This window comes from Moschus berezovskii, chromosome 6 (genome assembly GCF_049115385.1).
Source record: "Moschus berezovskii isolate FMDL1 chromosome 6, NW_MosBer_1.0, whole genome shotgun sequence".
Lineage (NCBI taxonomy): Eukaryota > Metazoa > Chordata > Mammalia > Artiodactyla > Moschidae > Moschus > Moschus berezovskii.
This window is the reverse complement of record NC_142465.1, coordinates 79,937,866-80,008,316: the sequence shown is the minus strand read 5'-3', so window position 1 is coordinate 80,008,316 and position 70,451 is coordinate 79,937,866. Positions and strand designations below refer to the sequence as shown.

General features: G+C 50.4%; 2 protein-coding genes across 2 annotated transcripts; both read left to right on the top strand.

Annotated features, from left to right (window-relative positions):
* Positions 1–10,835: 10,835 nt before the first annotated feature.
* Positions 10,836–30,229, top strand: PVALB (parvalbumin). The gene is made up of 5 exons (XM_055395406.2): positions 10,836–10,960; positions 13,259–13,326; positions 14,973–15,105; positions 16,364–16,473; positions 30,013–30,229. Exons 2-5 carry the CDS (start codon positions 13,266–13,268, stop codon positions 30,039–30,041), a joined length of 333 nt encoding a protein of 110 aa, XP_055251381.1. The 5' UTR covers positions 10,836–10,960; positions 13,259–13,265; the 3' UTR covers positions 30,042–30,229.
* Positions 30,230–46,415: 16,186 nt separating this feature from the next.
* Positions 46,416–69,181, top strand: IFT27 (intraflagellar transport 27). Its single transcript, XM_055396122.2, has 7 exons — positions 46,416–46,839; positions 53,985–54,064; positions 54,425–54,484; positions 57,700–57,759; positions 61,491–61,608; positions 62,519–62,628; positions 68,950–69,181. The coding sequence occupies exons 1-7, from the start codon at positions 46,806–46,808 to the stop codon at positions 69,046–69,048; spliced, it is 561 nt and encodes a 186-aa protein (XP_055252097.1). The 5' UTR covers positions 46,416–46,805; the 3' UTR covers positions 69,049–69,181.
* The last annotated feature ends 1,270 nt before the right edge of the window (positions 69,182–70,451 follow it).

The following is a 70,451-nucleotide window of genomic DNA, read 5'->3' as shown; positions in this document are numbered from 1 at the left end:
ATGCCCATTAAGTCGGTGATGCCATCCAAGTATCTCATCCCCTGTCGTCCCCTTCTCCTGCCTTCAATCTTTGCCAGCATCAGGGTCTTTTCCAATGAGTCAGCTGTTCACATCAGGTGCCAAAGTATTGGAGCTTCAGTTTCAGCATCAGTCCTTCCAATGAATAGTCAGGACTGATTTCCTTTAGGATGGACTGATTTGATCTCCTTGCTGCCTAAGGGACTCTCAACAGTCTTCTCCAGCACCACAGTTAGAAAGCATCAATTCTTCGGTGCTCAGCCTTCTTTATGGTCCAACTCTCACATCTGAAAATGACGACTGGAAGGATCATAGCTTTGACTATATGGACCTTTCCATGGGTATGTATTTCACCCTTACCACACTCCAGGGAAGTCCTCACATGAACCCCCACTTACCCAACCAGAAGTGGAGGCTCAGAGCGGGTGACTCTCTGGCTGCATCACACAGGATGAGCTAGCAGTCCAAGCTAATACTGTCCTTTCCTGTCCCTAGACGATGGCAGCAGACTTCATTGTTCCCAGATACTTACCCCTCTCACTGCCCCACCTCACTCAGCTCGCCCCACTTGCGCCACTGCAGCCCTCCCCCATGGACACAAGCTTACCCATTCTGCTGTCCCCTGCTCAGAGAGACAGCTTGAAAATATTCAGAAAGAGCTGAAACTAAGCGAAAATCAACAGTAAATAATCATAATGGAAAAGAAAGAGGACCTGGAGAAGAAGAAAAAGATAAAAATCTCTCAGAGAATAAGATTATATAATCAAGGTGCCTTGACACAGCCCTATAATGGAAATCTCATCTTCATTCTCCAGATGTGAAACTGATGGTCCTAAAGGCTAAGCAATTTGCCCCAAGGTCACCCAGCTAATAAGTCAGCCAAGCCAGGCTTTGAACCCAGGTCGATGTGGCATCAAGGTCTACATGGTTTTCTTTCCACTGTGCCTCTGAAAGGTCCCTGATCTCAGTAGGCTCATAGACAGAGTGGGAGCAGACAAGTCAGTTGATAATCGCTACACAGCAACTGTCCTGGTTAAGGCAGGGAACATGAGCATGGCGTTCAGTTGGGGGTGGGGAGCATTTAAAGAGGGCTTCAGGAAAGAGCTGACACCTGAATTAAGTCATGAGGGATGAGCGACTGTTGCCCTGGGCCTGCAGGAGGGAGAGGGTGAAAAAATATCCAGAAAGGGAGCACACTGTCACTTCTGGTCACTCCTACAAGCTACTGTCAAGGTGGACGAGGAAATCCTTTAAGGCAAAAGGAAGGCAGTGTCTCCCATCTGTCTCCTGTCTGGTGAGTGTCATCCACCACAACTATGCCCATGAAAACATCTATTATGTGATATTTTGTCATCTGCAAGATTCACTAACAATCTTGGGGAAAAAAATGTTTTTAACTGAGGTGACATTCACAGAACAGAAAGCTACCCATTTTAAAGTAAAGCATTCAGTGGCATTTTTTTTTCATTAGGAGGAAAACAAAGTTCAATATTCATAAGAAGCAATTAACATCTCTTTAAATAAGTGAAAGCAAATTCAGTAGATAATAATAAATACAAAATATGATGTAGTTTTCAGTTGCATTATTGTTATACACATATTATTATACATTATTATGTTCCTCTTTAAATATTTAACCTGTAATAAAAGACAGTGTTCTTTGGATGAATAATACTATGTTTCAGTGGCATTTAATGTCTTCACAGTATTGTGGGATCGTCATCTCTGTCTAGTTCTGAAAACTCTTCATCACCCATAATAATAATAATACCCTTTACTCATTAAGTAGTCACTCTCTAGTCTCTCCCAGCCCCTGACCACCACCAACCCACTTTCTGCACCTATGAATTTACGTATTCTGGATACTTCCTATAAATGGAATCATAAACTATGTGGATGATTTTTGTGCCTGACTTCTTTCACTGAGTATGTTCTCAAAGTTTCATTTGATAGTTCATGCCTTTTCCAGCTAAGGAGGAGAGAACACGTTGTCTCAATGTGACCCAGCATCTCCCGCCCATGCCTCACACCTCCCCCTCTACCCCGTTCTTCCTCTTCCCTTTGGCATATCCTACCCTCTTTCAGGACCCGGAAGGCGATCCAGAGTCTGAGTGTGAGTCCTCTCTCTGCCATGTCCCGCGGCGTGTTCCATTCCCTCTGAGCCTCAGGCTTCCCATCTGTAAAATGAAATGGTTGACACAACGTTTTAGTACAACTGAACTGTATACTTGGTTCAACTGAACTGCATACTTCGAAGTGGTTAAGATGATAGATTTTGTTGTGCATTTTTATCACAATTTTTCAAAAAGCAATACAAGGAAAAACCTTTAAAATGAGATGGATAAATTCATCTCTAAAGATCTATCAATCCAATAGAACTATAAGGCCAAGGAGTCATGATTGAGAGTTGTGGAAAAGAAAGGCTGGCCAAGGAGACAAAGGAAAGGAATGGCCCAGTCAAGAAAGAGAGACAGAAGGAGGGAAAGAGGAGGGGAGAAGGGGATGGTGAGCCAGTGAGAAGAGAGATGGAGGGAGATAGTGAGGAGGAGAGACAGTGGGGAGGAGGGAGGGAGGGAGGGGGAGAGACAGTGGGGAGGAGGGAGGGAGGGGGAGAGACAGTGGGGAGGAGGGAGGGAGGGAGGGAGGGGGAGAGACAGTGGGGAGGAGGGAGGGAGGGAGGGAGGGGGAGAGACAGTGGGGAGGAGGGAGGAAGGGAGGGAGGGGGAGAGACAGTGGGGAGGAGGGAGGGAGGGAGGGAGGGGGAGAGACAGTGGGGAGGAGGGAGGGAGGGAGGGGGAGAGACAGTGGGGAGGAGGGAGGGAGGGAGGGGGAGAGACAGTGGGGAGGAGGGAGGAGGAGAGACAGTGGGGAGGAGGGAGGAGGAGAGATAGTGGGGAGGAGGGAGGGAGCGGGAGGAGGGAGGAGGAGAGACAGTGGGGAGGAGGGAGGAGGAGAGATAGTGGGGAGGAGGGAGGGAGCGGGAGGAGGGAGGAGGAGAGACAGTGGGGAGGAGGGAGGAGGAGAGATAGTGGGGAGGAGGGAGGGAGCGGGAGGAGGGAGGAGGAGAGACAGTGGGGAGGAGGGAGGGAGGGGGAGGAGGGAGGAGGAGAGACAGTGGGGAGGAGGGAGGGAGGGAGGTAGGAGGATGTACAGGGAGAGTGGGGGAGGGCAGAGGGAGGCATGGCCTGTAGTCTCAGCCAGTCCTTCTCCGCCTTGCTTTGCCAATATGTTTATTTCCCAATTCTCAGTCACTGTCTGTCTCCAAACCTTGGTCCTGTTGCCCAATACCATCTGTGGATTAGTCTAGGGTCATGAGCATGATAGGAAGCACTGGGTTTTCAAACAGATTCAGCTTTTGTGATTTATGATATTTTTTCAATAGAATTCCACCCAGAATCAGAATGAAAGCAATACAGAGGTGATAAGAAAAAGTGATGACTCAACCATGAGCTTAAAGCAGATTGGTTGTATCACCGAGGGCTTTCCCACAAGGGGCCAACATCAGGCCTCCCTCCATTGGCTGAAAAGACACCAAGACATATAGGTATCAAACGTTCCAGATTTGCTCAGTCTGATTTCCAGTATCCAGTTTCCAGTCCCCCAAAGCATCCTCTCCTATCAGAATATGAGCTGCAATTTTCGGTCTAAGTGAGAACTCCATGAATATGAAGCTTAAACCTCAAGGATAGCCTGCAGTTCCTTTTTTTTTTAATCTGGACCATTTTTTAAGTATTTATTGAATTTATTACTACATTGCTTCTTAGCCTGCAGTTTCTGAAACATTAATTATATACCGGTAGGTGCCTCTGAAGTACAGGTAGATAAAAGGTTTTAGATGGCATTTTAAGTAGCAATCCAAGCGTGTTTTAGAGAACAACCACTGTCCACACACAGCCAAAAATAAAAACATCAGTTTGATTTATTCTCCTTGGAGGCCCTCCTGGAGAAGCTGGACACCAGGTGTTTGTGCCTCAAACTCCCAGCTGAAAAGGCAGCTGGGAACAAGAACAGAGGGAATAATGGGTCCATTACTGAGGTGGTGATGAAGGTAAATGCAGGGGCTAGGAGGGGCCTTTGGTCAGAGGTGGGGGAGAAACCAAAGAGGGCTTCCAGTAAGTAGTGGCATCCAAGCTGATTCACCAAGGGTGATTGGCCTGGCAGAAGTGGGAATGCAAAAATGTTTCCAGAAATAATAACAGTGGTTGTACTGGGGGAATTCCTTGGTGGTCCAGTGGTTAGTACTTGCCGTGAGCACAGTTTGATCCCTAGTCGAGAAACTAAGATCCCATAAGCCATGCGACATGGTCAAAAAAAAAAAAAAAATGCTGATTGTACTCACGTAGCAATGAATCTCTGGAGACTCCTTGACCCCAACCCCATTATTTTCCATTGTTTCTTTAAAGAGTATATGTCACTTTTATAATAAAAAATTTCTTTAAGAAAGGAAAGATAACCATTTCAAAAGACTTGGAGAGTTTTCATGAGACCGTGGTCCATGTGTTAAGACCCCTTCCCTCTTACACCCCTGTCAGCTGTCTCTGTGTCATTCATGTAATAGTTTGCTAGGGCTGCAACAATAAAGGACCCCAGGCTGGGGGGCTTAAACAACAGGCATTTATGTCTTCACTGTCCTGGAGGCTAGAAGTCCGAGGTCTAGGTGTCGGCAGGGTTGTTCCTCCTGAGGCCTCTCTCTGCTTGCAGACACTCATCTTTCCCCTGTATCTTCATGGTCTTCCCTCTGTGCATGTCTGTGTCCCAAACTCCTCTTTTCACAAGGAAACCAGTCACGGTGGATTAGGGTCCACCCCAGTGATCTCAGGTGAATTACCTCTGCAAACGCCAATCCAGCAAATATAGTCACAGCCTGAGGTCCTGGAGGTGAGGACTTCAACAGATGAATTTGGGGGGATACAACTCAGTCCATAACACTAGGGTACAGATAAATATTTGGAGATGAGTTTTCCCTCATTACTGTAGCAGAGTTCAGAATATTAGTATTTACTTGATTTTGAGGCAAAGATGTTAGATGATGGAGAAGACACCTGCTGATTGTTAGAGCTCCCGGGTCCATCTTGGGAGAGTGCCAGTTACTGTCTATCCCAAGAGTCAGTTAAGAGCGCATAGGATGGGAGTCCCAGAAAAATACATGGAAATTTATCGTCCATCCCCTGTGGGCATGAGCATGGGTGCATGGGCCCACACACGCACACCACATACACACAGAAATATACAACCTCTTTCAATGATCATTCTTTTTTTAATTAATTTTATTTTTGGTTGCACTAGATCTTCCTTGCTGTGCATAGGCTTTCTCTAATTTCCGTGAGCAGGGGCTACATTTCTTGTGGTGCACGGACTTCTCCTTGTGATGGCTCCTCTTGTTGTGGAGCATGGGCTCTAGGCATGTGGGCTCAGCAGTTATGGCACACAGGCTTAGTTGCTCCACGGCATGTGGGATCTTCTGGATCAGGGATCCAACCTGTGTCCCGTGCACTGGTAGGCAGATTCTTATCCACTGCATCACTAGGAAAGTCCTCGATGACCATTCTAACTCTTGTTATGGGGTGTGGGTTGTCATGGGGATGGGAGCCAGGATGGACAGAGGTAGATGTGCATTGAGGAAGAGACGATAACGAGAGAAAGGCTCCTGCCTTTAGAATCTAGGCTGGCTCTATCCATTGAGCTGCACTCAGGGTAAGATGGTGTCTGCTCCCCTGATGTCAGCAGGCATCTGGGAGCCGAGAGAGTTCTTAAACACTCTGCAGACCAACACCTCTCCGCCTCTCCGCACACATCACCCAGTACAGTCCAAGAAGGGACAGTCCTGGGTGCTTACCAGTTTCTACTAGGTCTTCCAACTTCCACAGCCGTGACCTTGGGATGCCCTGCTCCCCTTTGTAACTCCAGCCTCACAGACTGAACTCTTCCCTGGTTTTCTCTGAGCATCACTGAGATAGGTGAGCTTTTCAAGGAAGGGATTCAAACTCAGGTGGCCAAGAGCTGTAATCACCTCAGCCTACACAGCACCAACCTCGGCTCATTTGCCAGAGTCCCAGCCCCAGCTAGGACCACTTTGGGTCTGAGCCCCATTCTCAGCCCCTGTACCTTTTCACATCCTCCAGTTCTTCCTTCCCCCTTATCAGAAAATCCTGACTCCCCCAGCAAGGACACTGGGTCCAAGAGCCAGTGGTTGTCAGGGGCTGGCACTCCTTGATTCTCCACATTTCCATCCACAAAGCAGCTCGGTGTGTTTCTCTCCACAAAGGCAGACCTCAGTGGCAGGACTGGGTTGAGGGTAAATTCCTCACAATGATAACCACCCTGCTTGTCATTTGTGTAGGATTTTGTATCCTCCAAATCCCTTAGGCAGGGTCTCATTCAATTCATCACAGCTTCCTCTTCAGCTCCATTTTACAGATGAGGAAACTGAGGCCCAGAGAGGCAGAGCTACCAGCTCAAGGTCACACAGCAAGTAAGTGGCAGAGCCAGGGTAGGGACCCAGGGCTGTCTACCTGCATGCTCTTAGCACTCTTAGGAATTTCTACCCCTTGGTCTCTCTCTCAGGGGTGAAATTGCACTTAAATACAAGTGGGGGACCGGAGGGGAAACAAGGCCACAGGCTCAAGATGAAATGAGGCCGACATTCCTTTGAGTTAATACACATCACTTCAGAGGGCTGACCTCATAAATATCATTAGATCCCGCAGCCTCCACCCAGTCCGCCAGGGCCCTGGATGTGAGGACCTCTGTATCCTGTTCCCCACTACAGCAGGTGGACATAGTGTGAACTAATGAAATATCACCAGCGAAGCTGACAGCTGAATGCTTGTCTCCTGGCAGACGGCAGCTAGCAGACTGCTGACCCACACACACTGGCCTCCTTCTCTTCACCGGCTGGGAGGCCAGAGCGGGCTTTGGGGAGAGCACAGGACAGGAGTGGAAGCAGACAGACCAGACTCTGGTCCCTGCCTGCTGAGTGACCTTGGGCAAGGGACTTGACCTCTCTGAACTTAAGCTTTTTCATCTGTAAAAGGAGGTTGTATGAGTGTGTGCTGAAACACTTCAGTCATGTCTGACTCTTTGCAACTCTATGGATTGTAACCCACCAGGCTCCTCTGTCCATGGGATTCTCCGGGCAAGAATACCAGAGTGGGTTGCCATGTCCTCCTCCAGGGGATCTTCTCAACCCAGGGATCAAACCCAAATCTCTTATATCTCCTGCACTGGCAGGCAGGTTCTTTAGCCTGGGAAGCCCAAAAGGAGGGTAAGGGGATCTATTTCAGGAATGTGTAAGTGGAAGTGTTTGGCTGAAGGTCAGGCACAGTTTCAGGGCTGAAGGGAAGGAAGAGGTGAGGTCAGTGTGGGAATGTGACATCCATATGTCCTACCCATCTGCCTCACTACTGTTGAAAGAAACCCTAAAGCTCGGAGAAAATGCCACTGGGCTCTGCTGCTACCTTTAAGTAGAGGCCCAAGGGGGTGGGAGTAGCTGCTTGTTAGGCTTCACAAGGGTTAAGAAGGAGATGGAGATCTCAAGTTCAGAAAGGCCGTTCTAGGCTCCAGAGTGAATCATTCTGGAGAAGTTCAAAAGTAGACGGTCATCAAACTCACCAAGGACTTGAGGCATAAACCTCCCGAGTGCCTGGCACACTTGGGCACCCCCTCACCCCGAGACTCATGCAGTGAATGGTTCATGGCTTTGACCACCCAGAAGCCCCACCTCCTCCACATGCAGTTCCCTTGGTGTAGACTTGAAGGTGCCTTGCAGTCCAGGCCTATGCAACCTTTGCCACTGATAGTGACCAGTTTAAGGGTGGTGTGTGACCAAGCTAATCACAGTCAATGAAACTCAGTCCTGGGAATAGTGATTAAGATTTTAGGGCAGTAGACTCCCTTTTCTCCATAGGGCTTGATCCTGAAGGTTTACAGGGCTGCAGGGAAGGGCCATCTTGTAACCTTCAAGGAACAGTCAGTCTGAGCAGGTAGCCAATGCAGTACAAGGCATTTCTGAGAGATAGAAACAGCATTCTCATGGCAGTTGTTGAGTTCTGGATCAAGATATACGTGAACCTTCCTGGATTTACCAGTCACATGAGTCAGTGTTCCCCCTTTGGCCATTTTTGGGCATAGAATGTTTCTTTCTTTTTTTTTTTTTAATTGAGATAAAATTAACATACATTATGTTAGTTTCTGGAAAGGGGCGTGGCAACGCACTCCAGTATTTTTCCTGGAGAATTTCATGGACAGAGGAGCCTGGTGGGCTACAGCCCACGGGGTCGCAAAAAGTTGAACACAACTGAGCCACTCACACACACATGTTACTTTCAGATGTACAACACAGTGATTCAATATTTTACATATTGCAAAATGATCACCACAATAAGACTATTTAACATCCATCACCATATACAATTACAGAATAAATCCAGCCTGAGTCAGGTTTTCTATAACTTAAGAGTCCAAAAGCCCTGCCTGATACACCCATTCTCCAGCATCACGGCTTTTGTAAAATCAAAGTAACAAAGTGATGGTTGCTTGAGTTAGCACAGATTCAGGGCAAAAAAAGAAAAACTGGATGTTTCAAGATATTCTATTCAGGTTTTAGGACATCCCTACCCTACTTCAAGTCTTGGGGGGAAAAATGCTTCAGAAATGGAAAGACTTGAGTTTAAATCTTAGCTGTCTCACTAGCTATGGACCTTGAACAAGTCATAAACCTCTGTGAGATTCTTATTCTTCAAATCTTTGAAGGCTATAATGAGGGTAAAATGAAAGAATATTCATAAAGCACAAAGTATACAATAGGTCCACAATAAATGCTTTCCCACAATAAGGTTCAACTCATCTAGATCTGTTTAATTACACGGACATGGCAAGACATACAGCGACAGACAAAAGGCCATCCTGGTTCCCAAGGATTCACCCACTGGGGGACACTAGTGCCAACATGTACCTTCTGTGCATCTTATCAAGAAGCAAGATAGTAGAATAGAAAAGAGCAAAGCTTTTGGGGTCAGAGAGTTGGGTTTAGGTCCTACCTCTGCTCTGTAACCTCAGGCAAGTCACCTAACCTCACTGAGCCTTGTTCCCTCATTAGCAAAATCCTGAAGGCAATACCTACCTTATAGGGAGTGTTATGAGGATGAAAGCATGATGCAGTGTACACTATACCTGGCATAATACTCAGCAAATGAGTATGATTACTTTCCCAGACTCCAGCCGGGGATTTTTCTCCATGGATCCATCTCATGGTCCTCAAGATGTTGCATCCCCCCACTCACTGCCCCAGAGCTCAGCCATGCCTGTGACTTCAACTCCTTGACCTCCCCAATGACCACAGCTCTATGTCCAGCCGGCCCTCTCCAGAGTTCAGAGCTCCTGGGCACATTCCACCAGAATGTGGTGATCCAAGCATCCCAAACCCAGCACAAAGTCCTGGTTCGTTCACTACTCTCTATATGATTTGGGTCTGTCATCTTGGCCTTGGTTTCTTCACCTATAATGTGAGCAGGTTGTAGGAGGTCAATATGGAGGATCTCTGAGCTCACCTCAAGCATATCATCTCCCCAGCTTGGCACCACTTCCTCCCCAGCCTTACCGCCTTCAAAAGCAGCACTGCCAATCTCTAGTGATCCCCAGCTTGAAAACTGAGTCAGCTTGGACTTGTCCAACTTGTTCATCATAGCCCTCAAGTCTGCAAGAGTCTCCTCAGAGATGCTACCCTATGTCTACACCCCTCCTTGATGCCATTACCATCACCCTAGTCCAGACCCCTAGCACGACACATTCGGGCTCCAGAACAAGCCTCCCCATCCAGTTCACCCTCTGCTCCTTCCATCCATGGAGTCAACTGATGGCCAACGAAGGACCAGTGCAGCTTCCCTCCAATCTACCTCTGCATGGAGGCTGGCCCTCCTAACACCACCATCAGGAACTGCAATGCCCTGTTGACAATGTCAGCATTCTGGAAATTCTTTTTAAGCCTGGGGATGAGAAGAGGAAGCTTTCATGGTGTTCATACTAGACACTCAGTAAATGTGTTTTACATTCACTCATGCTTTTCAAAGAACACCCTTTGGATGGTCATCTCCAAGCCAAGACAGACCACCCCAGAGATGTCTTTGTGAATCTCCTGAAAGCTGTGGGCCCTTGCTTCACAAAACAGCACTTGCACGTGACTTTGGGAATACAATTTCAGAGGGTTCTGCATCCCCTGGCCCATCTCTGGAGCCAAATTTGCCCCTGATTGAACTCATTTTATAGACAGAGACTGAGATTCAAAGAGAGGAAGGAATTTGTCAGAGAACATGAAGAGCATGTGTTTCTAGGAGGCACTAGGTCATCTTATGAAAATGCTGGGTCCACTCCCTGCTCCGGTCCACAGCTTTGAGTAGTCAATCGCAGCACCCCTAGCCTGTCTGTTTGCCTCACTCATGCAAGAGCAAGAGGGAGACAGGCCTGCACTGCAAGGCCGGAGGGAGAAGACTGGGTCGAAACAGGAACCTAACCAGCCCCATGCATGGAAGAGAGTTCCTATTCCATCCCTCTGCTCAGGTGCTCTCTTCCTTTCCTTGTGGGATTTTGGAGCCTGGAGATGTTACTGGCATCTAGAGTGTTCATGGAAGACTTCGTGGACGAGGAGAGCCCTGCTTGAGCCTCAGCTTTGGGTGCTGGAGGGAGGCAGGGACTAGGGGTTATTAATAGGCCTGGCTCGAGGGGCCCAGGGAGGGTGAATGTGATATAGACACCCAGCACCATGGTTGGGAAGTACCTGACACCGGAAGGGGAGGGGGCTGGGAACAGAGGGGAGAGCCACCTCCCAAAATAGCCAGAGCAGAAGCCTATATAGGTGGCCATCCTCCCACCAGGCTCAGTTCCTGACAGGACCTCCCACCGGCCCAACCTTTTGGTCCAGGGTCCAGCCCTCCACCCCCCACCTGAGGTGAGTGGCAGCCACAGGGGCTGGCAAGGATGGAGGGGAGGAGGCGAGGGACGGCCAAACGTCCCCTTCCCCCCAGAGACACAGGCTGGGCTGGTGACACAGGCTGAGAGGTGGGCAGCCATGGAGTTCAGGGCTGAGAGTACAATTCCTGGGGTCTCCATCCTAACTCGTGGTGTGACCTGAGGCAAATCCCTCCCGCTGGCTAAGCCCACCTACAGAACAAGAAGGGTGGAGTAAGACATCTGTGGACTCAGGTGAGGCGGCCCCTGCCTGGGCAGAGGACACAGGAGGAAGGGATATGGAGGGCCAACGGGCTGACCTAATGGCATCATCTGATGCTCTGACTGGGTGGTCTATGGCATCGAGTTAATGGGAAGCTTCTGCAGCAGCGAGAGATGGAAGAAGCAGGGGGGAAGGATGGGGCTGTTGAAGTCCAGCCTCTGCCACAGGGGTCAGTGTTCGGGGACTTCGTGGAAGCCAATCTGAGGCTGAGACACATGGGACCTGATTGGTACGGTCCTGGGCACTGGTGGAGCCCCATGCTGTGGATCACTGGACTTGATGTTAGTAGAGCCGGGGGTGGATCCCTCTGAGCCACTGCCTTGCTGTGTGTTTTTATGCCACTCGCTGACTCTCTCTGGCCTCAGTTTCCCCACTAGTATAGCATAAGGATCCCTCAGCTGGGGAAGCAGATTTGCCAACAAGGTCCCTGAAATGAGCTGAGCCTGGGGCTTGAGAAGCCCAGCATCTCCAAGTTAAAAGGCCAGTCAGGGCAGAAGCAACAGGGGCAGCTGAGGGGTCCAGGGATGACCTCACACGGTGAGAGATTAGGACAGGAGCTGAAGCCTCCGTGCCTTGGAGACCAACTGGCGGGCTGTCCCCTGAAGGAGCTGACTCACAGAGAAGGGGGCCCACTGGAGCCAGCAGCATCCTAAGTTTCCCAGGAAGGGCAGCCGTCCAACACCAAGCTGAGGGAGACAGTGTTGACAGTGAGTGCCAGGGAACCTGAGCTACAGGGTAGCAGGGCAGCTCTCCCTAGCTCCTCCAAGGAACACTATCTCAGCCCCGCCCACCGCCCATACCTGAAGTCAGAGTGTTGAGAATCCACCACGAAGGACCACCCACATACCATCAACAAAGTGGAGGGAGACTGAGGCCCAGGGACGGGGAAGGTCACAACCCAAGGTGACACAGGGACTTACTGCAGCCCCAGATCTTGAACCCAGGGCTCCTGACTCCTTGTCCAGTGCTCTGCACACTTTAGAGACAGCTGGTTGCAGCCTGAACCCTCGGGGAACCGTGGGAAAGACAGCAACCGGTCTCTGGCTGCATAAAGATCAGGTATTGTCATCCCAGAGATGAAGTTGGGGCCATAAAACCTGCTTTGGTTGCCTCGGAAGTGTGGTCTGAGGGTGGCACCAGCTCCCCAAGCGTGGGCCTTGAAAGTGCACAGAGGGCAAGTACCTTCTGCCACCCTCCCCTCCCCCATACGGTTTATAGGGGCAGGAGGAGTCCAGACCCACATGATACTTTGGTTCAGGAGACCAGGAAAGCAAGTAGTTAGTGGGGATCCAAGAAGGGTTCTTTGAAAAGTCAGATTATGGAAAAAAAAAAAAATCGGTTTCTGTATTCCGAGTTCCTGACCAGATGTGGGATGGGGCACCCGCGGAGGGCCCTAGCAGCACCAGCCTATCCCTGCCACCACCTCCCGGTGGGTCAGGTTTCCAGACCTCAGCGCTCAGATTTTGCAGCATAAATTTGCATCCAGGACAGACAGCGGAGGCAGAGGTAGGAGTGGAGAGAGAATGGGAGTAGGGCCAAGGGGCCCACGAGGGTGTAGACCTGGCCCCTGTCGGTCCAGTATACTCCCCGAAGAGGCCGGACATCCTCTGAGGTGCGCGGATCCCAGACCCTGCGTCGCACCAGGCCTGCGCTTCCTGCTTGCCCTTGACGGCAGGAAAACCCTTCAACTGGGGACGCGGGCGCCCTTTAAATTCCAGAGGTTGCCCCTTCCCCTGGAGTCCTGGCTGCAGCCGCTGGGGTCCCAAGGACCCCCAGCAGGGCGGGGCGGGGGCGGGGGCCGGACCGTGCGCCCGCCCGCTCGCCCGGCCCTAACAGCTCGGCGGCGCGGCTGGACTGAGCCGCCGTGGCCGCGCGCCGAGCCCCGCGCCCCCTGGCTCTGCGCCAGGCCGGCGGGCGTGCGCCCGGCGCGCGGCACTGCAGCGCAGGTCATATGAGCAGAAATGATGAGAAAAGCACTTTTTAATCTTTTCGCACTTGCTCTGCCCGCTCAAACAGTTGCAGGATGTCGATGACAGACTTGCTCCACGCTGAGGACATCAAGAAGGCAGTGGGGGCCTTTACCGGTGAGCAGCGCGCTCCCCTCCGCATCCCTCTCCCCTCATCCATCTCCCTGGTCCCTGCACCCCCGTGGGTCCCGCGGCTGGCCAGTCTTCCCCGGCGCTCCTATGCTCACGCCTTCCGCCGGGCGCTAGCGGAGCGTGGAGGAGGGTCCACGGCACTACCCGAACTTGGCCCCGGCGGGACCTGGCTCAGGCAGCGGGCTAGGAGGCCGGGCGCCCTGCCGGACAACCGAAACTCTTGGGCGCCAAAGGCTGGGTAACCGCGCTGCGAGGTTGGTCCCGAACCAAGGGCGAAGACCCGGGTGGAAAGCGGGACCTCTGGGTCCTCGTGAGCGCTCGGGTCTTATCAAGGCACTTGGAGGGGCCATAGGTGCGCAAGCTTCTCTCCCCTTTCCGGAGAGGGCTCTTTTCGCCCAGCTACTCCTTGCTGGTTTCCTGAATGTCCAAGCCCCTTCTCTGGGGCTCACGGCCCACCCCGCTCAACGGATCTGCGAGGGAGCGAGATGACCTTCCCCAAGCTGGCGCTCTGCTTTGCTCAGCGCTGCGCGCAGAGCATCCTCCGCACTTGCAACTTCCAGCCTCCTCAGGCACGGAGAGAGGGGAACGGGCAGACTCATGTCTCTGAGCTGCCCTGGACTTGAATGCTTAGCTACTTAAGTTCCTCCTCCCTCCTGTCCCCCAGATGGGGAAACTGAGGGAGGCAGAGGGTTAGAAACTTGCCCAAGGTCACTTCGCAGGGCAGAAGGGGGATGAGCACGGGGGGTCACCTCCAGGTGGTGTCCCCATCCCCCTCCATCTAGTGTCTGAGGTGGACAGAGCAACTTTCCCCCCCTCCAGCCCAGGGAGGATACCTTGACTCTCCATAGGATTGCCCCTACACCACCCCACCACCCCCGACACACATGTTACTTGGTCTAAGGTCGTTTACTTTCCCAGGTTGTCCTTAAAAAGGAGCTCAGGGTACAGAATATTGAAGGGGGGCTCCCTTCCTTTCTACTTGGCACTCCATCCCCTGGGCATGAAGCCTCCCTCCCAGAGCCCACCCACTTCTCCTTGACCCATCCTGTCCCTCTGAGAGGAAACCTAACTGGGAATTCTTGGGGAGACTTCCAGCACCCGCCCCCACTCCCACCGGAATGGATTTCTGCAGCAAAGCCAGGACTCCTGTGTCCTCCCCCTCCTCCTCCTACTATGTGACCTTGAGAGAAACTTGTCCTCTCCGTGTTGATTTTCTGGCCACACAGTCCATGGCCAAGAAAAAGGTCGACCCTCCTCCCCAACAACAGACACACATCATATTCACTCTTCCTCCAATTCCCATGCCCACCCCCACTCAGCCACCACCCAAAAGTCTTCATGGAAACCTCTCAGCCTTCAAATGCTACCCCTACCATTAGCAAAGGGTACAGTGGAAGGTAGAGGGAGTTGGGGAGCCAGGGAGATCCGGGTGCAAGCTCCCCTCTGCTGCCCCTGGCTGTGTGACCTTGGTCCAAGCCCCCTCGCCTGGCCTGGACTCCCTCAGCCCTGCCACGGAGGTGTATCTCCTCCATCCCCCAGGACTGGCCTAGCTGTGACACCCCCATTCTCCCACCTTTTCCCAGGACCTTCTCTGTCCTCATTTTAACACCCTCCTCTCCATCTCCCAACAGCTGTCGACTCCTTCGACCACAAAATGTTCTTCCAGATGGTTGGCCTGAAGAAAAAGAGCCCGGAAGACGTGAAGAAGGTATTCCATATCCTGGATAAAGACAAGAGCGGCTTCATTGAGGAGGAGGAGCTGGGGTAAACTGAGGCCTGCAGGGACCGACCGGCTGCGGTTCGGGGGGGAGGGAGCAGGGTGGGGGTTGGGATGCTTGCTTCCAAGCTCCTGTCTGTCTGCCCTGCTCTCTGCACCCTTCACAGAAAAGAACCATCCGCTGTTGCTTCTGGAAGAATAAAATCCTCTGCAGAAAGTGCAACTAACTAGGTTAAATTATAGCCACTTAATATTGCTAATGGAATGATGCTACTTAATAATTTAATACAAACTGAGAGGCACTTTTTCTCATTGCCTAACACCATAGCCAAGACAGAGAGTGCTCCCTGGAGTATTTCATTGATTTTCATTCCTCTAAAAGCCACTTTCTGCCATCCCACAGACCCCTGTCCTTCTGTACTAGAATGGTTAGAACAGTTTCTGGGCATGTCATGGGGTGCAGAACCAGCTTTGAGGGGTCAAGAGTCCTGGGAGCAAGGCAGAGAAGGTTATGACTAGGAAAAGGCAAAATGACATCAGCAAAAATCCTCCCACCATAACCCTCTTGGCCACCTGGCCCACGTCTGCCAATCCAGCTGTGCTTTATGTAACTCTCTGGCCAAGACTGCCACAAATCTTTTCAGGAAGAGTAGGGGGAGGGTGTGGAGAGCGGACTTTCAAGTAGAGACTTCCCCATCCCTCCTGTCTTTCCCCTAAACCATCTCACAAGGGCACCCTTTGTCCACATCCTGCACCTCTACCTTCCCATGCACGCGCACGCACATGCAGAGGCTGACTTCTATTTATCCTCCAGGCATCACTTTCTCCAGGAAGCCTCCCCTGACTCTTCCCTCCCCCTCAGTGGGATGGATGCACCATTCAAGCACCACTTTCCACTTCCCACCATTGCATCCATCACACTGTGTGGCCCCTCTTGGAATACTTGACTTCCTCCCTGTTTTTTAACTTGGCTTCCAAAGACCAACTTTATGCCCCCATTTCTAGCACAGCCCTGGCACAGAGAAGATACCATGGTATTTGTTTTGTTGACTGAATAAATAAACAAATGCAGGTGCCCTAGCGGAAGTGAGGGCAACCCCTTGCTGAGGACAGCCTGTCCTTCTCTGCACACCCATCTGTGAAGCACAGCCATGGTGGGGCTGCCTGGCCCAGCACAATGGCACGCATGTTCCCTGCTCATCCGCCTCTTCGAGCCACCTGCTTCCCCTGTGCGGACACCAGCCCACCATCCACAAGGTGACCCTCACCTGATTCCCTCCCCTTTTTCTCCCTTTCCTTCTCCAGATTCATTCTGAAAGGCTTCTCCCCAGATGCCAGAGACCTGTCTGTTAAAGAAACCAAGATACTGCTGGCTGCTGGAGACAAAGATGGAGATGGCAAGATTGGGGCTGATGGTGAGTACCCGTGACCTGGGCACATCGTGGATCTTGAAATGTTTGGATGCCAAAAACTCAGAGCTATGTCCCTCCGTCACAAGAAGGGGAGCAGGGGAGTCCTGCAGTCCCCAAGATTAGAAGAAAAATGGCAATCCATTAGGTCTAAGAGCTCTGTCGTGTAAGCCAGGCAAAGAAAAAATTGCTATTTTTTCTAGATTTGAACAACCCCCAAGGAATAGATCCTTTTTTTCTTTCTCTCTCTCTCTCTCTGCTGTGTAAAGAATCCAGGAGAATTGGGGATATTTTCTGAACTTTGTCTGCACTTCTGCTTGGGTTCTGGTTGCAGCTCTGCCCAAATGGGCTCTGTGACCTTGGGCAGTCTCTCTCCTACTCTCGGCCTCAGTCTCCCATCTGTAACCCAAGGAGATGAGGCCAACTGATCCCCCAAGGACCCTACTGGCTCTCACATTCTCAGATTCCAGGGATGGAAATTCTTTATCTCCTCTCCTTCTCATCATCTTGTATTGGGTGTCCTGTAACTTCAAGTTTCAAAACCTGTTTTGGCTTCACCCAACTATACCATTCCAGCACTGTAGGAGAGCCAGAGGGGGAAAAAAAAACAACCAGCCAGGGATCAGCTGGGAATTAGGAAAAGAAATATCCAGTGTGACCTTGCTTTTCGAGCTTTGTTTTCAGGACAGGCAAGGGGTTGGTTGTCCACCATCCCATGCCCTTCTCCTTTCCGATGTATCCAGCATTCACATCCCAGCATCTTTATCTTTTGTAGCATCACAACATCCTTAAGAATCATCTCCCATTTGCAAATGGGCAAACTGAGGTTGAAGGTGCTTGACTTGTTTGGTGAGGTAGGACATAAGTGGGGAGTGAGGATTTAGAACCAGGTAGCGGAAATGGCAACCCACTCTAGTGTTCTTGCCTGGAGAATCCCAGGGACGGCGGAGCCTGGTCGGCTGCCGTCTATGGGGTCGCACAGAGTCGGACACGACTGAAGCGACTTAGCAGCAGCAGCAGCAGCAGCTCTTTCCAACATGCTCCACCACATCTGTGCCAATCCTAATGATGGTCCCTTCTGCCAGCTTAAAAGAAAACTGTATTAAATGCTTAGGCTCTGGGCCCATGCTGCCTGGGTTCAAATCCCAGCCCCGCCACTTTCTCGTTGTGTGATTTGGGGCAATTCAAGTAACTTCTTGGGGCTCAGTTTTCTCATCTCTGAACTAAGGATAATGACGCTTCCTATCTCATTGGATTGTCAGAGGATTACCTGTGTTAATGAGTGATGTGTATAGAACAGTGGCACAGAGAAGTGCTGTATACATGCCTGGTCAATTTTTTTTAATAGCAGCTAGGTTGTATTCATCCTTTTATACTCAGTATCTAGCCCACACCCAGCCCACACTTAATACACATTTGTTGCTTGAATACAAAATCTAGCCCCCTATGCTCTGCTTGCTCTCTGCTCTTCACCAGCTGTGACCTTGACCATCTCCTCTCCACACCTAGGTTCCTGCATCTGACAAATGGAGTTCACAGTTTTATCCTAAGACCTACCTGGGCTCATTGTAAAAATTAAGTGGCTAGAGACACAAAATTGCCTTGGGAAAGGTACAAGGACTCTGAACATGGACATAGTTTATTAAAGTTTTATGCCAGAAATGAGAATGGAGCAAGTCTAACAAGGTCAGAAGCAATGAGTCGCCTGGCCTCCCGTTGACAGCTGCCCTTCCTGGGGATGTGAAGGAGGGAGGTGGTTTTAAAGGAACCGGAGCAGAGGGTGCTGGAGGGAAATGGGTGGCTGGTTCAGGTGATTGCAGTGAATGGCACATCTCTCCACACCCCCATCCTCACCGGCTCACTTATCAGACAGTTCCACCCAGAACCTGGTTCCTGCCATGACCCCAAGCCAGGTCTTTGGACCTCCTTCCCATTTTTATTTGCAGCCAATACGCTATAGCTCAGAAGCCCTAGGCAGGGTCTTCATGGCTGGCTGCCCACAAACAACCTACACAATGAAAAAAGACCAGGCCAGATCCTGACCTCTCCCTCCTTCTCTCCCTCCCTTTCTCCCTCCCTCCTCCCCTGCCCAACTCAGATCTTAAAGCCTTAATTCAACTCTTCCATCAGACCAAACAGATATTTACTGAGTAGCAAATATCTACAGTGCCAGGCAGTGGGGGAGACAAAGAGGAATTAGACCCACGACTTCCTGGCTGGGCAGCTCTGAGCCCCGATTTCCTCATCTACAGACTGGGCATGACAACACGTAACTCACTGGGATTTTGTGAGGATTCTATGGCAGTGTGGAAGGCAGAGCACAGTAGGTGCTCAGGAAACAGCGGCTGTAATGCTACTGCTATTCTATCTGCCCAATGCTTGGCGCTCCATGATACAGACACAAACACAGGGCAAATACCAGGCGGAGGCCGGGAGGTGCAGACGAGCTCTGCAAGAGAGAGACAGCGGGCACTGGTGCAGACTAGAGACCAGGGCAGGTCTGCCACAGGTCGAGGAGCAAGTGGAGGGAGGTCCAGGAGAGGCCTGGGTATCAGTCAGCAAAGGCACTAAGGTTGGGAGGTTTAGGGCATGTTTAGAAAGGGACTAGAAGTTGATTTGCTGAGGGTGGGAGGCAAGAGAGAATGATTACCAGGGTGAGCGATGTGTGTCCGGTCCGAAGCTGGACTCTGCTCACACAGTCACCTCATGTGACCTCGGGATGACAGAGGACACAGATGCAGATGCAGGAAGAGCGGCTCCAGGGCCCAAGGTGACATTGGGGCCAAACCCGGGTCTGTCTGCCTGCACAGTCCAGGCTCAGGCCAACCTGGTGAAAGTATGGGAGTCAGGGCAGAACAGAAGGGAGGGGCGGGAGATGAAATGGGCAACAGGAACAGGTCACCCTGAGGTGGGGGGCCACACCTGGCGCTCTGGAGATGAGAGGATGAAGACACGCATCCCCGCTTCTGCCCCGTGCACCACACCGTTTCTGGAGGGCAACAGGAAGGATGGGTGTGGTGGAGCCCAGTAAGCAGCGGGATGGGAGAAAGAAATTTTCTATTTTAGGCCCTTTGCTTTGCTGCCTACTCCCTCTCAAGGCCAAAGAATCTAAGCCCTGTCCACCAGCTGGAGGACGCCTTCAGCTCCCGGTGGGACTTGGGACAATTCATGGAACTTGTCCCTGTCCCTCAGGTGCCTGCTCTTAACATCAGCAGTCAGATGACTGGCCAATCCTGGGGTCTCTTCAACCCCTGGGACTCCCCAGGTGCCCCAGTGCATACACCCCTACACAGAGGGCCAGGTTGGCAGCTAGCTCAGCTGTGTGACTTTGAGTAAGGACAGCAGTGACATCTAACTCCAGGAGCCCCCTGTGTGCCACACACTGTGCTTAGCATTTCACTCATTTCATCTCCCCAGCTTCTTTGAGGATACTACTCCTATCTCCATTTTACAGATGAGGACACTGAGTCTCAGAGAGGCTAAGGGTTTGCCTAGGAAGAGACAAGGTCAAGATCTGAGTTCAGCTCTGTCTGAATCCAAAGCAAGTGCTCTGTGCTGCCTGCTTGGTTCATTCATTCATTCCAAGTCAAAAGCCATCTACCAAAGATGACTTTATTTATTGACTTATTGCTTCTCTCTTCCTCTGGGATGGATGTCAGCTCCACAAAAGCAGGAACTATGTTTGGTTCAACTCTGACGCCAACACCTAGAACAGAGCACATAGTAGGGGCAAAAGAAAAGTTCAATGAACGAATGAAATGAATGAATATGTGTCCAGCCGGGGGATACAATGATGAGGAAGTATGGAGCGGTCCTCAGGCCAAGGGTGGACAAGTTCCCATTTTGGCTGCAGGCTTGCATGTAGCAGGTGCTTGGGGCTTCCAGAACCAGGGGTACTGCCTCCATCTCTAGCTGCTTGCCCTTCTGAAGGTGAGTGATATTTCAGTTCAGTTCAGTTCAGTTCAGTCGCTCAGTCGTGTCCGACTCTCCGCGACCCCATGAATCACAGCACGCCAGGCCTCCCTGTCCATCACCAACTCCCGGAGTACACTCAAACTCATGTCCACAGAGTCGATGATGCCATCCAGCCATCTCATTCTCTGTCATCCCCTTCTCCTCCCGCCCCCAACCTTTCCCAGCATCAGAGTCTTTTCCAGTGAGTCAACTCGTCGCATGAGGTGGCCGAAGTATTGCAGCTTCAGCTTTAGCATCAGTCCCTCCAATGAACATCCAGGATTGATCTCCTCTAGAATGGACTGGTTGGATCTCCTTACCAGGTCCTTAAGGATCCCAGACTGATGAGAGGGGGTAGAAAGACAAAGTTCTCATTATAACCCTTTGCTTTCCTGTCTCTCAGGGAAAGAGATGGGAAAGTAAAGTCAAGGAAGCTTCCTTACTTCCTGGAAGCTCAAAGACTTTTATAGATGTGGTCAATTGATTCTCAACAGCCACCTTTGAAAGCCTGGTGCAGAGCTGGTAAAGGGGAGAGTTAAAGTAGAAAAGGAAGGAGAAGCTGAGCAGAAGGTGGAAGGTGACCCCAAACCCAAGCATCAGTAACAGGAAAGACCAGGAAGTGTCAGTTCCTTCTCAAGTACTTGTCTTCCCCACCGTGGGTCTCCAGCAGCATCCAGCCCACAACACAGATGGCTGGGCCCCAGCCTCAGGGTTTCTGCTTCCTTAGGTCAAGGGTAGAGCCCAAGTGTTTGCATTTCTACTGAGTTCCCATGGGGTGTTCATGGTCCGGGCACCACACTTTGAGTACCACTGCCTTATGATCATCCTAGAAAGTAGATGCCATCACTCTTCCAGTTTACGGATGAGGAAACTGAGGCACTCAGCGGTTAAGGAGCATGCCCAGGCTCACTCAAGAGCAGAGTCAAAACTGAGACTCAGAAATCCCAGCAGGACCCTCTGCCACCCTGCATATGTCCACAGTTTAGGTTCTCTGTACCCAATCCCTGCCCTCATGGACGGGCAGGCTGATGAGAAGAGTCGGCACCATTCATGGGCACTTCCTTCAGGCTTCACAACAGCATCCCAAGATGTGCCCTCACTGTACAGACAGGGAAGGGAAGGCAGTACAAAAAAAAAAAAAGGCCCAGGGAAGTGGGTGGCTTACCCAGGATCACACAGCTATTCAGGACTGGGGACCTGCTGCAAGCCTCCACACTCTCTAACCAGCACTCCTCCGCCCCACACTGTAAACAGGAACTGCATACCCCATGTGCATACACCCACACACAGCAACCCTAGTTAGTTTCCTGAAACCTGATCCCAGTGGCAGTTTCAGGCATGGTCCAACTCAAGAGCCCATGGTTTGTTTTTTGCTTCCATGGCTGAAAAATTTAGTCACAATTGCCTGACCCTTGCAGTTGGTTCCATGTGCCTGAAGGCATTTGCCTTTTCTGCTTCCTCCTGGCAAAAGTTATTCTCTTTTATCCTTAAGTAGCCTATTTAATGTGGGAGGCAAGAGGGAAGGAGGAAGCCCTCAAGCTGAAACCCCTGAGTTCAGTTCAGTCGCTCAGTCGTGTCTGACTCTTTGCGACCCCATGAATCACAGCATGCCAGGCCTCCCTGTCCATCACCAGCTCCCGGAGTTCACTCAGACTCATGTCCATCGAGTCGGTGATGCCATCCAGCCATCTCATTCTCTGTCGTCCCTGTCTCTTCCCGCCCCAAGGCAGAAAACACAACTTTAGAGTGTGAGTTACCAGCAGTGTGAAGAGTCGAACCTTCTCCCCTCTCTGGGCATCCATGTCTTCATCCTAAAGTGGGGATAAAAATAACCACTTTCAAAAATGTTGCGAGAGTTAAGTGAGTACTCTGGAAATGATTCTTTTCCTCTTGTTTCATGGGCTTTTTCTTGTGAGTGCTAAGTCGCTTCAGTCCTGTCTGCCTCTGTGTGACCCTATGGACTGTAGCCCACCAGGCTCCTGTGTCCATGGAATTCTCCAGGCAAGAATACTGGAGTGGGTCACCATTCCCTCCTCCAGAAGATCTTCCCAACCCAGGGATCAAACCTGCATCTCTTATAAGCTACCTCAAAATCCTTTGGAAATAGTGGAATACCCACCCTCAAAGGAAATGAAACCGAGTCTAAGACGGGAAGAAAGTGAGAAGGACAAAAGGAGAGTCCCGCCCGCCTTCCTGTAATTCCAGCCCTCCAGCCCCTATGGGCTTTGATTTCCAAGGCAGGCAGGAGGTGCACACCAGGGCCAGTCGGCAGCCTTGATGGCAGAGCCCCAAGGCGTGCAGTGTTTTGTCCTATTTCATTGCCTCCTCATCCGGGCTCAATACAGTCTAGGGGACAAAGTCTGTGATCCCCAGTGAGAGATGTGAAAACAGGCCCCGCAGATGTGAAGTGTCAAAGTCACACAGCAAGCCCTTGGCCGAATGGAACCTGGGTGTCCTGACTCTGCCACTCCCTATACCAGGCTGAGCTGGGACATTCGAGTTATAAATGGTTTCAGTGCTTAGCAAGATGCTTGCTTTTATTCCCGTGTGGACTCTCCCTAACTCCCAGCCTTATGCTGCACTAGATAAGATTTAGCCAAGGGAGGGCAGGCAGCACTTCTTATATAACTGCCCTCCTGCCAAAAGGAACAGCAGTGAGGGGAGAAAGAAAGATGTCCCCTCTTCTGGCCCTGGAGGTTACAGCTTAATTCAGAACCCAGGGCCTTTCCATTCCAACCTCTGAGAAAGAGACGCATCCTGCATGAGCCAGGCCTGAGTTATAATCTTCCTGGCTGAGTGACGCTCGGCCTCAGTTTCCCTGTAAGTAAAATGGGGATAAGAAAGCTGGTGAGGATGAAGTGGCTCCTAGGGTGGTGCCTGGCTCAGAGGGTGCCCCCAGCACTGTTCACCGACTCTTCACTGCCTTCTGCCTTGACCTCGAATTACCCAGCCTCCCCGTCCTCTGGGGTGGGAAAATGATCCTTGTTTGCAATACCGATTTATAAGAAACCCAGCCCAGGAGCTATTTAGAGGCGAGGTGATAAACCAGAGGCCTGCCTTCATCCTGCTCATCACGACAGAGGGGAGGAAAGCGTCTTCCAGGCGCTGACTCAAAGTTCGGCTCACTTTCCCCTCAGGCTATCAGCGGGTGCTCCGCTCACCTGTCAATAGCTTCTAATTTTGTCCAACCCCCACAGCGCAGGGACCTGGGACAGACCTAATTAGGCTAATTTCAGTTTCAGAAGGGAGAGGAGAGGACTGAACCCGCCCATCCTCTGACCCATTGCCTGCTCCCTCCTCTGCTCACCCCCACCTTTCCTCTCTTCCTGATCAGATGATGAGGATGCCAGCCAGGTGGCCCCCTGGGGCCGCAGGTGAGGTTTCCTTGGCAAAGGTAGGGATGTACCTGAATTCCTCTGGGAGGAAGGGCTCTGGATGTCCCCCCTGCCCAAGAACCACTGTACCTCGTGTAGTCCTCACTGTCACCCTACAAAGAGATACTCTCAGTGTCCCCATTTTACAGATGTGGAAATTGAGGGGCAGAAAATGAGTGTCTGTGGACCGGCATATGAGGGATGGGACCCTAACTCAGATGGGATAGACAATGTCAGAAACATGTATCACATCAGTGATTTGCTCTTTGGGCTTCCTGTGTCTTCCGTCTGTTTCCATCTTCCTGTCTTAGTCCCAGGATTTTTGTGATTACGGTTGTTATTTCAAAGCCCCAGCCTGTCCCAGCGGTGCTAAGGAGATCCAAGGAACTAACGTTTATATACCATCTCCTATTTGCCAGGCATCTATCAGTGTTTTCTCATCGGGTCTTCCCAAGAGCTGTGCAAGTTGATGTTACCATACCCATTATACAGATGAGAAAACTGAGGCTCAGAGAGGTAAGGTAGTGACCTAAGGCCACCCAGCCCAGCCAGGATGTGAAGGAACAAGATTCAGACCCAGCTTTCAGGATTGTTGGAAGGTTGTCAGCAGGTGCCAGACAGGACAGGAAATGGCGGTGGGGCAAGAAATAAAGGTGATGGGGCCATCTGTGGTGTCACCCGCCCCCCCACACCCCCTTGCCGGGCAGCAGCCAGGCATTTCATGGGCTTGGTTTTAAAGTAGCTGGAGCCATAGAAGCGTCCTTTTTTTCCCCCTCGGGGTATGTGGGATCTTTGTCCCCCAACCAGGGATCGAACCGGCACCCCCTGCATTGGAAACCTGGAGTCTTAACCACTGGACTACCAGGGAAGTCCTGGAGCTACAGAAGCATCTTGATAGGAACAGCTACCAGATGCTGCGTGCTAGCTACAGATCAAGCCAGTGATAAGAGCTTTAGAGCCGCTTCCTCTGAACAGCCCAAGGAGCCGCACTTTACAGATGAGGAAGCCAAGGCACAGTGAGGTGAAGCCCCTAGTCCCAGCTCACAGAAGCAAGAAATGGGAGTTGAGGGCTGGCTCCCAGCTCCTGGGCTCCACACTCCAGAGGGGAGCTGGAAAGATGTCTTCTAGACCCAAGGCTGCACAAATAAGAAAACCCAGACCTGGCAGGGTGAGGTATCCTGTCCAGGGACATGAGTGAAGGCAGAACCAAGAGCAGACCCCCATCCTCTGATGTCCATCCCCCATGCCAGCCTCCTACTGCCAAATCACTTGACCTGGACTTTACAGAGTCTTTGTAGGTTTGCTTGTTTGTTTTTCTCTCAGGAGAGACCCAGGCGTTTTAGAGGAGACATTTTGATGGGAGGGCTATTGGTTAATTGACTGGTTCCTGAGACCTCTGCCCTGAGAGAGGTACAAAAGGAACAGCAGAGGCGACCCCTGACCTCGATTTGTCTCCCAAGTGCCTGCTGCCGGTTCTGGGAGGACAAAATTAGAATCCTGTGTTTTTCGCAAAAAGCCAGGGCATGCGCTCTTGTGACACCCTGACTGCTTCATGGGGGATCCCAGAAGTCAGTTTTTAGAGGCTTTTGAAAACCTCACGGGTCAAAAACATCTCCATAGTCAGGCTCCAAAATGTCAGACATTCTACTGCTGGAGGGTCCCGTGGTTGGTGTCCCCTGGTCCCCTTCACGCTGACCACTTCAAATGCCATCTGATGTGAAGGTGATAGTCAGGCTCTTTGCTGAGGAGCAGTCAAGAACCTGTAATTTCTAGGGTGAAGGTTGGGGGTGGCGTAGATGGAGGTCAGGAAATGGAAAGGACCAATTACCCCTCTTGACAATTACCCCATGAGCGGGTGATGGTGGACAGACTCATGTCTCCTTTATCCCAGAACAGAGAAACTCAGTGCCCAAGGACAGGCTATGCGGGCTCCAGCCAGTTTTTCAGATCAAATGGCAGGTTGAAGCTAGAGAGATTTCATGCTTCCATCCGATGTGAGATACTAGCCTTCTCAGGAGCAGCCTCTCTACCTTCATGTAGGGGGTGTTCCTGAGACCACAGCCAAATCCCTGCTCCTGTCCCTTCTGTGCTGCATGACCTTGACACTTGACCTCTCCAGGCCTCCACTTCCCCATCCATAAAATGGGAATCATCCCACTCGCCTCCCGGGGCCGTCGTGAGAATTATATGCAGAAAGTCAGTACCTGTTGAACACCTAAGGAGGACTCATGACATGCCATCCATTCATCCGTCTGTCCACCCATTTGGCATTCGCTTACAGGCATCTGCGGGGGGCCAGGTCTGTTCTGTTGCTAGGAGAGTTGTGAGCAAGAGAGACAGCGCCCCCTGACCCCTGGGGGTTTACACTGTGGTAGGGGAAGACTGCAAGAAATAAGCAATTACATAAGTAAGATCATTTCAGAGAGTGATAACTACCATGAAGTAAATAAAAAACGGCTAATATGACAGTCATGGGGTGGCTATATTTGAGCTGGTGCCTGCGTCACTCTAGACCCAGGTCAAAGTAGGTCGGAAACCTCCAGGGTGAAGAGGGAAGTTTGAATCATGTCCTCTGTGCAATCTTGGTCATGCAACTGGACTGCGGTCTCAGTTTCCCCACCTATAACATGTAGACAAAAGCCTCTCTCTCATGGAGGAAGTAAGAAATTAATGAGATGATAAATGCAAAAATGCTTCCCACGGAGGTGATAAAAATAAGAATTTTTAAATTCTAGAAAAATGGGCAATATTAATCAAAGTGCTAATGGTAAAAGATATCTTGGGGCTTCCCTGGTGGTCCAGTGGTTAAGACACTGTGCTTTCAATGCAGGGGCACAGGTTCAATCCCTGGTCAGGGAACTAAAATCCCACAGGTCTCATTGTGCAGCCAAAAAAAAAAAGCATTTCAAAAGAACCACCTGCCTTGGTGGGGTGCTGTAGGTTCAGAGGAGCCCCTGGTGAGAAAGCGGACGCTTTGATGCCTAGACTGTGGGAGGAATTTTTAGTGTTTGATGATGGGTTCCATTCCTGACATTCACTGTGATCCCTTAGCCCGCCACCCTGAGGGTTTTCAGGACAAGCAGGAGAACTCTTTACCCCTCTCTCACCTTGATTTGATCTCCAGGCCCCCACCTCCAGGCCACCTGCCTTTCCTGGCCTCAGGGACTAGCTGGGGACAGGAGGGGTGGTGTCCATTTCCCAGGTCAAATCCCGAAAAGCTGAGGAGCCCTCCACCTGGCAGGGTCAATGGCAGGTCACTTCCATGATGATAGCATATGTGTTGGTTTCGATGGTTTTGTTTTTTCACTTGGTGATCTTTTAAATCCTTCTAACTTTGTAGGTCCAACAATAGCCCAGCATCCCCAGTGATAACATTTTACATAACCATGTGCATTGAAGAAATTACCCTGGGAGGTTTTCACAGTATGTTTCATACCAAGCCTGGGGAGGACAGGACGAACCTCAGGGGAGCCCCAGACACCTCTTGTGGACTTTTTGAAGCCACTTCACTTTCAGTTTTTGTTTGTCTCTCACTGGGAACTGTTACTGCCCTCTCCCTTCACTCCAGGGCCAGACTGGGGAGCGGACGCCCAGCAAACAGGGCCAGCCTGAGCCTCGAAGTCGAGTTCTCAGTCCCCAGCTGTGCTGTCCCCACATCACACCTGCATTTCCAGAGGTGACGGGGCCTTACCTAAGGGTCCCCCAGTGTCTGGCAGGCTGGGGACATGGCATCTCAGAGACACATATTGGAGAGGGTGGCCAACTCCTTCTGTCTTCTCTTGTTTCTTGGAGAGAAAAACAACAGGGAAGACTCTCCTAAAGTAAATCTTCCAAATAAAGGTCTCAGAAGACCTGACTGCTGAGCAGAAACCCTACTGACCAGCACACAAGGACCCCACAGTTGAGAACACGTGGAGCGGGGAGGGTAGAGAAGCTTCCAGAAGGGGCTGAATCCTCCTGTGCACCAGCACTTCTCTTCTGATGGCCTCTGAGTCAGAAGCAGAGCTGTCTTTTACAGAGGATGCTAGTGGGGCTCAGAGAGGCTCAGAACCTTGTCTAAGGTCACACAGCCCACAAGGGGAAGAGCCAGATTTGGGGGCCCAGGCCTCTCTAGCTGAGCTTGTCTTATCATGCAAGAGGCCAGCCCAGCATGATTACTGAGTCTTCCCCAAATACACACCATTGCTTCCTGCCCTCTGAGACTGGACCCCTCCCTCTGCTTTCCCCTATGGGAATCCTGCATCTGCTTATATGCCTATATCAAAAGCCACCTTTTCTCTGAGGGTTTTGTTGATGCCTTAAATAGAAGGAACCACTTCTTGCTAGGAACACAGTATCTGTGCCTCTCTCATCTTTTCACAAACACATGTGGTCCCCTCGGTGTCAGATGCAGAGCCAAGAGGTGGGATGGAGGAGAGAAAGCCTGAGTGGGCTCCAGGCTTACAGTCCAATGCAAGAAGCAGACAGCAAGTGAATAAGCAAGAGTAGACTCAGAAGTATTCCGAGAGTGGTTTGTGCTGTGAAGCTAATCAATAAATGGTGATAGCAAAGAGGATCTCAGTAGGGGTGGGTCACTGCTTGTACCAGAGGGGTCAGAGAAGGCCCCTTGAGAGGTGACATTTGAGCTGAGGCCAGGTGAGTGAGAAGGAGCCAGCCATACCTGGAGAATGTACCAGGCAATGAGAATGGCAGGTGCAAAGATCCTGGAGTGTGAATGCTCTCAGCACACTTGAGATTCAGAGAAAAGGTCATAAGCACAGAGCACTTCCTGATATTATCTTCTTCCAGAAACTCCTATGGTGCAGGGACCATCTCGGACTCCCCTGCATCTCCCCTCACCTGGTTGCCCCATCCTTTGTTCATTTTAATGGAGTTGGATTCACTAGAAAAATGTCTGATTGCCCCCTGGTGCCAACACTGGTCTCTCTCTGACATCCTTAATATTAAGGCAAAGCAGGGCCAATGTACACTGCTGGGGAAGGGGGTGACCACCGTGGATTGGCAGGCAAGCCCACATGGAGGGGTCTGGATCCCAGAGCTTGAATCCTCAGCCAGTTATTACCTGGAGTCACTGAAAAGTCACTTCTGCTCTCTGGTCCTCAGTTTGCCTCTCTGTAAAATGGGGATAATAACTCCCAGTTCCCTAGTGTTTGTGATGATTAAATGAGGAGCTGCGTGAGACAGGGGCGTCCCAGGTGGTGCTAGTGGTTAAGAACCCACCTGCCAGTGCAGGAGACATAAGAGATTCAGGTTTGATCCTGGGTCAGGAAGATCCCCTGGAAGAGGGCATGGCAACCCACTCCAATATTCTCGCCTGGAGTATCCCAGAGGAGTCTGGCGGGCTACAGTCCATGGGGTTGTAAAGAGTTGAACATGACTGGAGCAATTTAGCATGCGTGCATGTGAGACAGAGCCCAGCTCATTCTGAGCACCAGGACATGCTTACCCCTCTGGGCTGTGTACAGAAGTCACATGGTCAGTCCCCTCCAGGGCCTGGCTCGGTCCCCCAGAGGAGGAGGAGCACACAGTTGTTTCTGAACTTGGCTGTTCACCAGAATCACCTTTTGACAAATAAAATAACTCATCCCTCCCCAGACCTTCTGAGTCAAATATTCTGTAGCAAGGGCCTGGGACTCTGTGTATTCTGCTGGTGAGCCTCATGGGTTAAACCAAGGGGCTAAGAAAGAGCTCAGAAGAGGAGCTAAAAGCCAAGCACTAAGAAAGAGATCTGAAGCCTGGCTGTGCTTCTTCCTAGCTGTGTGACCTCATAGACCTTGCTGGACTCTGAGCCTCTGTTTCCTCTCTGTAGAATGGGAACAATGATAAAATGCACATCATGGGATTTTTGTCAGTTAAATAAGATGTTGTATATAAAGCACTTAGAAAACTGACTGGTATGTGATAAACATTCAGAAAACTATCATGGCTGTTATTATTGTAGTTAGTATTACTAATAATTCGTGGGTGACGTGACATAAAAAATATGGTAGGTGCATCATTTCCCATCTCACTTCATTCACTCACTCATTCATTCATTCATCCCTGTGCTCACTCCCTCCATCACTCCAGCTCTTTCTTCTGCAGCATATTTGAGAATCAAGAAAAAACACCATGCAGTGGAGCTGGCGGGAGGGGGGGGTCTCCCCGTGGTCAGGTCCCGGCCAACGTCCCAGGCCACGGTCCCCCTCTGACTCACCTCTGTCGTTTTCTTTTGCAGAATTTTCCACTCTGGTGGCTGAAAGCTAAGAGGCTCTGACTGCCCAGGTCTTGCTTCTCTCTGCCCTGAACACCTAATCTCAGCCCCTCTCGCTGCCCTCCTGCCTTTCTGTTCAGTTTGTTTATGTTATTTTTTACTCCCCCATTCCCTGTGGTCCTCTAATGACACCAATCTTCTGGAAAATGACAGAGAAACAATAAAGGCTGTACCAATCAGATTCTGCTGCTGAAGGAGCAACGTCTCGTAGGGTGTGGATCCTCTTTTGACTTTCCAGGTGGGGGTGGGGCACGATATAGACAGAAAAGATGAAATGGAAGGGAAATTTACTGAGGCCCTCCTCTGCCTTTGGTACATGGTTTGCCCATTCATTGCTGAAACCATCCATCAAATAATTGATGAAATTCCCATTTTACAGATGCAGAAACTAAGTCTTGGAGAGGAAAGTGATGTGTCTAAATCTATACAGCTAGGATTTGTGGATGGATGGACAGATGGATGGATGGACAGATGGATGTTCATTATGACATTTTTGGTTACAAATGATAGAAACCCAACTCAAAGTGATGCAAGCAAAAAAGGAAGAAAAAACAAAGACTTGGTTATGTTCCTGAACAGTTCAGGGGCACACTTTCAGGAACAGCTGAATCAAGCAACTCCAGTGATTGCATCAGGATTAAGTCCCCCCCCACCTCTGAGCTCTGGTTTTCTTTGTGCTGAATTATTATCAGGCAGGCTCTCCCTCCTGATGGTGAGATTCCTCCAGTAGCTCAAGGTGTAGATTCAGAATCAGTCAGTTCAGTTCAGTTCAGTCGCTCAGTCATGTCCAACTCTTTGTGACCCCATGAATCACAGCACGCCAGGCCTCCCTGTCTATCACCAATTCCCGGAGTTCACTCAAACTCGTGTCCATCGAGTCGGTGATGCCATCCAGCCATCTCATTCTCTGTCCTCCCCTTCTCCTCCCACCCCCAATCCTTCCCAGCATCAGAGTCTTTTCCAGTGAGTCAACTCGTCGCATGAGGTGGCCAAAGTATTGGAGTTTCAGCTTTAGCATCAGTCCTTCCAATGTACCAGTTGTTAAAAAAGAGCTTCTCTTTTACAATTACTCCATCAGAAGGCCCTAAATTTAGTCCTATTAATCCCAGCAGCTTGTATTTACTGAGCACTTATTCTGTTCTGAGCCGTTTACATGATTCTATCTGTACAACAATTAAGTGGGGACCATTATTCTCGCCATTGTACAGGTGAGGAAACTGAGGCACAGGAAAGTTATTCAGTTGGTCAAAAAGTTCATTTGGGTTTCTTCTATGACATCTTATGGAAAAACCTAAGCAAAATTTTTGGCCAACCCAATACATGTTTGCCTCAGATCTCAGTGTGAGTAAGTGGTGGGGTCAGGACCCCAAACCAGCAGCCCCCTCCAGAGCCTGGATCCCTCCTTGGACCAATCATCACAACCCAAAGGATGGGGGCCCTGACTGGCCCATCCTGGATGGGGCCCACCTGTGGACACAGAAAGCTTATGGCTGGAGAAGAATCAGGAGAGAGGTCCCAGTGGAAGTCAGAAGAAGGGAAGGAAGCTGGGTGAGCAGACATGGCAGTGGTCCTGCAGAATGGCTCTGCTCTTCCCCGCAACAGCCTTGGGGTGGGAACTGCAGCCATGTTCTTGCCCGTGTCAGGTCTCCAGACCTGGTACCCAGTGGCATCTGCTGACCCTTACCCTGGGCCCTGCATTGTTGCCTTGGGCAGGGCTCTCACTGAAGATTGGGCATAGGCAGGCCACCCATCAGGATCCAGGCTGAGAGTCAGGGACAGGTGATGGGTGAGCTGCCTTCCATAGTAGCAGTGGACAGAGGCAGTACGCCCAGGCCTAGAAGGGGCCAGAACCAGGAACTGCGCCAAAGCAGTGGCAAGCTCCAAAAGGCCACCTTACCAGGGGCTCAGCCTGGGGCTGAGAAGGCAGCAGCTGAGGTCAAGTGGCTGGAAGTGGGCCTGGGTGAGCCGGAGTGTGTGAGTGTATGAGTGGGCAGGCATGAGGGCATGCTCATGACAATAGTCAGGACTGGGGGACCCAGGTTTCTATGTGAAGTCTGACAGGGCCCAATTTTGGAACCTGAGGACAGAGCTGATGAAGATGGGCCCCTCTATATATCACCCATATGGAATGCAGGAGCGGGGCTAGGGAGTGGAGCATCTCCACAGAAACCAGTGCAGGGCTCCGTGAGAAAGACACTTGGGTCAGGAACAATGACAGCTGCCGCTGCCCGCTGGCCTGGGTGGCCTTGAGCGCCTCTCACTCTGCACCCAGACGACCGCCCACACATCACGATGCCCCCCGGGTGTCACGTGGTGCAGCCGCCAAGCCTGTCTTTTTGACCCTCTTAGGGAACACAGGACTTTGACTCTAGGGGCCTGTCTTGGAAACGATTTGCTTGGAGCCTGAGCAGGACAAGGTCAGGACAAGGTGGGGGTACCCTGCAGGGGCAGGAAGGAATGGTGTGGTCAGAGGTGTCATGACAAGTGACACTGACCCCCACCATTCCTGTCCCTCCTGCTTCTGCATTGGTCTTGGTTTGGCTCATATCCGTTGCCCTGGCAGCCACTGCCTCGGTCCAGGCCTGATCACGGGCATGGCAGGACACGACTCCATGGAGCCGCGTGGCCTGATTCTCACACTCATGAGGAGCCTCTGACCGGCACCTTAGGCATCTCTTGCAACGAGGCCATTCTTCCAGTTGCTGTTGGTAACTCAGGTTTGGCGTTTTTATAGCAGGGACCTTTACTATACGAGCTACTTTCAGTGAGACTCTGAGAGATGCTGTTGGGAGCTTCTCTGGCCACTGGACCCCGGCCTGGCCTCCTACCCACTCTCCTGACCTCCTCTCCCCCTCCCCAATCCATTCTCCACCCAGAGCCCCCAAGCACCCTTTCCAAGCCAGACCAGGTCACATAGTTCTGCTTAAAACTGTCCAGTGACTACTCCATCTATTTTATTCATAATTTTGTAATATATTTATAATAAAATATTTCACAAGTCATTTTATAAAATAAGAAGCCCAGCCCAGCCATCTATGCCCCCAGGGACTGCCCAGCCTCCCACTCCCCACCCCTGTCTTCCATCTTTGCTTTCTCCCTCCAAACTGGTCCCTCAGCCTGGACCATTCTGCCCTCCTTGCCCCTCTTTCCCTGGCTTTCCCCTCTTCATCCTCAGGAAAACCACCCAGACGATGCCCCCAGCTGGGATCAGAGCCCATAAACTGCCCGCATTACAGGTATACAGGGGGTGGGGGGAGTGTAGCCACCTAATTCACAGCCAAGTGTCCCAGAGATTGTAAGATGTTGAGAGTGTATCTGTGGGGTTTCCTGCTGGGTCCCAGGGCCTGGCACACAAAAGGTGGCATGATGTGGATATGGCCACATGGCCAGTGACTCACTCAAGGCCACACAGAAGAGCAGAGCAGAAAGAGGACTTGAACTCATCTCCCACCTTCCCACCCTTCCACGGTACCTCATCCACAAGAACCTTCCAAACTCAGCAAGGAGGGAGGGGCCAAGCGGAAGTCCTCCCTGCTCAGCATCCTCCTGGTCTAGGCTGAGTGTCACCAGCCTCCAACCACCCATCATCCATAGCCCCAACGTCTCATCGTCACCCTCTGAGCTCCCTTTCTAGTTTGTCCATCGGCTGAACACAACTCCTCTCCTTGATCATTATGCTCAGAGGAGCCTCACTCATTATATCTGTCTCCCTTCTGTCTGGGAGGAGCTGGGAACAGGTGGGCAGGGAGCTAGGGCTGGGAGGAGGAGCCGGCCAGTGGGCTCCTGAGTGCCTTTTGATAACAGCAGGAGCAGCCTGCACCTGGGCAGAAAGCTGAATGATGGATGGAATGTCCAAGTGCAGGGAAAGGGTACAGATGAGGGGTGAGGGAGAGAAGGACCAGAGATGGGGAAGGATGAATAGGGAAATGGGAAGTCAGGGCTCAGAACTCTTCTCTCAGTCACGAACCTGGAGAATACGACTGGGCCGGGCTCCAGCTTTGGGGCTGGATAAGGTCACATCTGCCTCTTCCTCTGTTGAGGACTTACTGTGTATGCACCGGATGCTTGTATATAACATATGCTGCTGCTGCTAAATCATTTCAGTCGTGTCCGACTCTTTGTGACCCCATGGACTGTAGCCCACCAGGCTCCTCTGTCCATGGGATTATCCAGGCAAGAATACTGGAGTGATACGCCATTTCCTTCTCCGATATAATAAATGAAAGTGAAAGTTGCTCAGTCGTGTCAGACTCTGCAATCCCATGGACTACACAGGCCAGAATACTGGGGTAGCCATTCCCTTCTTCAAGGGATCTTCCCAACCCAGGGATCGAACCCAGGTCTCCTGCATTGCAGGCGGAGTCTTTACTAGCTGAGCTACAAGGGAAGCCCAAGAATACTGAAGTGGGTAGCCTATCTGTTCTCCAGCAGATGTTCCAGACCCAGGAATCGAACTGGGTCTGCTGCATTGCAGGCGAATTCTTTACCAACTGAGCTATCAGGGAAGCCCAAATATAATACACACCATCTCTTAATCCACACCAAGACCCCCCAAGGGTGACATGGCTGAAAAACACTGAGGTTCAGAGAGGTTAGGTAATTTGTCCAAACCACAGAGCCAATAAAAATGAACATAATAAATGAAAATTAAAAGCATACTCATCTCTTCCACAAATGACTTTCGGATGATTACTTGCACCCTATGCAGCTAAGCACTTTAGAAGCGTCGCCTCGTTGAGTCATCATAGTAACTCTGAGAACTCTTCCCAAGCACTCAGTCTCCTCTGACTCTGTCCCTAGAGTAAAGATGCCCCACCCCCAGTGCCCCCGCTGCCACTCTGCAGGACATTAGCCTGGGAAGATATGAATCGGGTGAGCCTGACATTCAGGCTTGTATAGGCATGAGGAGGTCGTTTGTGAGGGGCATCCTTGTCCATCAGTGCAGCCAGAGAAGGGCCTGAGCAGCCCGCCTGGACCCCAAACCTCATCTCAACCAGCTCTTACCTGAATTGCCTCCGTTCCCAGTCTGCCTTCTCAGGGAAGTGGTAGAAGGTGTGTCTGCATTTGGGGCTTTATGGGGATCAGTTTTGAGACTCCCAAGGGCCTAGGGCAGGCTGCCCCATGTTAGGGGAGGGGAGTGGTCACTGCAGTTCCTGCAGGGCCTCCACCCTTCACCCTGATGACCCAAGACTCTCTGTCCAGTGGGTTTTTGTTCCTGGCTGTAGATGTCCAGCCCCTGCACAGGGCAAGGCGGATGTACAGAGGGTCGCAGCTGTGCAGCTCCAACCAGGGACGGATGCTGGGGCGGATAAGTACCTGCCAGCTCCCTCCGCGGAGCTGGGGTGACTCCAGCTCCACGCAGTGTCCCCGAGTCTCCATGGGGCTAAGCTGCCCACGGCAGCAGTTCGCTTAGTGCTGGGCCCTCCCAGAGTTCCCCTCCCTGCCCTGTCTCACGTCTCCACCCCACTCCCCAAGTGGTACTTTCAGGAATTAGCTCACCCTAAAGCACTGTGCTGACGTCCTTGGGCAGGGTCTCCTGGGCGAACTCCAAACCAAAACAGTGTGGGAGTCAGGGCCATCCCTGGATTATCTGACCCCAGAGCCCACGCTGAGCCCCACTACAGCTGTCTGGCCTACGGAGTAGATAAATGATGTGCATCCCATATTTAGGGACACGGATTAAAAAGCAGCTCGTTGGGACTTCCCCGGTGTGGCCCACCGGCGGTTAGCATTTGCCTGCCAATGCAGGGGACGTGAGGCTCCATTCCTGATCAGGGATTTCACGTGTCATGGGAACAACTAGGCCCAAGAACCACAAGTACTGCGCCTGTGCTCTAGAGCCTGGGAGTCACAACCACCGAAGCCACGCTCCCTAGAGCCCACGCTCGGCAACAAGGGAGGCAGCAGCAACAAGCAGCCTGCTCTCTGCAAATAGACAAAGCCCACTTGCAGCAATGAAGACCTGGCGGCTACAAATAATTTTTTTTTTTTACTACCACTGAAGTCTCATTTATTATTCTTTTTTAATTAATTTATTTTTTATTGAAGGATAATTGCTTTACAGAATTTTGCTGTTTTCTAACAAATCTCAGCATGAATCAGCCATAGGTATACATATATCCCCTCTCCTTTTGAAACTCCCTCACATCTCCCTCCCCATCCCATGCTTCTAGGTTGATACAGAGCCCCTGTTTGAGTTTCCTGAACCATACAGCAAATTCCCATTGGCTACCTATTTTATATATGGTAATATAAATAAATTAAAAAAAAATAAGTTTCACAAAAAAATTTTTAAAGTAGGTAACCATCTGCCACTGGGAGGAGGATGCAGCAGGGAAGCAGCAGCCAAGGGACCAGCGTGGAAGCTGCTCTGATAATGGAGGCCCCTGAGAGTATGAAAGTAAAACTGTCAGTCGCTCAGTCACATCTGACTCTTTGCGACCCTATGGACTGTAGCCCGCCAGACTCCTCTGTCCCTGGGGTTCTCCAGGCAAGAATATGGAGAGGGCTGCCATGCCCTTCCTCAGGGGATCTTTCCAACCCAGGGATCATACCCAGGTCTCCTGCATTGCAGGCAAATTCTTCACCATCTGAGCCACCAGGGAAACCATGGAGGCGCTTAAACTTTCTAGCTTTTTCTATATTCACCGCGGTGCCAATTTGGATGTGCTCCAGCGAGAAGTGGCCCCTCTCACCACAACAGCTTCTCCAGGTCCCGGGCCACTTGTCACCCTCTCTTCTAAATCTCACATCTGTTAACTCTTGAGAAACGAGCAGAGGGCAATCAGTTAGGCAGAGCACTTCAGAGACAATTCTGAGATGGTTGTGAGACTTATGGGAGCCAGTGCCAGATGAGAAATTGCTTTGCTCCAGCAATTCTGCAAAGTTCAAAACTTCTTGCTGGAGCAGAGGGTCAGTTATTGAAAGGTTTCTTGCATAATCATCACAAAATGCCCCCTTGTCAGCATGGCCGGAGAGATGGGCATGGATGGTCTACACTGAGGGGGGGCAGTCCTCAGAGAGACAGTCATGGATGGTCTACACTGGGGGGGGGCAGCCCTCAGAGAGATGGGCATGGATGGTCTACACTGGGGGTGGGGGGCGGGCGACCCTTTTTCTTCTGTGGGAAGGATCCTTCAAGAAGGTGAATGATCCAGAGGAAGTAAGTGGCAATTCTGCTGCCAGACCTGGCTTCAGTGGGCTTTTATTTCCATGCAAAGGAAACTGCCTTCATTTCTTGGGTTTCTGGAAAGGAGCTTCCTAGGCCCCAGCAGAGGGCCGAAGTCCATTTAAGTTAATCATTCATTCATTAATAACAGCGTATCCTAGAGTAGTAAAAACCACTGGTATTTGTTGGGTGTTTATTCTGTGGCTGCATCAAACGGTTTACAGGAATTATCCAGTTTAATTCTCACAGCTCTCTCTCATAGGTCACTAGTCCCATTTTACAGATGATGAAACAGAGGCTCAGCCGATGTGGAAACAGACGATATGAATTCTAATCCCACTCTCCCTTCTCATTAACCATGTGATGTCAGACACGTCTTTCAAGCCATTTAACTGAGCCTCTGTTTTCTCCTCTGGAAAATGGATGCACTGACTGTTAAAGTTTGAGAAAACAGGAAAGAGTTTTGAGCTTGAAATCCAGCCCTTTGAGAGACATCTCCACACGACTTGGTATCTATTCTTCATTTCAAATATCCCACAACTGTTTGCTTTTTTTTCCCCTCTTGAGATCTTAAAAGTCTTTCCCAGCAAGCGAGACGTGAGAACTCTCTTTGGGGAAACAGAGGGGTGTCTCACCTACAGGGGGAACCAGAGCCATCTTTATGTTAGATCAGACTCTGCATCCAGATCCGTTGACTTAAAAGCTCGTCCCCTTGTCCTTCTGGTGCCATCAGGCACACACACCCCCTCCACCAAGTGGGAGAAGTCGAGATGCTCTGGGCAGTTCGTATCCTGTCAGCTCCCTCAAGTAAATGAAAAGAGGGTTGCCAGGGTCTCCAGGCGATCACACCTGTTTACAGGGACCAGAGGCTTGGCAAGCGGGCCTGGTTGCCTCCCTGCTGGGCAACATGCTCACCAGGCCATGTTTACCCCCTGCTTCCATTCAGAAAAAGCCCTTGACTCTGCATTCTGAATGGCTGACAGGTATCCCCGGTCTGTTCAAAGGCTTCCAGATGTCAGCCCACAGATACCACATTCACATGCTTATGGCACGCCCCAAGAATCCTTGGAGCAAGAGATCGAGAACCAGTCTCAGAAAGAAGTCGATCTTGGTAAAACTGACAGCCTTTAACTTTGTCCAGCACTTTACAGCTTGCAAAGCATGCCTGAGGCAACAGGTGGTATCGTTTTTGAGTCTCACAGGAACTCTGAGAGGCTGGGGTGAAGAATTGTTCCTACAAGTCGAGCTGTGTCAAGTGGCCTACAGTGGGAGTTAAGTCATGGCCAGAGCATACTCACCAGGGAGCGCCTGGAGGGCAGGCTGACAGCCCTGGGGGCTACCATCTCACTGCAGGGAGGACTCAGTCCACCGATGCATTGGAGACAGGCAGCCTGGGGGCAAGCGGGGAGCCAGGAGAAGAGGTTTCACTTAGCGAGTCGGAGTGAGGGCCAAGAGGCAGCAGAGCCCAGCCCCGCCTACTTGGCAGAGATGCCCCGCTAGAGGCAGTGTGGCAGTGGCTCCTGGCACCAGCTGGCCTGGGTTCGAATCCTGCCTCACCCCGTTTCAAGTGTATAATCTAGACACGTTGCTCAACTTCTGTGTGCCTCCTTTTTTTCAATCTCAATTTTAAAGATATCCCTCACTGATAGATAAAAAACGCAACAAAGCAGGTCAAGAATGGACTGAGGGAAATTATGAGAGAGTGGTGTTGGAGAAGACTCTTGAGAGTCCCTTATACTGCAAGGAGATCCAACCAGTCCATTCTAGAGGAGATCAATCCTGGATGTTCATTGGAGGGACTGATGCTAAAGCTGAAACTGCAATACTTTGGCCACCTCATGCGACGAGTTGACTCACTGGAAAAGACTCTGATGCTGGGAAAGGTTGGGGGCGGGAGGAGAAGGGGGCGACAGAGAATGAGATGGCTGGATGGCATCACCGACTCTGTGGACATGAGTTTGAGTGAACTCCGGCAGTTGGTGATGGACAGGGAGGCCTGGCGTGCTGTGATTCATGGGGTCGCGGAGAGTCAAACACGACTGAGCGACTGAACTGAACTGAACTGAACTGAAGACTCTGGACTGCAGTGTTTATATGGGGGTGGGGGTGGGGATGGGGAACAAGGTAAAATGGGGCCTGAGTGACAGGTACAGCTGCTTGGGGTGCTTTCTGGGACGTGCACTGTGTCACTCAGGTAAGCGGCAGGATGGGGTGCAGTGCTGCTACTGCTAAGTCACTTCAGTCGTGTCTGACTCTGTGTGACCCCATGGACGGAAGCCCACCAGGCTCCCCCTCCCTGGGATTCTCCAGGCAAGAACACTGGAGTGGGTTGTCATTTCCTTCTCCAATGTGTGAAAGTGGAAAGTGAAAAGTGAAAGTGAAGTCGCTCAGTCGTGTCCGACCCTTAGCGACCCCACGGACTGCAGCCTACCAGGCTCCTCCATCCATGGGATTTTCTAGGCAAGAGTACTGGAGTGGCTTGCCATTGCCTTCTCCGGGGGTGCAGTGAGCAGAGGGAAAAAGGAATTTAGAAAAACAGGAACCAGTTTAACTTTGCCCCAGCACAATTTGCCCTAAGTTCAGACTGAGCCATCCAAAATGGGCAGACATGGTAAATGTAGAATGTTCTAGAAGAGCATATCTAGGTTCCTGCAGATAAGCTACCATGAGCTGTTAAAGGAAACCTCAGGTGTCTCTGGAAGGATGATTTGCTCAACTTGGAATACTTGCAGCCTTGAAAATTAAAACAGCAAGGTTTGGCTCCCTCCTGCAGCAGCCAGCATTTTCCCAGCTGCTACTGCCCCCTGCTGCTGGAATCAGGATATGGCAGTCTCTGTGCAACTCAGGCCCCAGCTCAGGACTCCACTTTGCATTCCCTGCGCACAGAAGGTGAGTCAGTCACATTTCCTCTGCCCTTTACTGGGGTGGCCACGGCCAAGTACTGCATCAGCAAAGCCATAAACAACCAGGCCCACGTGAACAGTGAAGAACTCAACAGCAAAGGTCATTACCATGAGAAGGCAGTGTACCAGAAGGCAGCTATGACACAGAGCATTATACGAATAATTGTAAAACAGACGCCACCGCTGCATTATAGATCATCCTTAGGGGCTTCACCGCCATCCCAAAGGCTGTTAATGAGAGTGAATCTTAGGACTTGTCAGGCCCCCAGTTTAGCTCCTTTACTTGTTACGTGTAACAGCTGATCCTTGTAGCACCCAGAGATGCAGGAATGAGGAAACAGAGCTTAAAAGGTAAAGCAGCGTTCAAACTTACACAGTCTGAGTCCCGATCCTTGCAGATTTCCATTTTAAAATCAGTATGCCCTACACATTGAGTTCATACACCAGTGGTCCTCATCCATGGATAACTTTGGCCCCCAGGGAACATCTGGCAATATCTGGAGGCATTTGGGCTTTCATAATGAGGGAGATGATTCTGGCATCCAGTGGGTAGAGGCCAGAGATGCTGCCAAACAGTCTACAATGCACAGGATGGCCCCCACAACCCGGAAGTAGCCGATCCAAAACGTCAACAGTGCAGAGATGAAGAAATCCTAATCTAAATATGTAAGATTCCTACCAATCCACTGGCCCTCTCTTTTGCATTGTCTTCTGCCGTGAAGGCATTAGGGAGAATCTGCTTTAATGTACAAAAGGTATTCTTCCTGAGGATTCATGCTGGATAACTCTCAAGAGACCTTTCCCCACTAATTTCTCCTAAAGCCTCTTATGTTCCCAGCAGGATTGTTTTGCATCCAACAACCCCGCTAATACACTCTACAAGCGCTGGGCTCTAAGGAGTGGCCCAGGCAGAGCAGAAACCCCCTGGAACCACTGCAGTGGGCACGGTTATCCGGGGCACTGTGCGTGGAATACTGCCGCTGATGCTGGCACTCAGCTGCAGCTCAGATGAGCGCTGCTTGTCAGGGCTGTCGGAAAGCATTCAACCCCAGGATGATTGAACGTTCCCTGGGAACAACTTGTCAGTAGCTGCCTCTCCACTTCCTTCTCACTCAAAGTCCTAGTTTACTAATCAGCCCAAACAGCTCAGTCCTTGGTTTTGGGAAGCAGTGCTGTTAGCCCCTCCTTCTCCATGGAGCCCACAGAACTAGAGGTTCTGGTGCATCTGGAGGTTCTTTGCGTCTGGAGCTAGCTGCGTGTAGGGGGAAGGAGGGGTGTGGAAGACCAGGCATCAGGCTGTCCCTGTCCAAATGGCCATGGAACCCCTTCCAACAATAACCCCATTACCTCCACAGGAATTAGTGCTTGTTGAATGAATGAATGAATGACCAGAAGGGTAAACCCTAAGAGATTCATTCATTCATTCAAAAGTGCTTTCTAAATATCTCACCATGACCCGAGATGCTGGGAGGACAAAAAAGATCACATCCTTGTTCTCATGAAGCTTATCTTCTAGTGGATGGAGACAGATACAAGGCAAATAAACAAATAAACATGGAAAACAATACCAGGTAAGACAAGGAGTTGAGTCTGATAGATTGGGGGTAATTCTTTAAACCAGGCGCTTGGGAAGGCCTCTTCAAGGAGATGGTATTTGCACAAAGAGCTAAAGGTACTGAGAAAGTCATGCAGCCATGGTAAGAACAGTCAGTGCAAAGGCCCTGAGGTAGGAAGGGTCTTGGGGAGTTTGAGGAGCAGTAAAGCAATTGGAGAAGATGGATAAAAGTGGGTCCTGGAATGACCTAGGAGCAGTGGTTCCCAACATGAGCAGGCACCAGAATCACCAGGAAGGCTTATGAGAACACAGATTGTGATTCCCACCTCCAGAGTTCAGTTGGTCTGAGTGGGGCCTGGGAATGTGCATTTCTGACAAGTCACTGTGTGATGCTGATCCTGCTGATCCAGGGACCACAGAATACTTATTCTTAAAGCAACTAGCCTTTTCCTACTCAACACTGACCGCAAGCAGTCACAGATAACCACTGTTGATTACCTGCTTCCCCACTGGGCTGGATGCTCCCTGAGAATAGCCACTATGGTGGTTTGGTCCCTGGTGCTTAGTAAGTATGGTTGTTTAGTCTCTCAGTGGTGTCCGACTCTTTTGTGACTTCATGGACTGTAGCCCATCAAGCGCCTCTGTCCATCAGGTTTCCCAGGCAAGAATACTGGAGCAGTTGCCATTTCCTTCTCCAGGCAATTTCCCCAACCCAGGGACTGTACCTGCATCTCCTGTGTCTCCTGCACTGGCAAGCTGATTCTTCACCACTGAGCCACCAGGGAAGCCCACTCAGTAAGTAGTACCCAATAAAAATATTTGTTGAATGAATCCCTCAGAGAAGCTTCTATGCCAGGCCTTGTCTCACTTTCTTTTGCCATTCTGCTGTACATCTGGCTTCAGGCAAAGGCCTGGGTCAGACCTATCTCTTACCAGTCCCCCATTCACCCCTAAGCATAGCATCTCACATGCCATCCTCCAAATGTTCAGCTCATTCCCACGACTCCATGCCTTTGCACGTGCTGTTTCATCTGCCCTGTGTCCACCTTATAAATTCCTACCCATTCTTCAAGGTTCTCCTTCCAGAATATCCTTCCCAACTCCACCTAACCAAGGTTAAGAGTGCTCCTCGGGGCCCTGCATCTACTCTTGTCATAAGATTTGTTCACACATCTGTCTTTCTCAAATAAATGTCACAAACGGGCAGCCCCCAGAGTGAGCCAGACAACAGAGGTGTTCAACTGCAGCTGCTGCAGTGTTTTAAACTGAAGTTCATTGCCAAAATTTGAAAGTCAGAGGGAATACACACACAAAAGAAATCCAGATTCCTGGCTCCTCTAGAAAATGCAGGGTTCCGTATGACTGGGCCAGTATTGCCCCATAGCCAACATTTGCCAGAGTTGCCTGTGTCTCTGGCACCTTCATTTCGTGACCCAGCAACCAGCACAGGGCCTGGCCCAGAATAGGCATTCAAGAAAAGCTTATTAATGAAAACAGAAAGAGTACACCAAGCAATGGAAAAAAACATCGGTCCCAAGAGCAGGAGACCTGAGGTCGGTTCTGACTCTTCTTGCATGAGCCTGGGCTCTCTGTGGGCCTGTTTCCTTACATGAGAAATGGAAGGAATGATCCCTTCCACTTCCCAGAGTCATTGCATCTTATAAAAGAGAGGATGTGAAGTGTTTAGCACATGTCTGGAATATCTAATGCTCAATCAGCAGGAGCTATTAGTGCAAGGAACTCAATCAATATTTACTCTCTAGGATGGAAACAACTGTGAGAGGATTAGAGGCAGGAGAGGTCCCAGTAGGGGCCAAGAGGTTGATGGTCTACCTGCCTTCAGTTCTGCCCTTCACCAGCCTTGTGACCTTGGGCATCTGATTTCACCTCATTTGGGCCTCAGTCTCCCTGTTGATCAAACAGAGATGATACACGCCTCACAGGGGTTATTGTCGATATCAAACAGGAACATGAATAGTAAGTTAATGAATTCTTTAGAGCACTTAAACTGAGGCCAGCACTCAGTGTGGGCTTGGCAAATGCCAGCTCTGTTATAGCTGCTCAGGTAGAGGTTAGACTAGAATATCTCAAGCGTCCTTATGGCTCCCAAACTCTCTGATCCCCTAAAACCCAGTGACAGTCATGTGGCTGTTGTTTCATCATCAATAGTGTATAGAAGGCCCTTGGGATGGCGGAGTGAGGTGGGAGAATTCACCTCTGTGTGTGTGTGTTAGCTGCTCAGTCATGTCCGACTCTTTGCGACCCCATGGAGGCTCCTCTGTCCATGGAATTCTCCAGACAAGAATACTGGAGTGGGTTGCCATTTCCTTCTCCAGGGAACCTTCCTGACCCAGGGATTGAACCCAGATCTCCTGCATTGCAGCAGATTCTTTACCGTCCCAAGCCACCAGGGAAGCCCCTCTGGGAAGATACAAAATGCTCTTACAACAGTATTGACCGAAATCACATCCAGGAAAGGGCCGGGGCAGATGTGGTGTTGAGGAGGGCAACCCCACAAGGGAGGTGCAATTATTACCGCCCACCCCTTCCCAGATGAGGAAACTGAGACTCCCAGAGGTATCACCCCCAGATGGATCTCAGCATCTGAGCCCCACGGAGCTGCCTCAGGAGGTTGACTCACTCAAGAGGTCCTTTAAGGGATTAACAGGACAGTCTGGAGGCAGAGGCAGGAAGACCAGGAGAGGCTTTGTGACTCACCGAGACCTGGGGTGTCTGAGACAGACTGCATGATGTCTCCCAAGAAAACAAGTAGGTAAGGCGGAATGCAGGAGACAGGTCTTAACCATAATACCAGGAATGATTGGCAAGGAAAGATAATTCCAGACAACTTGCATTGTTTCAGTCCTGATTCAAGACTGAAACATTTGCAGCAGTTTGTAGAACATGTGTGTGTTCATTGCCCTGCGAAAGATTGGCAGCCACAGTAAGACACCCGGCAGGTGAGAGAGGTTCCACGTAAATGAAAGACGTGTGTGTGCATGCTTAGTCATATCCAACTCTTTGCAACCTCATGGACTGTAGCCCACCAGGCTCCTCTGCCCATGCAATCTTCCAGGCAAGAATACTGGAGTAGGTTGCTATTTCCTATTCCAGGGGATTTTCTCTACCCAGGGATTGAAACCACGTCTCCTGTGTCTCCTGCATTGGCAGCCAGATTCTTTACCACACTGCCACCTGGGAAGCCTGAAATGAAGGGCATATGATAGCAAATTCTGGAGGCTGCATCTTCCCTGAGGGGCTGTTCTTCCCTTTCAGCACCAGCCATCCCAGAGGAACCGGCAGGAGTGAGAAAAGGGGTGCAGGCATCTGGCCAACATGACGGTGATAATAAACCCAATCTGTTCAGTAAATCTCTTCTCATTCATCCACCCCTCACTGCTGAGCACCTGCTGTGTCCCAGGCACTTACAGTCTCAGGACAACCGAAGAAGGTGGATTCCAGGAGCCCCTTTTAAAAGTGAGGAAACAGACTCAGGGGTGAGGTCACTTGCCCAGGTCAGGAAGACGACAGTGATTTCAGTCTGGGGTCCCTGACCGCAGAGCAAGAGAGGCCTCCCGGGAAAGTCAACCTCCTTGGCGGGGGGGGGGGGGCAATATCCAGGATGCTCGCTTTCATTCCAAGTGTGGTATATGGTACGTTCTCCACTCCACAAGAGGGGCTGGGCTCAGAGGAAAGGACAATTTCAAATTCCTGAGTCCAACCCCTCCCCCCACATCCTCCACTTCTCCTTTGTCCATAGACAGCACTTTTAACACGGTCGTATTTGATGCTTTTGAACTGTGGTGTTGGAGAAGACTCTTGAGAGTCCCTTGGACTGCAAGGAGATCCAACCAGTCCATTCTAAAGGAGATCAGTCCTGGGTGTTCACTGAAGGGACTGATGCTAAAGCTGAAACTCCAATACTTTGGCCACCTCATGTGAAGAGTTGACTCACTGGAAAAGACTCTGATGCTGGGAAAGACTGGGGGCGGGAGGAGAAGGGGACGAAAGAGAGTGAGATGGCTGGATGGCATCACCGACTCGATGGACATGAGTTTGAGTGAACTCCGGGAGTTGATGATGGACAGGGAGGCCTGGCGTGCTGTGATTCATGGGGTCGCAAAGAGTCGGACACGACTGAGCGACTGAACTGAACTGAACTGAACTGATTTAAAGCGCATAACATCCCTGGGCTTTAAAGGAGCCAAAGACTGGATTTCTTGATGCACTTCACGTCCACGCTGCCTGGAATCTGGGACTTGGAGGGGCGAAAAGCGCTGCCTCAGCGAGGTCAAACTGGCTCAAAGCTCGGCCTGGGCAAGCGCACCTCGTCCAGCGCGCCGGCGCCGCTCCAGTCTCCCGCGCTCGCGATCGGCCCACTTCGTGGGCGAACCCACTTCCAGAAGGGCAGGGAGTACGGCGAGTCCCCATTCCTCCCGAAGATGGGCCTTGCCAGCCTCTGACCAATCAGAAAGCTTGTTTTATCACCGCTTCTGGATATACTAGGCTGGCGCTGCTTTTCCCTGAACTTTCAAGCCTTGCGGGGGCGGGAGGCGGAAATGATTGACAGCTTCCGCAACTATTAGTCAAACGAGATAAACTTGAAGAGCAGTTACTACTACGAATTATCTGGCGAGGAAAGGCTGTTAGCCCTGCCCACTTCTGTCACTGGTCTCCGTGAGCCCCGGGTGGGGGTGGGAGCTTTTGATGGCAGCCAATCGATGGCCAGCGAGGAGGAGGGGGAGGAGGAGGCAGGGCAGGCGGGCGGTGGTTGACCCGCGATCACAGACACAGTGGGGCTGGGGGCCGGAGGGTTCCTGGGTCAGTGTTGCGGAGCCACACTGCCCGGGGCTGGACTGGGTTCGGGAGCCGCATCGCCTCCCTGGCACCTTCCCGGCTGCCTTCTGAAGAACTTCACCCCTTCTGGCGCTCCTCCGCGCCCCACGGCGACCCTAGCGCCAGATACCGCCCCGCGGGCTGCCCGAAGGGTCCAGGCCCCATTGTCCCGGCCCCCACCGCGGCCGCTGGCCCCTTGAGCACCAGTTTTCCCTATTCCCTTTCCCAAGCAGGGCCTCCAGCGCCTTCAGCAGCCGCTCTTCTCTTGTCTGGTCCGTGGAGGTGGTTGGTTACCATGGTGAAGCTGGCAGCCAAATGCATCCTGGCAGGTGAGTCTGAAAACTTGCGGGCGAATACAGTGTCCGGAGTCCAGAGACTTCATAAATTGTTGAGAGCTTTTGTTCACGTAAATTGTCTACCGTCTTTCCCTTTCTGTCGCCCAAAGGCGAGTTAATGCAATTACTGATATAGTAAATTCCATTAGGCGTGGGATAATTATCTTCCAGAGCACACTTGTAGCTGCGGCTGGTTTCCTTCGCTCCCTGTCATACTCTGAGACCACCGTGACCAATTGGAGCTGTACTCAAGAGGAGCAGACTGGTTTTTTTTAAAAATCAGGCTAAGCACACCATAAGTGCTTCAACTAAACCATGTGCTGTACTCCAGTTAGGCATCAGTGACTTAGGTGGTCCTTACTTATGGGATTTTTTTCCTTGACCCCATTCTTCTGAAAACAGGGATAGGAGACAGTAATGTCCAGTTGACCAGAGTTTGCAAAAATATCACATATGTTGTCTTTAAGACCCAAAGTTATGGTTGCTGCCCCATAATCTTGACATAAATGTTGAATCCCCCAAAAGTCGGAATCTGTTTTGCTGACTGATACATCCCAAGCACCCAGAACATACGTCTGGAACATAGGAAGTACTCAATAAACATTTGTAGAAAGAATGCATATGTGGCATGCACATTTGTGGTGTTATTTGTCTGCATTACGGACCTGGGACCTCAGAGCACAGATGTACTTTCCTGAGCCCTTGCTGCATTGCCAAGCACATGTATTTCATTTAACCCTTTCACAGTAGGTAACACCCTGGAGCAGGGCTTCCCTGGTAGCTCAGCTGGTAAAGAATCTGCCTGCAATGCAGGAGACCCGGGTTCAATTCCTGGATCAGGAAGTTCCCCTGGAGAAGGGAATAGCAACCCACTCCAGTATTCTTGTCTGGAGAATCCCCATGGGCAGAGGAGCCTAGTGAGCTACAGTGCATGAGGTTGCAGAGTCGGACACAACTGAGCAACTAAGCACAGCACAGCATGGCACCCTGGGTTAGATGCTGAATTGTTCTGACCTCATTGAGGACTGAGATGAAGTCTCTTGCCCAAGGTCACCCCCTAGTGAAGGAAGGTCCTAGCCAGGATTCCCACCCCCCAGATCTGCTCACCTCCATAATTCTTAACTTGTGTTACTGTTGAAACCTGTGACCTTTCCAGTTTTTTCTGACCAATTCAGGAAAGAAGCAGTGAGAGATTATGTAGAGAAAAAGGAGATTCCTTTTTTTTATTCTTCTCTTTCAGTCTGAAAGAGGTGGTGTTTGTAATGACTTTTCCAGTTTGGAAGTAAAAGGGTCACACAGAAAGATGACTGATCGAAGTCACTCAGATCATGCTGGAGCAAAAGAAATGAATGGTCTTCAAAAGCAGTGTCTAGTTTCCAGAGCACCAGCGGGGGCAGTATTGTGCAACAAAAATAATTCCACAGATTGGCTGTGTCCTCTTGGACAAAGCACTTCTCTGAGCCTCAGTCTCTTCATGGATAAGGTGGAGACATTTTTCTCTGAAGTTAGATTTTTTTTTAATGGGCTTCTCTCTCTGACTGTTCTTTCTATTTCTTTTTTAAATCAACTTCTATCACGAGGCTAACTTACTGAGCATCATCTTTGTGCCTGCGCTGTGCTATACCCTCTGCACAGGTCATCGCAGCAGCTCTTTGGGGTCAGGATTATCGTCATTCTCCTGTACAGATGGGGCAGCTGAGGCCCAGAGAGGTTGGGGCATTTGCCCTGGGCCACACAGCCAGATTTAGCTGAGCTGGCATCTAGCCCCTGGTGATCTGATTTCCAGGGCTTGTCTTCGGCCCCACAGGCTACCATCTCAGGCCTTGATTCTCAACTCCCTGTCCTTCATGTTCATACCCTCAGACACTAGCTTTACCTGATTTCATCCATGGCCTTACAAGTCGTTCCTGAACTCCAACCTAGCCCTCAATCTGCAGCCTCCTTTTGAGGCCTTAAGGAGATCTGTCTCATCTTGGACGTTTCCAGGGACCAAGAGACCTCAGTGCATTGAATGACTATGCACAGCCCATCTCTACCACCCACCAAATTCTCGTTCTCCACCCCACCCCCACCACATGCACATCCTCTCGCAGTGTGTTTAAAAGGAGTCGATCTGCCTCTGTTCTCTCACATAACTGGCTACCAAAAGTCCTGATAACTCAATTCAAGTGCTTAGTCAGTCCTCGTATTTATTGAGCACCTACTATGTGTAAGTCACCACTAAAGGTGCACTGGGAATCCAGGATGAGCCGGCCCACTCCCGCACTGAAGGAAGCCCTGGATTGCACACAAACGCTTATAGCGCAGCAGACACAAATCAAACGCCCTTTGTGTGCCAGCTTCCAGAGGAATACCGCAAGGCACGGCTGTTTATTGTCCTACTTCAGACGAAGAGAGAAAACAACACTTAACGTTTATCTGTATTTTATGTGCTTCCAGATCACTTCAATATTACTTAACATATGTCAGGCACTGTACATGTTAAGTCCTTAAATCCTCATAATGATTCTCTGAGATGGGTATTGTTATTCCCCATTTTGGAGATGTAGCAACTGAGGTCCAGAGAGATGACAGAACCAAGGTCACACAGCTCATAAGCCTTAGAGCTGGAATCAGTGCCCTGAGTACCATGTACTTAGTGCCTCTTGACAGACATGGGGGTGATAATCGTGCCTCCCTGGAAGGTTGCTCTGACAAATCTCATGCCACCAGCAGTGAGCCACAGTAGCCAGACAGGTAAAGACAGAGGACCGAGAGATGACCTTCAGAGGCTGGTCATCAGAAGGACATTCTTTGAGCTTTGCCTGGCAGAAAATTGAGCCGGATTAGGATTTGTATTAGGGAGACCTAGAAGGAGATTTTCTTCGAGGAATTTTCAGGGAGCAAGAGAATAAGAGGGTAGAACCCAGATCTTGTGTAAGGGATAGTCGGAGACAGGGTTGGAAGGTGGAGAAGGGTACACAGTGGAAAGCACCTTTGGACAGGCTCTGTGAGCACATCACCAGGGGAAAGCTCTGTTTTGTGAAGGCCTGTCTATTGATGCCAAGCTCAGGGTGAAAGAAAACCAGCAAGAAGAAACAAAAAGAAAATAGGGCCAACTGGGAAGTTTTTGCAGTCCAGACCTAGTCAAGAAAACAGAAGATACATTAGGCATTTCAGCAGAGAGGTTTTAATGTATGGAATTGGTTCATCGGGTGTCAGAGAACTGAAAAACCCAGGAGACAACATTGTCATGACACTGAAGGGGTAGGTAGAGATCAGGGTTGTCAGAAGCTTGAAGAAGAACCTCCCCCACCCCCTGAGCTAGGATCCAGATTTCCAAGGAGGGGACACTGCCCGGCTGGGGTGGTACCCAGTGTGTGATGTCAGCTCTTGTCACAGATCACTAGGACCCATTGCCTGCTAGTCGGGACCTCAGTCCTGTGTTTAGGGCAAGACGTCACTAAACCAATTCCAGCCCGTCCCAAGGGGCTTTGTCTTAAGATCACTTCTAGTACTGAGTGCTACGTGAAGTAGGGTCCAGGCAGAAAGCTGAAACTGCACTCAGTATCGAGATAGTGAGGATTTCGCATGGGATGTTCATTAACCACGTACTGGAGGGCTGGGAAGACGAATGGCAACAGTGAGGCCGCACAGAGAGGAACTGCAGGAAGGAGCCTCACCCCAGGGCTGCAGGAACAGAGGGAAGACGGCTGGGTATCAGAACCCTGAAGCTCAGAAGGGCCCTCAGAATTGAGCTGCAGATCTCTGAGAAGGGGACCCTACCCACCGATGCTAGTGTCTCTGAGAGGGTGTACTCAGGCTGGCCCAGAAGTGCAGAACCACAAACAACACAACTGGAGGCAGCAGCCGACCTCTGCTGCTGCTGCTGCTAAGTCACCTCAGTCGTGTCCAACTCTGTGCGACCCCATAGAACGGCAGCCCACCAGGCTCCGCCGTCCCTGGGATTCTCCAGGCAAGAACACTGGAGTGGGTTGCCACTTCCCTCTCCAGAAGGCCATCACTGGGAGACTGCTAAGAGAAACTGCAAGCAGAGGAAAAGGAACAAGTCCCTATTCCTCCCCCCGCCCCACCAGCCTTCCACATTGGAAGAGTTCTTGAACTCACATTGGCAGAGCCTGACAGGAAGCCCCTGAGTGTGACAGGAAGCCCCTGGGAGACGGAGAAATGTGTGTGCGGAGCCCCAGCCCCAGCATCACAAGGCAGAGCACGGACGGGTGAGTTTGGGGCTGAGACAGGAGACCCAGTTGAAGTTCAAGGTAACTAGGGCAGTGTCGGAGAAGGAAATGGCAACCCACTCCAGTGTTCTTGCCTGGAGAATCCCAGGGATGGCGGAGCCTGGTGGGCTGCCGTCTATGGGGTCACACAGAGTCGAACACGACTGAAGTGACTTAGCAGCAGCAGCAGCAGGGCAGTGTCATCCCTGACAACAAAGGAAATTCGGGCTGGAGACCCTGCGAAGGATGTAAGGAATAAAGAGGAGGCTGCCTGGGCATGGAGGAAGGAGGTGGAGACTTCAGAGGTGACTGTGGGTGAAGTCTGGGGACAGTGAGAGTGAAAGGTGAACAGGTGGGCAGGACTGCTCTGGCCCCAGCGTGGCTGTGGACACACTTGAGATTGGGGGAAGGCCCCGCGTTGCCGTGGAGACACCCACAGGTTGTTGGAAATGCAAAGCTTGGGAGATGGATTGTGGCACGTGAAGTGACAGCAAAGGTAGCAAGAGTTAGTGGGACAGAGTGGACGGGGACCAAGGAGGGATGCACAAGAATGTGCACGTTTTGGGGAGGGGGGAGAGGAGCAGGTGGAGCAGCGGGAAGACCAAGCCAGTGCAGGGTCACCAGGGCCAGAGGGCCGCGGAAGGAAGGGCGCTCCTTCAAGCTGACATCTTTCAGAGACTTTGAGGAGCATGAGGACTGGGGGAAAACCCCTGGACTTGGCAATTATGAGGTCACAGGTGACCTTGCAGATGGCACCCACTCCATCAAGCAGTGCACCCGTGGTCCCCTGTCCCCGCCATCGCCCCTGGGCTCAGCCTCCTCCAGGGAAGTCCTCCCTGCTGACGAAAGCCCTCATCAGCTTCCCTCCCTGTGCCCTCAGACACCTTGGTTCTCAGCTTGCGCTATTTGAACTTGCACTTGTCATCTTGTTGCCCTGCAAACGTGTTTAGCGGCTGGCTCCCCTTCCTGCGCATGCTCAGATCCTTCCTTAGCCGATACCGGAGGTTTTCCAGAAGTATGGGAAACTCTGACTGACAGTCGGAAGCAAGGTATATGAAATTAACCAGGACAAATCTGTGGGGAGTTTTACAAGCGGGAGGAGTCAATTTCCAACTGGATGCAGAAGCAAAATTGAAGTCGGGAGGGTGGATACAGTCATCCCCTGAAAGGCTGCAGGGATGAGGACCCGCCGGGGCAGTTTAGAAATGGGCCAGATGAGTCCCTGAGCTCTAGGAGAGGGGTGGACTGGCAGAAAGAGTGTGCTACTGGAATCCTAGGCAGATTACTTAGCTCTCTGAGTTTCAGTATCTTCATCTGTCAAGTAAGGGGCCTGGGAAGGAGTGAATGAGATTGTATGAATGGGTCCATAATGGAGGCTCAACCCATGTTGGTTCCCTTCTAAGAGATGGTAGCAGGTAGAAAAGCAAGACCTGACTAGCTCATTCAGACCAAGAGAAGTCAACGTGGAATGAAATGTCACGAGTAGTCGAGTAATTGTCTCACACGAGATGACAAAAGTCAAAACTGAAAAGTGAACGAGCAGCAGGCTATCAAGGAGTCAAGTAAAAGGAACGTTGAGCCACCCATGATGCGGGTTAAGGTGAGGAGATGACATCAAAGGATGCAACTAAGAAGGCTGTGAGCTTGGTGGCGATTTTGCTGAGGATCAAAGGGGTGGGAAAGCAGGAGACAGGTGTTCCGCCAAGGTGCTGGGTGATGGAGGGAGAGTCAGCGTGAACCTCAAGGTGGAAAAGATCTTGCAAATGAAAACAGCGTGGTATCAAAGGAGGCCACGCAGAGCCACCGGTGGGGATGTTGGAAGGGCGCAGGGGAATGAAGGATGAGCCCTGAGAGCCTCCAGCACCCGTGGGGGCACGGGAGGAACTCCAGAGCAAGTTGCCCCTGCCACCTTGTGAAAGGTCCAGGTCTCAAACTTGAAAATGTGACATTAACTTTTAGTTTGGAGGTACCAATTTATGGGGCTGTCCACTGACAAAGTTGAGGAGATGGACCCGGTAGGTATAAGATGGACTTAGAGGAACCAGTGGCTGTTGCCAGTAGACTTGGAGGAGAGGCTCTGGGAAGATGGGTCCACAGTGGTTGCAAATGGGTACCAGGAGGTGGAAGTGGAAAATGTCCTTGGAAATGGGTTTCAGGTGGCACATGTAGTCCCTGACTCTTTGTTTGTCACAAATATGGTCCCACCTAACTCTCACCCTCTCTGCCCCCCAGTAATTATGCAGGATTCTAAGGATGAATGCTCTAAGCTCAAAGTGGTTCAGTTAGTCACCTGAACCCATAAGTCTGTGCCTGGTCATACCTCCTTGCCTTTAAGTGTGTTAAGTCACTTCAGTTGTGTCCAACTCTTTGTGACCCTTTGGACTGTAGCCCACCAGGCTCCTCTGTCCATGGGATTCTCCAGGCAAGAATTCTCAGGAGGGTCGCCATGCCCTCCTCCAGGGAATCTTCCTGATCCAGGGATTGAACCCATGTCTCTTTCATCTCCTGCATTGACAGGTGGGTTCTTTACCACTAGCGCCACCTGGGAAGCTTTTTACCTTCAAGACTTCAAAGTAAATTCAAGTTTGTAAGGAACAGGTGTTCCCCATCAGGTGTGTTTCAGTGGAAGAGTCTTGGTTCTATTTCCAGTGCTTAGAAGCCCTCCTTCGACTCTGTTACCTTCTGGGTCAGTTTTTGTAGATGAAAGGATTAGCCCAGAAGAAATGAGGCTGGTTTGGAAAATGGGTCTCACAGACCCATTGCCCTGCCAGCAACCCCAGGGCAATTCCCCTTGAGAATCAGGCACGTTTTCTCTGAGAACTCATTGAAGTTTTTCGGTTTCTAGACTAAGTTTCTGGAGTGGGAGATCCTTGAGTCAGATTAGCATGAAAGCAGTATTTTTCTTCTACTCTGACCTCGCAGGAGACCCCACCGTGGGCAAGACCGCCCTGGCGCAGCTCTTCCGCAGTGACGGGGCCCATTTCCAGAAGAACTACACCCTGGTGAGATGTGGGTGTTGCAGGCCTGGCAGAGGCATAAAGAGAAGTGATCAGATAACCCTAAGGGAGTGACTTTCCCAATGTCCTTAAGAAACCCTCAGAGACCTGACGAATGGCCACAAGCCACAGGGTGCGGAGCCATATGGAGCAGACTAGCCTGTGGTCAGCTGGTCACCACATACAGCTTGCTCGTGGGCAGGGGGTTGGACGAGACTAGGTCTTCTCTGGCTTCTGCAACGTGAAATGAAATGAGCCCAGAACAGACACCGGAGCCAGGGACACGCCTCCCAGGGTGGGGTGTTCTTCCTGACAACACACCCCTTGGGGCCCCCTGACGTATGTGTTCTTCCTTTTCCTCCACAGACAACAGGGGTGGATCTGGTGGTGAAGACAGTGCCAGTCCCTGACACGGGGGACAGTGTGGTGAGTGGCCCCCTTGCTCCCCCGAGGGACCTCAGTGCTGCTCCAGCTCTGACTGAGGACTCCGGGGGTCACTCTCCTCCTCCCTGGGAGAGAGGCAGCGCCATCCCTGGGGAACAGCGATTTCCTAGCTCTCGCCTTCTGGGAAAAGACTTCAGTCGAGAGACATAGGGCAGCTTTTTTTTTTTAATTGGATGTAGTTGATAAAGTTGTGTTAGTTTTAAGTGTACAGCAAAGTGAATCAGATATATATATATATATATATATATATATCTCAGTAGTTGCTCAGTTGTGTCAAAGTCTTTGCAACTCCATGGACTGTAGCCCTTTAGGCTCCTCTGTCCTTGGAATTCTTCAGACAAGAATACTGGAGTGGGTTGCCATGCCCTTCTCCAAGGGATCTTCCTAACCCAGGGATCAAACCCAGGTCTCCTGCATTGCGGTCAGATTCTTTACCATCTGAGCCAGCAGGGAAGCCCCCATGTATATATGTGTGTGTGTGTTTATATGTGTGTGTATATATATATATATATATACTCTTTCAGATTATTTTCCCAATGGGCCATCATAGACTATTGAGTAGAGTTCTCTGTGCTATGCAGTAGGTCCTTATTAGTTATCTATTTTATATATAGTAGTGTGTATGTGTCAATTCCAATCTTCCAATTTATCCCTCCCCCTGCTTGCCCCCTGGTAGCCATAAGTTTGTTTTCTATATCTGTAACTTGATTTCTGTTTTGAGGATAAGTTCATTTGTACCCATTTTTTATAATCCACACTTAAGCAATATCATATGATATTTGTCTTTGACATAGAACAGTTTTAAGTAGCAAGTTTTATTAAGCAATAGTTCTTGAGAAAGAACAGGTTGTTTGGAAATCAGAAGCAGCCCCACAGTGGGGTACGGTTGGGGTCTTTAGAGCAGTGGTCCCTCCCTGTGCCCTGCATCGTCTGACTGACAAGTTGATTGACAGCTTTAGGTTCTAGAATTTTTCTCATGCACAGGCGGCTTAGCCATAAGCACCCAAGTGTAACCCACAGTGGGTGGGGGAGGGGGGCAGAAAGTGCAGTGCTAATTTATTACAAATACAGCATAATGAACCCCTGGTTACTTTGAGTCACCATTTAGGTCTTGGTGCGCCTGTGCCAGGAGAAGGCAATGGCACCCCACTCCAGTACTCTTGCCTGGAAAATCCCATGGACAGAGGAGCCTGGTAGGCTGCAGTCCATGGGGTCGTTAAGAGTTGGACACGACTGAGCGACTTCACTTTCACTTTTCACTTTCATGCATTGGAGAAGGAAATGGCAACCCACTCCAGTGTTCTTGCTTGGAGAATCCCAGGGACGGGGGAGCCTAGTGGGCTGCCTTCTATGGGGTCGCACAGAGTCGGACACGACTGAAGCGATGCAGCAGCAGCAGCAGCAGCAGCAGCAGTGCCTGTGCCAACCTGTGCTGGAGGTTTTATCTTACTTGATTTTGATAAGGCTGGAAACTTAGCAGTGGTTCTTGACTAGGAGAGGTGGTCAAGGACTAGGAAAGAAAGGATCTCTGGGCATGCTCTGATCACCAGTGTCCAGGTGGGGGAAGGAAAGAGGACCATGTCCAGGATGGAGCAGGACCTGCTCACATCTGACTAGCTGCCTAATAGTGCCAGGACTTGGTCAGGACTCGTCTGAGCATCTGGGAACAGAATGAGGGGAACATGGGAAGCACAGTAGGGAAGGGACGAAGAAGAGGGGTGAGGCCAGCAATCGCCAGAACACAAGAAGGCCGGGAACTCAGACGTTCGTGTTTCAGCTGTGACACTGCCATGGCCAGGTTCCCTCCCGAAATAGTTCATTGTTGTTGTTCAGTCACTCAGTCCTGTCCGACTCTTTGCAACCCCGTGGACTGCAGCACGCCAGGCTTCCGTGTCCTTCACGATCTCCCGGAGTTTGCTCAAACTCATGTCCATTGAGTTAACAACCAGGACCTAATTATATGACTGTCTCTACCACACTATAGTTTTGTAATGATTTGAAGAAAAGAATAAAGCGATATCCTGATTTTCAGTTAGCAAAAGTGAAGGGATATGACGTTATTAATAAATAGAAGTCTATATTCAATTAATAAAATCTATAGAGAAAAAGAAGAGGAAGTGAGGAAGACTGGACTCTGGACCTCACCCTCAGAACCTCCTGAGTATCAAGGTTCCTAACCCTCATCTCTCTGTGGAAAAGCTCAGCCCTTGAAATTGAATTCCAAGCTGTGACGTTTGCCTGTGGACTTCCCTGGTGGCTCAGTGATAAAGAATCAGCCTGCCAATGCAGAAGATCCCTAGTCAGAAAGATCCCCTGGAGAAGGAAATGGCAACCCCCTCCAGTATTCTTGCCTGGGGAATCCCATGGACAGAGGAGCCTGGCGGGCTACAGTCCACGGGGTCACAGAAGAGTCAGACACGACTTAGCAACCACAATGTTTGCATGTACTTTGCTGGAGAGAAGGTTTAAGAATTGACAGATTGTCAACGCAGTCCATGAGCAAAAAGCAATTTTAAGTACCCGGGATGCAGTGAGAAGGGATAAAATGAACGCAGCCATCGCCAGTGTGCAAAGCAGAGGATGATGCTGACCTTCAGACAGTGTGTGCTGGTCACCAGAGCCAGTGGGAAATTACAGGGGCACTGGGGGAGACTTCCTGGAATGGCAGCAACGGGGAGGGGCTCTAACCTGGGCCGGCGAAGGTTGGGAAATGGGCAGGAAGGGTCATCCTGAGACCTCCGCCAGCATCAAACCTCCGCTGTCCAGAACCCTGACAGACTGTCCTACTTTAAATGCCTTCCCCAGGCCTCCTCCGTGACCTCCTTTAAACAGGATCGTTTTTTCAAGATTTGAAAATCAATTTGGTTAACAAAGTGCAGAATGACCTTTTGGAAACCAGAGCACTTGTCAGCCTGTTTAGCATTCTGTTCTGCCAGGTGGGGAGTCAGCTTGTTCCTGGTATTTTTGCACTTGGGGTTAAAAGAGGTGAGACGCCACCCAGAAGGGGCTGCTTGGGATGGGAAACAGTCGTACCTGAGTCCGTTCCTCTTCCCATGCTCTTCTGCCTGCCTAGGGCAAGAGATAAATGTATGTGCACGTGTGCATGCATGGATCACCCTGAAGTTGAGCGGGAGTCCTGTCCGGGTATGCAGCCAGGGGTTTCCTCAACTTTCTGAGACCTGCCTTTCTGATTCCAGGAACTATTCATTTTTGACTCGGCCGGCAAAGAGCTGTTTTCTGAAATGCTGGATAAATTGGCAAGTATCATTCAGTCTTTTTTCTAACCTCCGCCTCCCTCCAAAGATTTGCCCCTTAACAATGCCCGCTTGCACTCCAGTCGCTGGGAGAGGTGACCATGGCAACATTCTTTAAGGGTCATTCCTCCCAGCCTTGGGGCTTGTGGCCCCTTGGCAGGTAAGAACAGCTTTTGCACGTGATTTGTGATTGCCCCTCCCCCAAACTCTGGACCAGCTGGGCTCCCAATGTGCCAGAGTAGCCTCAACTCTGATGACTCTCTTCTCTTAGGCAACCCCCTCCTAGGGATGTTTTTTTCAGTCCTCCTCCTGCACTAGTGGTAAAGAGCCTGCCTGCCAATGCAGGAGACTTAAGAGACGCAGGTTCGATCCCTGGCTGGGGAAGATCCCCTGGAGGAGGGCACGGCAACCCACTACAGTATTCTTGACTGGAGAGTCCCATGGACAGAGGAGCCTGGCGGGATATAGTCTATGGGGTCACAGAATCAGATATGACTGAAGCAGCTTAGCACGCATGCCACCTCCTAGGTCTGGAGCAAAGATTTCCTTCCCCACTAGGGGGTGTCCTCGAGGTCCCATAGCGTGGCTCACCTTCCAGTTCAGTTCAGTTCAGTCCATCAGTCATGTCTGACTCTTTGTGACTCCATGGACTGCAGCACTCCAGGCCTCCCTGTCCATCGCCAACTCCCAGAGTTTACTCAAACTCATGTCCTTTGAGTCGGTGATACCATCCGGCCATCTCATCCTCTGTTGTCCCCTTCTCCTCCTGCCTTCAGTCTTTCCCAGCATCCGGGTCTTTTCAAATGGGTCAGTTCTTCACATCAGGTGGCCAAAGTATTGGAGTTTCAGCTTCAGCATCAATCCTTCCAATGAATATTCAGAAATGATTTCCTTTAGAATGGACTGATTGGATCTTCTTGCAGTCCAAGGGACTCTGAACAGTCTTCTCCAACACCGCAGTTGAAAAGCATCAATTCTTCAGCGCTCAGCTTTCCTTATAGTCCAACTCTCGCATCCATACATGACTACTGGAAAAATCATAGCTTTAACTAGACAGAATTTTGTTGGCAAAGTAATGTCTCTGCTTTTTAATATGCTGTCTAGGTTGGTCATAACTTTTCTTCCAAGGAGCAAGCATCTTTTAATTTCATGGCTGTAGTCACCATCTGCAGTGATTTTAGAGTTCAAAAAAATAAAGTCTGTCACTGTTTCCATTGTTTCCCTGTCTATTTGCCATGAAGTGATGGGACCAGATGCCATGATCTTCGTTTTCTGAATGTTGAGTTTTAAGCCAACTTTTTCACTCTCCTCTTTCACTTTCATCAAGAGACTCTTTTGTTCCTCTTCACTTTCTGCCATAAGGGTGGTATCATCTGCATATCTGAGGTTATTGATATTTCTCCCGGCAATCTTGATTCCAGCTTGTGCTTCATCCAGCCCAGTGTTTCTTATGATGTTCTCTGCATATAAGTTAAATAAGCAGGGTGACAATATGCAGCCTTAATGTACTTACCCTATTTGGAACCAGTTTGTTGTTCCATGTCCAGTTCTAACTGTTGCTTCCTGACCTTCATACAGATTTCTCAGGAGGCAGGTCAGGTGGTCTGCTATTCCCATCTCTTTAAGAATTTTCCACAGTTGTTTGTGGTCCACACAGTCAAAGGCTTTTTCATAGTCACTAAAGCAGAAGTAGATGTTTTTCTAGAACTCTTGCTTTTTTGATGATCCAATGGATGTTGGCAATTTGATCTCTGATTTCTCTGCCTTTTCTAAATCCAGCTTGAACATCTGGAAGTTCATGGTTCACCTACTGTTGAAGCCTCGCTTGGAGAATTTTGAGCATTACTTTGCTAGCATGTGAGATGAGTGCAATTGTGCGGTAGTTTGAGCATTCTTTGGCATTGCCTTTCTTTGGGATTGAAATGAAAACTGACCTTTTCCAGTCCTGTGGCCACTGCTGAGTTATCCAAATTTGCTGGCATATTCAGTGCAGCACTTTCAGAGCATCATCTTTTAGGATTTGAAATAGATCAACTGGAATTCTATCACCTCCACTAGCTTTGTTCGTAGTGATGCTTCCTAAGGCCTACTTGACTTTGCATTCCAGGATGTCTGGCTCTAGGTTGGTGATCACACCATCATGTTTATCTGGGTTGTGAAGATCTTTTTTGTATAGTTTTTCTGTGTATTCTTGCCACCTCTTGTTAATATCTTCTGCTTCTGTTAGGTCCATACCATTTCTGTCCTTTATTGAGCCCATATTTGCAACCCCGCCCCATCGAGGTTTGCTCTGGGACCTGCCCCTGCTGCCCAGGCTCCTCCAGCCAGCCCAGCCTTCCTCTTAGGATCCAGTTTGCTCTACCTTCCAAAGTAACAGTTCCGCTAATCTGGGCCAGTGAGCTAATTAGAAGGTTTGAGATCTCCAGAGCCTCTGCCTTTCCAAGAGCAGCTACATTTTAATAGAAACTTTTGCTGCCCCCCTTCTTTTTTTTTCTTTTTTTGTCTGAGAGAAATAGATCTAGTGATGGCAATTTCACACAGGGCTGGCCTCATGCATGAGTTCGTGGTGTTTTACCACGTGCCTGCATAATGGCCGGCGCTGCCTGGCAGAGGGGATGATGTCTGAGGAAGTCAGGGCCACCTGCTGCCCATCCTGGGTCTGCTCCCTGAGGCCTGGAGGAAGAAGGTCTCTCCTGCATGCACACAGAGGTGGTCAGTGTGGCTTCAGCTAGAGTTCTCGAGTTAAGTCTGTGAAGTGAAGGTGTAAGGGCATCATCAATTTAGTCTAAGTTCCTCCCATCCTGGAGGCCTGCAGAGCCAATTCCAGGCTGGCCTTCCAAGGACAGCTAAAAGGAAAAGGCTTATCCCTCACACTCTGGGAGGTGATAATACCTTAGAAATAAATGCGTCTCTAGTTGTGCAGAATGGGGGTCCCCAGAGACCAGAACGAGTATCAGCGCAGTCCCACAGCCTGTGCCTGGCAGCAGGGTGCCCCAGGACTCTGAGCAGCCCCTGAAGGTGCCGGCTCCTGATAGCTTAGCCTTGGTTCTTAACTGGGACCATGAACCCTGTCCAGTGGCCGATCTGGTTTGGATTAGCCCTGACACACTGCTGGAGAAGCAGAACATACCCTTTGCATTTTAAAAAGCCGACCCTTATTAAGAAGATGTAAGCAAACCTGCTTCCAGCGACTGGCTAATGAAAAAAAAGGATGCGCTTTCAGGCCTGCAGAGCAGAAAAGCATATCAACTTGCATAAGAGTGGGCCCTCGATGAGAACGAGTAGCAGAATGAGTTCATGGAACCAGGGCAGACAAAGCGTTTCTGGGTAGAGAAAGGCATCAGCTCCACCCTGGTGGTTGAATCCCATGTGACCTGGGCAAGTCAGTTACCCACTCTGAACTTAGTGCCTTCAGCTACATGGTAGGGATCTTCAGACCAGCCCTGCAGAGTTGGGAGGTTTCATGGTGACGCATAGAAAAGGCCCAGCAGAGAGCCTGGCATGGATTCAAGCTCTTGCCATCATGGTCACTGCGCCTAGGCCTTCCCATTCATTCCTGTGGGTAAATCGTTTTCGTCCATGGGTGTGGCTCAGTTTTCTGACTCATAGCCCCTTCAGGATTTTTCATTTCCCTCCACCCACGTGTCCCTTCCCTTAGAAGGCCACGTTGCCTCCCCACCTAGAAGTCACTTTCGCCATCAGTGACGTGTTCGCATCCTGTCCCCCTTGCCTAGTGGGAGAGTCCCAATGTCTTGTGTCTTGTCTACGATGTGACCAACGAGCAGTCCTTCACCAACTGCAGCAAGTGGCTGGAGAAGGCTCGATCTCAGATTCCAGGGACCACCCTCCCAGGTAAGAGCTGCAGGCATCCAGGGTTTCCAGCAGCTCCTTTGTCCTTCGAGTTCAAGGGCACAAGGTCACTGCAGAGGTACCTGTGGGTGCAAAAACAAGATGCTCTGGGCTTTGAGTGTGGCAGTCTGGACTGTACCCTGGCTCTTCCCCTTAGGAGCCCTTTCAACCTCAGTGAGTTGCCACACCTCTGAGTCTGTAAAATGGACCTGGTGATGCCCATCTGGCAGGGTTGTGGGGCAACTCAAAGATATTAAGGGGGAAGGTGTTGGGATACGAATGTGAGTTGTTTCTGGAAGACTCACCCCAGGGAAGCAGCCCTCATTTTCTCCTGTATGTGGGTCACCAGGAAACAAGCAAGGCCTGCTGTCACTTCTGAATGCTCTCAATCAGTTTATTTCTCATCCCTATGTGAGATCAACAAATTCTCCTCATTAGAGACCAGGGAAAGCGATCTCCAGAGGCAGGCTCAAAAATTAGCTGCAGTGGATACAGCTGGCAACAGAACTAAATTACCTCTGCATCCCTGACTCCGAGCCCAGCCCTCAGATTAGTATTAATGACCGTTTTGAAAGTTTGCTCCATGCGCTAGGAATGATCTCAAATGCTCACATTGGTTTGGCCCTCGCCTTCATAGCACTCGGAGCCTTAAGGAGACAAGGCAGGCGGGTACCTTCAAGGTCTAGAAAAGGGGCTGAACAAAAACTGCAGGTGGAAGGGTGTGCCACCCACTCTGCTTCGGCCTCTGGGGCCCAGCGCAGTCTGCTGGTGCTCACCACCTGGGATCAGACGGCCTCTCTCAGATGACATTTCACACCCCTCAGAAGTAGGCTGCTTGCTGTTTTTTCTCTCCAGCTGTCCTCCCAGACGGCCATGTTTATAATGCGATGCTCTGATTGTCTCTTTTGAGTAGGTGTGCTGGTGGGGAACAAGACAGACCTGGCTGGCAGGCGAGTGGTGGATGTGACCCAGGCCCAGTCGTGGGCACTGGGCCAAGGCCTGGAATGTTTTGAAACATCCGTGGTAAGTACCGCCGCCTGCACCATAGCCCAGTCTGCAGCAGGGCCTCAGCTGGAAGCGGTTTTTCACATGACCTTGCATGCATCAAGTTGTTACCCACCATAGGCAGAACCTGATTTGGAGCTGACATTACATCCTTCGCCTGAGATCTCATCTCAATATAGCAAGAGTCACTCGTATGTTACAATGAAGCAGATCAGCCAGGCAGCCCTTGGAAAAGCTGGATCCCAGTTAGGAAGGAATACAAGCGTGTTGTGTTCAGTCACAGTGCTGCTGGACGTCTGCAGGAGGCATCATGGTTATGGCGTTGTTGGCACATTATTTTATAGGCCCTCAGAATCAGTCCCCTGATCCAGGAGCTGGCCCACACTTCCCACTTCCTGATGGGGTGACGTGACTGGCCCAAGGTCACGTGACTCATAAAGGCTTGCACCAGGACTGGGACCCCCAACTTCTGGTTCCCCTCGCTGCTCCCAGTCGCCACCTTGCTGCAGCCTCAGAGTGACTTCAGGCCACAGGAGCCCTAAGGAAGTGGGACAGAGTGGTTTGTTCCCAACACTTTCAGTACATGATATCATGATTTTTGCGTGTTCACAATGTCACGTGAAGCCCCTCGTGTGTGGGGAGTTCTGAGTTCCCAGCCTCCCTGCAGCTGGGGTGCAGGCATGGGACCCAGGCTACACCAGTTGGATGCACGCTTGTGCAATGATGGCAGGGAAACATCCACTTCAGAGCCAGTAGAGGCCAGGGGCCAACCCCTTCCTGGGGCTGCTGGGGAGACTCGCCACGCCTGGCACAGCCTGAAACATCCCTAGTGGTCACTTGGACCTCACTCCCAGCCCCTGATTCTTTGATTCTTGCACAGAGTCAGTGGGCTACTTAATAAATAGCCCTGAGGTCATTTTCTGCTCAAACTCCACTTAAGTTACAGGCACTCTTGTTGCATCTACAAAACTCGACAGATGCTGCTGTTCAATTCCTATATGGAGGTGAACTGTTTTTTTTTTATTTAGCTACATCGGGTCTTAGTTGCGCCCCGTGGAGGGTCTTTGTTGCATTGTCATGCAGGATCTCCTGTTGTGGTACACAGACTCTCTAGTTGCGGCATGCAGGTTCAGTAGTTGCAGGGTGCAAGTTTAGTTGCCCCATGGCATATGGGATCTTAGATACCCAACCAAGGGTCAAACCTGCATCCCCTGCTTTGCAAGGTGGAGACTTAGCCACTGGGCCACCATGCAAGTCCCTGGATGTGAACTTCTTAAACACCCCCAAAGCAGCATGCTTTCCTTAGGGAAAGTGTCGCAAGTACAGTCGGATGCTCTGTCCTCTGATGGTGAAGAGCCGCCCTGTCTGTGGGCCCCTTGAGTGTTATTTAACCTGTTTGTGCCTCAGGTTCCTCACCTATTAAATAGGGATGATAAAATATATTCCTCATTGAGTAATAAATATGAGAATTAAGTCAGATGGTGAACATAAAAACACTTAGCACAAAATCTGGGGCATAGTAAACGCTCTGTCAATGTTAGCTTTTTTTAAGTATAAAATTCCCCCCAGTAATCTCATTTATACTATTATTACTCACTAAATCTTTGTATTCCTAGACTGTACGGAGGTAAATGTCAGTCTTGCCTCTGGTCCAATAATCACAAACACTACATTAACGAAGTTCCAGTTAGTGAGCGTTTACTGTATAGAGGGCTGCCCATGCTGCACGCAGCGTGCCTTTGAGCAAAGCAGTAACTCTTCCACCCACAGCAAACAATATTTCATTTTCCCTCCTCCTCCATTCACATTCATGAAATTGCCTCCTCACCCCAATATCCCCCGTTCTCTGGAATTCTTGATAGAACTCAGAAATTAACCTTCACCCCCAACTTTCATCACCAGAGGCCACTGGGCTGGACATTTAAACTCTGGTCAGGTGTTTGCCTCTACACGATTGAAATGGGCGGGTATAAATGATGTCTGGGGAGGCTGCAGTTCAGCACTTGATATTAACCGTGCAGGTTAACTAGTCCCCCCTGAGCTGATGCCAACAGAAGCACCAGCAGCAGCTCGGTTAAGAAAGCTGTAATTAAACAGGAAATACAACCAAATGCCGTTTGAGACTTAGCGAAGCCCATCTCCTCCTCTCTTCTTACTAAATGCAGCCACAGTTCTCGTACATGGCCATTTGTTTTGTTTTGGTTTTTTATTGGAGTGTATTTGCTTTGAAATGTTGTGTGAGTTACTGCTGTTTGATTTTCTTTTTTCTTTGTAAGTCCATCTTCACAACATGCTCATTTTAAAACTGGAGGTTTTCTACCCTTTGATCACCTTCACCCCTTTCTCCTACCCCTACCCTCACTGCCCCTGGCAACCACCAATCAACTCTGTTTCTGAGTTTGTGTTTATTGTTAGAGTCCATTTATAAGTGACAACGTAGCAGTATTTGTCTTTCTTGTCTGGCTTATCTCACTTAGCTTGATGCCCTCATGATTCCTCCACGTTGTCACAAATGGCAGGATGTCCTCTTTCCGTGGCTGAATAGCATCCTCTATGTGTGGACACTTGCCTGTATCCACTCATCAGTGTGTACACTTACGTTATTTCTATGTCGTGACTGTTGTTGTGGATGGAGAAATCTCTCCAAGATAGTGACTTCATTTCCCTGGTTACAGACTCAGCAGTGGGATGGCTGACTCATACGACAGCTCTGTTTTTCGTTTTTGAGGAACCTCTGTCCCATTTTCCACTCTGGCTGCACCAGTTTTCAGAACCCCCAGCAGTGCACACGGCTTCCCTTCTCCCATCATCACCAACACTTGTTATCTCTTGTCTTTTTGATGATGGCCATCTTCACAGGTGTGAGGTGACATAATGTGGTTAATTTGCATTTCCCCGATGGTTAATAATGTTGAGCGCCTTTTCCTATACTTGTTGGTCTTTTGAATACCTTCTTTGGAAAAATGTCTGTTATTGATCTTTTGCCCATTTTTTTCATCATAGTATTTATGTTCTTGCTGTTGAGTTGTGAAAATTCCTTGTGTGTGTTGGATGTTAACCCTTTATCTGTTGTGTGGCTTCCAGATATGCTCTTTCATTCTGCAGGCTGCCTTTTCATTTTGCTGATGGTTTCCTTGGCCATGCAAATGCTCGTTAGTTTGCTGTAGTCCCGCTTACTGATTTGTGCCTTTGTCGCTTATGCTTTTGGTGTCATATTCATAAAATCATTGCCAAAGCAGTGTCAAGGATGTCAGTGTCAAGGATCTTTTCCCCAATGTTTTCTTCTGGGAATTTTATGATTTCATGTCTTAAGTTCATGTCTTTAATTCATTTTCAGTTAATTTCTATGAGTGGTGTCAATTAGGGTTCTAGTTTCATCCTTTTGCATGGGAATATCTGGTTTTCCCAGAACTATTTACTGAAGGGACTGTCTTTTCCCCTTTGAGTATTCTTGACTCCCCTGTCAAATATTAGATGACCGTATCTGTATATGTTTATATCCAGGCTCTCAGTTCTGTTCCATTGCTCTTTGTATCTGTTTTTAATGTTAGTGTCATATTGTTTCGATTACTATAGCTTTGCAGTATGGTTTAAACAGGAACTATGATGCCTCCAACTTTGTTCTTTCTCAGGATTGCTTTGGCTATTTGGGGTCTTTTGTGATTCCTCTTTGACTTCCTGACACCCCTCAATATTTGGCATTTTCACACCAAGAAAATCTAAAGCATTTCTTTAAGCAGAAGTTAAAGTTTTAATGCATTGTTTCCTGCTCTAAGAAGTTGGGCAATACTAAATAAAAGCAAGTTCAAGAAAGATCCATAGGGATGGCTCCTCTTGCAGAAAGAAGAGGGGAAGGGAGCTGATGTTTGTTGAGCACCTACTGTGTGCCAGGTGTTTTGCACACATTATCTATTTAGGCTTCCAACAGCCCTACTGCTCTCTTTATCTCACTGGTGACACACTCAGAAAGACTACATAGCTTTCCCTGGTCACCCAGCTAACAAGCAGCAAAACCAGAACTAGAACACAGCCCTGCCCAGTGCGATAACCTTCTAGAAGGGGCTCTGACCTCCCACAGAGCCCACTTTGGGAGTCTCTAGGGGGAGAATTCTAGGTCAGATTAAGCACTAGTCTGACCCCACTCTAAAGATTCTTCATGCAAAGCAGACCTACTCTACAAGTATCCAAAGGTGTCCATGAGACTATGATTTGTCATCTAACAAAAGGACTTCTGTCATTGGCAAGCCCTCCTAGTGCATTTGGAAAATGGTTCCGTTTACATCTGCTACTTCAGGAGCACTCCATGTGTATAAAGAGGCTTGCCTCCATTGAATTCCGTACTTTTTATGTTGTATTTTCCCTAAGATCTAGCTTTTAAGAGCTTTCAGGTTCATTTAGAAATCCTCGAGCATGTGCTTTGCCGGCCTCATTCTCTTCCCATTCAATGCTTAACTACACTTTCAACTGAGGTAATGTTTTGCTGTTTGACGTTGCCGAGGATGTTACACTCTGTACAACCCAAAGCACCTTGCAGATACAACTGGGTTATTCTTCTTATGTCTTGCTAGAGAGTGACAGCCTTCTGGTCCTTGGTAGCTGCGAACTTAGTATAGACACTTGTCTGGGCCGCCAGCGGTCCTCTCACTCCTCAGCCCCCTCTCCACACTGACACCTTTGGTTCTTCTGTTGGTGACTTGTCTCCTCTACCTTGGGACTCGCCTTCCCAGAAAGTCCAGTAACTTTCTCTGCAGAATCTGGTTTCACATACCTGTTTCTGTCACCCTGTCTGGCAGAGTGGAGAGGCTGCTCTTCTCATACTTAGGGCCTCTGAATTCTAGACTGGGCTCTGCCTAAGCCAGCTGGGCCACTGCACGCCTGGGACCCCAGACCACTGTCTGTAAAACAGAGGCACTGAGCTTGATGGCCTTTGGTTTGGAAATCCTTCCATTTTAGTGGGACTATTTCATTGTCTCTTCTCAAGGCTGCACTTTTACCAGCAGGCAAAGATTGTCTGAAAACAAGTACTCGTGCATTCATAGTTTGAGCTACTGTCTTGAAAGTAGTGGGTGCTTTCTTCTGCCAACTTACTTCTTTAAAAAAAATTTTTTTTTTAATACCCATGGGCACACACATAGAGAGTGACAAACGATAGCTAAGTGGAGAGAGTATCATTTTCTTTCCCCCAGAGCTTGTCATGATAGACTGGAAGAACCCTATAGGGCCGGTTCTTCCCACGAGATGGAGAAAATCTAGGGCAAGTTCCAGAACTTTAATCTCTCAGATAATAAAAAATCCTCTGGGCACCTTTAGTCACAAAATTATTCATTGTTTCAGTTATAAAAGTGGCCAGTCCTGAGTGACTGTCAAAAGTCTTGATTTAAAGTCAGCTCCACCCCCGAGCCTGCTGTGGGAAGCAGGACTGGGCTCCTGCGTCTGTGTTTCTACACCTGTGCTTCCCCTCCAGCTCGCTTTGCTGGGACCTGTTCTGGCCCCTCTGGGCTTGCCAGGTGTCTGACATGCCCTCCCTACCCCCATAGGGGGCGCTGTCCCACCTGCAGCTTCCACCTCACAGGTGACACCTGCTCACCCTTCCTGCAACCTCAGTTCTGGGCCATCCATTGATAGAACCTATCACCCTCCTGGGGGCTGTCCCCATGAGGTCCCTTTAGGACAGCTTCACTCTGGGCTCCTGCAGGGCCCTCTGCTGGTCCAGGGAAGCAGGGCTGCAACCCCAGTTTGACAGAGGAGGTAGTGCAGGCCGTCCCTGTTCTTTCCTGCCCTGCTCAGCCATCCAAACAGCCAGCCCCAGCCTCATCTCAGTGCTTCCCAAGCCTGGGTCCAGCACCTTCCTAAGTCCCCGGGCTGTAGGCTTCTCTTGGGACCCTCCCACTGACCTCAGGGTGAGGGAGAAGAGAAGCGCCCACATCCCGTCCTGGGGGAAATACCACAGCACACACAACCCCCGCCTACCTCCATCCTGCTTGGTCTTCCTTCCCTGTTGTTTCGCTTTGAGCTCTGGGACCTCAGGGAAAACTAAGCAAGAACGAGTCTCATTTTGATGTCCTGTCACACAGAGTGAGAGTGGCTAAAAGCACAGGCTCTGTGGGAACAGGTCTAGGTTCAGACCCAGCTCCATCACGGGCAAGCGTGTGGCTTTTGGCGAGCGATCTTCATCTCTCTGCGTCTCAGTTGCCTTCTTGTAAAACGGGCAGAACCATAGTAGCGGGAAGAAGAGGTTGGGTCAGATGTCGGAGCCCCTGACGGGAGGGAGGAATGGGGATGCCAGCTGCCTGCAGCAATCCTAAAGCCAGCCAACCCTTCTTTAATTTGTCTCTCCAGAAGGAGATGGAAAACTGCGAAGCCCCCTTCCACTACCTGGCCAAGCAGTTTCACCATCTGTACCGGGAGAAGCTGGAGGTTTTCCAGGCGCTGGTGTGAGAGGCTGGCCAGACCATTCCCTGCGATGGAATCCGGCCCTGGGCTCCATCTCCTTGGAAGATGGGAGAAGATGGAGCTGCCTGGCACGTCCAGTCTATCGTGACAGCTTTAAATAAAATGAGAAAATGGAGAAGCAGCAGCTCATTCCGTTCTTGGCCGGGGCAGCCCTGGAACCATTTTACACTTTGGCCGCTGCTCCCAGAGTAGCAGCGGAGCCTCCACTGGTGGCAGCTGGCCCTTGGGACAGTGGGCATCCTGCCCTCCCCAGAGGACACCCCCCAACAAGAGCCCACCCACAATTTGCCACAGTCGAGATGCTCAGTTTGGAAGTTGCCACTTGGCAGGGGGGCTGATGGCCCTCTCCTTGTTCATACAGACTCAGCTTTGCTGTCTGTCTGCCCGCTTTCCGGATGCCAGAGCTCCCTGGTGATGACTACTGTCCCTGGCAAAATAGTGCCCTCTGCCGGCCACTCTGGGTGCCTCTTCTTGATAAAGACTCAGCCCTCTCCCAGCTGCCAGGAACCCTGAGCACCCAGGGAGCCAAGAATGAGGCCACTTTCCCTTAATGACCCCGCCTCTCAGCGAGCCGGGCAGCAGTCGTAATTCTTTGCACTGAGCTTGACTGTTTTGCATCCTGTCTCTGCTGCCAGATTAATCTTCCTAAAACACCACTTTCATCATTTCACTCTCCTGATTAAAGACCCACGGAAATTCCTCAGTGCCTCTTACATCAGGGCAGCAGGCCGAGGTCTGGCATCGCAACCCACCTCCGACTGTCACCCTCACCCCGGAGTCTCAGCTTCTTTCTGCTCCAGGGCCCCAGAGGGTCATAGCCCTCCTTCAGTCCCCAGCTGGGTGGGAGTGGAGATGTCCAAGCACTGGCTTTGTGAGTAAACAGACCTGGGTCTGTCCCAGGGATAGAGATGAGAATGGAAATTACTCTCATTCCTGTTTATGACCTGCCATGTCTCTACATGAGCTGAGCATGTTACACGTACTAGCTAATTTAATATTCACAACGTGGAGTCTTTTTCCCACTTTTACGAATGAGGAACCGAGGTCAGAATCACGGACTCCAGAGTCCAGCCCACAGCGGCCACCCTTTCCTGAGTCCGCCTGAGCTTGACCAGGAGCAGGAGCCGGTGATGGCTAGGCTGCCCCTGAAGGTCGTTTCAGAATAGCACGTGAAGGACATTGGGCACAGTGCCCACCACCTCGGGCCCCTCCCTCCCCGTCCTGTTACCTCGCAACACAAACTCACTGTAGCCACAGCTGTCCTCCCACCAAGTCATCCTTTCAGAGGGTAGGGGCCTGCAACGTGCCGGGCATTTCTCCCGATCATTTCAAGCTGTTGGTCTCTTGGCCCATGTTCCAAGGATGGGAAGATCGACGGTAAACAACCA

What these genes read in the sequence shown, in the direction of transcription:
- PVALB (XM_055395406.2), top strand. Translation starts at nt 13,266, where the DNA reads ATGTCGATGACAGACTTGCTCCACGCTGAGGACATCAAGAAGGCAGTG. An exon ending in GGCAGTGGGGGCCTTTACCG is followed by an intron (nt 13,327 to 14,972) that starts GTGAGCAGCGCG and finishes ATCTCCCAACAG; the next exon opens with CTGTCGACTCCTTCGACCAC. An exon ending in TGGCAAGATTGGGGCTGATG is followed by an intron (nt 16,474 to 30,012) that starts GTGAGTACCCGT and finishes TTTCTTTTGCAG; the next exon opens with AATTTTCCACTCTGGTGGCT.
- IFT27 (XM_055396122.2), top strand. Translation starts at nt 46,806, where the DNA reads ATGGTGAAGCTGGCAGCCAAATGCATCCTGGCAG. An exon ending in TCCAGGGACCACCCTCCCAG is followed by an intron (nt 61,609 to 62,518) that starts GTAAGAGCTGCA and finishes TCTTTTGAGTAG; the next exon opens with GTGTGCTGGTGGGGAACAAG. An exon ending in AATGTTTTGAAACATCCGTG is followed by an intron (nt 62,629 to 68,949) that starts GTAAGTACCGCC and finishes TTGTCTCTCCAG; the next exon opens with AAGGAGATGGAAAACTGCGA.